At 46.7% G+C, this 71,702-nt stretch overlaps 4 protein-coding genes across 4 annotated transcripts; 2 read left to right on the top strand and 2 right to left on the bottom strand.

The window, feature by feature from the left end:
- The first annotated feature begins 88 nt into the window (after positions 1-88).
- On the top strand, positions 89-2,316 carry LOC118210070 (olfactory receptor 2AT4-like). The gene has a single exon (XM_035385918.1). The coding sequence runs from the start codon at positions 261-263 to the stop codon at positions 1,236-1,238; it is 978 nt and encodes a 325-aa protein (XP_035241809.1). The 5' UTR covers positions 89-260; the 3' UTR covers positions 1,239-2,316.
- Positions 2,317-7,301: 4,985 nt separating this feature from the next.
- On the top strand, positions 7,302-9,246 carry LOC118209802 (olfactory receptor 2AT4-like). The gene is made up of 2 exons (XM_035385473.1): positions 7,302-7,386; positions 7,723-9,246. Exon 2 carries the CDS (start codon positions 7,763-7,765, stop codon positions 8,723-8,725), a length of 963 nt encoding a protein of 320 aa, XP_035241364.1. The 5' UTR covers positions 7,302-7,386; positions 7,723-7,762; the 3' UTR covers positions 8,726-9,246.
- A 3,728-nt stretch (positions 9,247-12,974) lies between these two features.
- On the bottom strand, positions 12,975-39,619 carry LOC118209803 (ubiquitin-like protein 3). Its single transcript, XM_035385474.1, has 5 exons — positions 39,007-39,619; positions 19,505-19,613; positions 18,456-18,542; positions 15,773-15,850; positions 12,975-14,131 (listed from the first exon to the last, which is right to left on the bottom strand). The coding sequence occupies exons 1-5, from the start codon at positions 39,031-39,033 to the stop codon at positions 14,079-14,081; spliced, it is 354 nt and encodes a 117-aa protein (XP_035241365.1). The 5' UTR covers positions 39,034-39,619; the 3' UTR covers positions 12,975-14,078.
- Positions 39,620-48,701: 9,082 nt separating this feature from the next.
- On the bottom strand, positions 48,702-69,698 carry LOC118209153 (protocadherin Fat 4). Its single transcript, XM_035384313.1, has 16 exons — positions 69,479-69,698; positions 67,719-67,977; positions 66,021-66,365; positions 63,958-64,868; positions 62,643-62,817; positions 61,464-61,722; positions 60,780-61,030; positions 55,457-59,794; positions 55,160-55,261; positions 54,532-54,833; positions 54,313-54,398; positions 53,643-53,822; positions 52,430-52,557; positions 51,773-51,999; positions 50,021-50,285; positions 48,702-49,349 (listed from the first exon to the last, which is right to left on the bottom strand). The coding sequence occupies exons 1-16, from the start codon at positions 69,530-69,532 to the stop codon at positions 48,844-48,846; spliced, it is 8,388 nt and encodes a 2,795-aa protein (XP_035240204.1). The 5' UTR covers positions 69,533-69,698; the 3' UTR covers positions 48,702-48,843.
- Positions 69,699-71,702: the final 2,004 nt, after the last annotated feature.

Here is a 71,702-nt window from a genome sequence, read left to right as displayed (position 1 = left end):
TTTTATTATTTGAAAATGCACCATTGTATTAGCATGTTGAATAACATGGACGACCCACAATGAAAAGTAAAGGTCGTTCCTGTCAAATAGAAGAAAAAAGAGGATTCCTAAATGAAATTAGAATTGAAAGTCTGTTTGTTGTTATTGTTGTTGTTGTTTTTCTCTTTTTTACATTCTGCTGTAAATTAATTCTGCCACCTCTCTGCAGTAGCATTGTTCAGTTCTCCAGGTGGGGCCTTCTCAGAGGACTGCGGCTCACCATGTCAGAGGGAAACGGCAGCGCAGTGACTGAGTTCGACATCGTGGGCTTCCCTGGACTCCACCCCGAGTACTACGGCCTGGCGTCCGCAGTCATGTTCCTGGTGTACGTCTGCACTCTGCTGGGAAATGCGGTCTTTCTCCTGCTGTTCGCCAAGGACCGCAGTCTCCACAAACCCATGTACCTCATCATTCTGAACTTGGTCGTGTCGGACATTCTGTTCAGCACCACCACCCTGCCCAAGATCATCGCCAGGTACTGGTTTGGGGCGGGAACCATTTCATTCATGGCCTGCTTCGTCCAGATGTACCTTGTGCACTATTTCGGAAGCGTCAACTCCTTCGTGTTGTTCATAATGGCCCTGGATCGGTACGCGGCGATATGCCACCCTCTCAGGTACCCCATGATCATGACGAACTTCAACGTGAGCGTTCTCTGCGCCACCGCCTGGATCATCTCGAAGGCCGTCCCCCTGATGATGGTGATCAGGGCGTACCCACTGCCTTACTGCGCCTCGAACAAGATAGAGCAGTGCTACTGCGATCACATCGCAATCACAATGCTGGCGTGCACCGACAGGGCTCCATACGGCTTCCCGGCCTTCATTGGCGCCATGGTGGTGCTGCTCGTGCCGCTGGGGTTCATCGTCTTCTCCTACGGCTCCATCGTGGTGGCCGTGCTCCAGATCGCCGGCGCCGAGGGCCGCCTCAAAATGCTGTCCACCTGCAGCGCCCAGCTCATCATCATCGCCCTCTACTACCTGCCCCGGTGCTTCGTCTACCTGGCCAGCAACGTGGGCATCAGGTTCAGCAAGGACCTGCGCATCGTCATCATCATGCTGTACAGCCTGCTCCCGCCCATGATAAACCCGCTCATATACTGCTTGAGGACTACGGAGGTGAAGCAGGTCTTGCTGAAAAAATTCAGGGGACAGAGGGTGCACGTGCAGAGACCAAATATCTCTACTCTTTGCAACTAAATCAACGGAATTCGATTATTTTGATATTCACTGTGTCTTTTTTTCCCTCAGAAAAGGTCAATATATGCCATTTTGCAGGTTGGAGAAACTACTACTGCCAAATTGTGCAGTACTTTGAAGCGGGCACAACTGCAGCAGTTTCCACAAAGAGGGGACTTTTATTGTTAGTTCCCTAGCAACGTTTTACATCCCGTCACAAAAGGATGCATCACTTAAATATGAATAAAACTCATCAGAAGACATCTTCTCTGTGTACCCAATGTGAATTCTATTGAGAAAAGAAAATATTTTCATTCAATTCAGAGAACATGTAAATGTTTTAATGTGTGCATTTTGAACATTGGGTTAAAGGGTGTAGGCCTACTCATTACATCAAGACACAGTATGTGTCTTTGAAACCAAATGTAAGGAGTAAAAGAAAACACAAACATCGTAGTGCTGTCTTAAGTTATAAATTAATACAGAATTTAAAGTTGTCAATTCTTCATCGAGTAATGTGATGTCATCACAAATGGAACATGTAGTCCCCACTTTGCAAGATCCCATTTTGTTCGAACAGCTGCCAACATCATTTGACATTGCTGCTTTTTATGAAGCAAAAATGTCAAATGAAGAAGCCAAAGAAAAGTTATAAAAAACATTTAAAATATTTTAAATAACTCTGACCTATCATATATGTAATTCATCTGGTTGGTTTCACAAGTATCATATGATGCAAAAACATGAAAGGCTGTGATGTTTGTTAATCACCATCTGATGAAACATTTACCAAAAGAGGCCTTTACAAAAAAATAGGCTATTGATGGCTGTAGATTATGACATATACTTGGCTTAAAAATAGCGCTCTTTATTTTAATAAATAAGTACAGTAATTTTACAGCTACTATAAGCTAGATGGCACATTATTGAACTCAATAAGTCAAGAAATGGAACTTATTCCCTGGTGGAATAAGGAGCTAGCTACAATTCAATTGAGTGGACACCAGACTGTAGCATTCAGTCCGCTGGAGAAGCGGATTTGTCTCAGCTGCGCCGGCTGGTGGAGAGAGCACACGCACCTGGGCCGCGTTAGCTAATCGGCCCAGGTGCTTAAAGGTGTGGTCCTCTCCACAGTTCGGGGCTGAGACCGAGAGCACACACTGAGAGAGCGAGTCCGTTTCAGTTTTGTTTGGTTTTTTGTTTTAGTTTTGTTGGACAGAGCACTTTGAGACAGAGAAAGCAGACTGCCGCTGGAAAGCTGGAGGGAGCTGGTCAGGTGAAAATCTGGCCAGCGGCGAACCGAAAAGCTGTTGCTCGGTTTTGCTTTCTTTTGTTTTCTTTGATATTTTTATTTGGTTTAGTTTATTGTTTTGCCTGGAACCTGTGAGGGGGAAGGGTGAAGCCGTTCATTTATTTGTTTTTTTGTGTTGGTGTGGGGTCTCTCTCTCTCTCTCTCTCTCTCTCCATGCGGCAATCACCAATGGTTCGCGAAATTGCCACATCACTCCCCTGGGGTGTCACACACCAGCGTATGACACATACATTTTTCCTCTTGGCTATTTTTATACATGGGTCTGGCCCTTCATTTTGTGTCAGTATTATTACTGCAGATAATGTTTTGCAGTTGGCCTGTTTTTTAAGAATATACATTTGATAACCACATCTTGTGGGGGTTTTTTTTGGGGGGGGGCACTCATAGTTTTGGGGTCTTGAGCAGTGACCTTCCAGTTAAGCATCTGCCTGTTTCCTGTCAGTGAGACAACTTTTCCTCTTTGTCGGTGTAGTTTATTCGCTTTGGGCAAATGCAGTCTAAATTTTGCCACGCGAAATAATTTTGGCTTTTTGTGACCGTTGCACCTCATGAATTCAGTTCCCAACTTTCTGCTCTCTTTTGCCTCATGTTGCTTTGGAGACTCTCATGTTTCAAGTTCTATACCCAAGTATGATATTGTCAGACTTTTTACAGATGACTCAAACTGCCTTTTGCCATTCAGCTTCATACAAATACCCTGTGTAGGCTTAGCTGGCTTTCTATCTGATTTAGTCAGCAATTCTGCAGTTACAGCCTACTAATTGTAATAATGGTGTGTGCAGTTTTTTGATACATGTAAAATAGGCCTACATGCAAACTTACTAATCTGTATTATTTAACAATCTTCAAATAAAATATAATGCAAAAATGAACACAATGTATCTTTATTCACTTTTTGTGATAATGATGATAATTATGACTATTGTTTTTTTTTTTTTCTCTGCGAGGAGAAATATTAGTAGTCCATACAGTGGTATTACACATCAGCATGTCATAGCTCACTCTTAAACTGCTTGAATAATTTTAGAGTGAAAAACGAAAGTGTGCTTAATTTCTATATGCACAGCAGCCAATAAAATATCATTGACTCGAAAGAGAAATCCCCCTTCGCACTGTTCAGATGTTCACAAGCGTCTGACTTCAAAAAGAGTTAGGTGCTATGTTGACACAATCGTCATAAAATCAGGGCAGTTGTCTTGCGCTCAAGGTGAAAGAGATTTGGGGAATAGCTAATACTATACACATTATGTTAAAGAAGCAAAGGCAGTGTATATTTTTAAAAAAATACTTATTTTACAGCCACATGAGCCTGTGCTGAGTGTGTCATTACATTAGCCAACAACCTGTGTCTGTAATGTTCTAACTATAGAGAGGCCGTGTTTTTTTTTTTTTTTTTTTTTACTATGTACTACCGTTACGCTCATGGTCAGTGTCATCAGCCGTATCCAGCATTACAGCATTGATTCCCGCACCAGCAGCAGAAATGGTAAAGATCTGCTTTTCATATGTAATGTAACGATTCTTCATTCGAGTTAGAAAACCGTTGGTAAATGGTAAATGGTAAATGGACTGCATTTATATAGCGCTTTTTTACAAAGCGCTTTACAATTGATGCCTCTCATTCACCAGAGCAGTTAGGGGTTAGGTGTCTTGCTCAACGACACTTCGACACGCCCAGGACGGGGTTTGAACCGGCAACCCTCCGACTGCCAGACAATCGATCTTTCCTCCTGAGCTATGTCATTGGGGGAAGTTTTATTTTGCCTTCAAAGATCTGATATTCCCCATTCATTTTAATGGGAGTTCCAGTGTTTTGCCCTCAGCATGCGCAGTACAGCCTTACTTCTGGGACTTCACAAGCTTAGGTTCGCTGAAGGTTGTGCTTGTCTGTCTGGTTAAATATGCACGTCTATGGTTTATACACAGTAGAGGTCATTAATTCCTCACACGGCCCACACACCATTCAACATTCAGTGCCAGTGTGTGTGTGTGTGTGTGTGTGTGTGTGTTTGTGTAGCCTCACCCAGTGTGCAGACAGGCGTGGAGCAGGCCTGTTTCAGGGGGAGTAGTCTCCAGGGGAGTTCCTGCTGACATCAGCAGGGACGAGGTGGCCTGGAGCGCTGGGGACCAATGTGAGATCTTCTCCCGGGGCCCAAAAATCCCCAGTGGTGCCCCCCCCCTGTGAGCAGGGTTGCCTCTCTGCTTTGGATCATGTCCCTGAGGGCCTCCCTGGAGGCCCAGGTTAATCATCATTACACGGCAGGCTTGTTTCTGGGGATCTCGGGATGGCGTTCAGCTACGGCGTACATGTTTGTTGATTCTGATGCCGGACCGTCGTCTGCATCGCAGGTCAAACCCCAAGGGCACTTTGTAGGAGGCGTGAACAGGGATGGTGACTGTGTGCATTTTATTGTCGATGTTTGTTTATTCGTTCGAATGCACAGTGTTGTGCATGGATAAAAATGGACATCTGTCAATGCGAAGCACTGTTTAACTGGAGTGATTCATTTATTAAAATGCAAAACTACTAATTAAAATCAAAATAAAAAAATAAATAAACAGAAGGTGAAAAGTGTTTATTTATCTTAATGTCTGATAATGACATATTTAGTCATATGCCCGTTTGCCAGTGCCGATGTAAGACCAGTGAGACCTGGCTTCTGGCTGGTCACAGATCACAGTCGGTTAAAGATACAAAAACATTTGTTGAGAAACGAGGTCATTCAGGCAACATTTCCCAAGTGACACTGGGAAATCTTCTTGCCCAGTTTGTTACTTTTAGAACTGGACTGAAAAAAGATTTCAGTTAATAGGAGTACAAGAATGTCCAAATGTCATGAATTATTTTGAAGGAATTATGAATACGTCATTCATTTCTCCATTGGCCTTCAAATTTTTTTGATCTAAAAATTGTGCCAATCCAGAAGGGGACGACAACAGTACTTCTGAGGCCCATTGTGGTTTCTTTGAAATTTCCAGGGCTGGACCTGGACCTAGAATGTAGCTTTGGCCCCAAATTGCACCAACATTTTATTTATTTATTTATTCATTTTATTTTATTTTATTTTATTTTATTTTATTTTATTTTATTTTATTTTATTTTATTTTATTATTTTATTTTATTTTATTTTAAACTTCAGTTATGTGGCCCATATTCCATTGGTCGCCCTTCACTTTCCCATGAAAGTGAGAGTTTAGGTGCCTTTAATCTGCCTTACATCCCAGTTGCTACTGAAATGTGTACCGCTGGTTAGGCAGACAAACTGTGTACCTGTTCTGGTGCCTGGCCCCTACTCACAGGTATATGGCCACAGCTGTGAGACATCGTAATCATTGCAGCTGTGGCTCATTACCTAACTATTGGGCCTAATAAAAAGGCCTGGTTGTGAGGCCTACTGGAGGGCTCTTTGGAGCTCTCTGGTAGTCTCACCTGCAGACTGGTGCCAGCTGAATTTGAGTTCATTTTGTGGTTTTATTGCTTTTTGTTTGGCTGTTCTTTTTTGGCTTTTTTTGGCTGCGAGTTTTGCCACTTCCTTGTTTTGTAAGGATTTCCAGTTCTTTGCCAGAATAAAAAGACTTATGGCAAAGTCCTTTTTTTCTCCAATTGTATGTTCACCAGGAGATGTTGAGCGCACCCCCCCCCCCCCCCCCCATAATGTTCTTAATAATGGAAGATTGGCTTTTAATTTCAATTCACAGTATTTCATGTTTACTTTCCTGGTAGTAACAAAAGGTAACTATGGCAACAATTGTGGGGTCCAACAGATGATCAACACCAGGGATGGTGTGTGTGCAGATTTCATTTGTCACGGTTGCTGTGGTCAAATTGGCTAATTAGGTGAATGGTGGTTTAATGGTCTATAATTAGACCATAAGATGTCTCATGTCGGGACAGAGGAACAGACTTCAACTGTTCCTGCATGAACTTATCAGGAAATGTAATTAAAATATGAAGTGCTCAATAATTAAGAGCAGAAGTTTGAATGAAATCCAGAAACAGATTTGGCCCTCCTTGCCCACACCTGTGCACCATACAAATCTTTTTCTTTTTTTTTTTTTGGGTTCATGTGTCCTACAACTCAAAGTTTCCAAGCCAATAAACCAAGTATATAATTAATTACAGTAAAATACATAATTTGTGCATAAATACCACAATTTAACATTGTAGCCAAAATTACTATACTACCTTTGCATAACTATATATAATTTTTGAAGAGAACTGGATGAAGCTGAGCAAGCTTTGTGCAAATTGAACAATCACTCTAGGAGATGTGGTTTATGTGTTTTAAATGTATTCAAAATAGTGAAAATTAGTTGCAACAGTACAAAAGACAAATGCTTGTTGCTTGTGAGAAGTGAAATCTAATGGCATTGGTCTGTGTGTATGGCAATGTGGCCAAGTATGATGGGTGTTTAAATATTGAAAATTCTATTCGTTGCTATAGCACCAATCAGTCAGCTCCAAACTTTCAATCGGCACCGAACTTTCTCCCACAATCATCCACAGAACCCTCTACCATACCATATACCACATTTCTATATTTTTTATTCAATTGACACATTAAAGTTTAATTTTATTCAGATCGATGTGCCCTATAAATCAGTACAGATTTCAAGCCAATAAACCAAGTCTAGAATTAAAGTGACTGGTGTAACTTGTATAAGAACAATGATTTAATTTTACACTGCAGTTACAAAAACCCTTGGATCTTAATTATTCCTCTGGTGTGTCTGTGCTCAGTAGAGACTATCCGTGGTTACAAGTCTGTCTCTTTGGTCAGGGGAGCAAAAGGGACTATAAATATGCAGCGCATGTAAACACGTTGGATTGTACACTGGGTCTAGCTGTCCTCACAAGTAAGTACTAACTGAGGAAAAGGCATAGCATATTTATGAAATTCAATTATGGCTATGGATTATTAGCATTTGTAAAAAACAATAGTTCTTAAATGTGCGTATGTATGTTTGACTGGTTAGTTCATTCCCTGTCAATTGTGGTCAGCTGGGGCAAAATGTTGAATGGTAGGTATTGCAAATGCTATGGAGTCTCTTTGATTTATATGAAAATGTTTAATGTTTTACGTAAATAACACCGATTCCAATGGTTCCTTGATATTTAGGTTTAATTTTATGAATTTTTTTGAGTGTTTTAAAGTTAAGTCTTTTGACATTTTAGTATTGTCAAAAACACAGTTCTCCAGGTGGGGCATTTTCAGTGGACTTTGTGCTCACCATGTCAGAGGGAAACGGCAGCACAGTGACTGAGTTTGACATCGTGGGCTTCCCTGGACTCCACCCCGAGTACTACGGCCTGGCGTCCGCAGTCATGTTCCTGGTGTACGTCTGCACTCTGCTGGGAAATGCGGTCTTTCTCCTGCTGTTCGCCAAGGACCACAGTCTCCACAAACCCATGTACCTCATCATTCTGAACTTGGTCGTGCTGGACCTTCTGTTCAGCACCACCACTCTGCCCAAGATCATTGCCAGGTACTGGTTTCGGGCAGGAGCCATTTCATTCATGGCCTGCTTCGTCCAGATGTTCTTTGTGCACTATTTCGGAACTATAGTTTCCGTTATACTGTTGTTGATGGCTCTGGATCGGTACGTGGCGATATGCCACCCTCTCAGGTACCCCATGATCATGACGAACTTCAACCTGTGCGTTCTCTGCGCCACCGCCTGGACTATCTCAATGCCCGCTTGCCTGATGATGGTGATCAGGGCCTACCCATTGCCTTACTGCGCCTCGAACAAGATAGAGCAGTGCTACTGCGATCACATCGCAATCACAACGCTGGCGTGCACCGACAGGGCTCCATATGGCTTCCCGGCCTTCATCCTCGCCATGCTGGGGCTGCTGGGGCCCCTGGCCTTCATCGTGTTCTCCTACGGCTCCATCGTGGTGGCCGTGCTCCAGATCGCCAGCACCGAGGGCCGCCTCAAAATGCTGTCCACCTGCAGCGCCCAGCTCATCATCATCGCCCTCTACTACCTGCCCCGGTGCTTCGTCTACCTGGCCAGCAACGTGGGCATCAGGTTCAGCAAGGACCTGCGCATCGTCATCATCATGCTGTACAGCCTGCTCCCGCCCATGATAAACCCGCTCATATACTGCTTGAGGACTAATGAATTTAAAGTTAGCTTGGTAAAAATATTTAAGAGAGCTAATGTTGATGTTTTCAAAGGGGTGGCCTAGGGAACCAACACGACGGCAAGAACACACAAATTATTTTTCTTATTCTACACTGACAGTGCTGGTCTACCAGCCGTGCTTGTGCCTTAAAGTGTCCCTTGTGCAAGGAAATGTCTCACAATGATTAGAACTGACTTTGCTCTTGAAAACATACAACGTATTTAATCAGGGCTAGTGAATGCTCATTCTGGTGGCATAAGAAAGAAAGCATAACCGTTTGGAGGAAAAGTTTTAGAATACAGTTTGTTCACTGTCGTTTTAAAGCACGGTTGGTGTCCGCATCTGTAGCATTCGGTCCGGTGGAACGGATTTTTTTCTCGGTCGCGCCTGTTGGTGGAGAGAGCACACGCACCTGGGCCGCGTTAGCTAACGCAGCCCAGGTGCTTAAAGGTGTGTGTTCCTCTCCACAGTACGGGGCCTGAAACCGTGAGCATACACAGAGAGAGCGAGTCTGTTTGAGTTTCATCTCTCCCCCAGAGAAATACGAAGAAAGAGAATGGTCAGCTGAAAAGTTGGCCAGCTGAGATGAGCTTTCACTGGGTTTTACTTCCTTTTGCCTGTTATTTTAGTTTATTGTTTTAATTTATTGTTTTCACCCGAAACTTGTGAGAGAGAAGGGTGAATGTATTTGTTTATTTTATTTTGTGTTGGCGTGGGTTCTCTCTCTCTCATACATACACACGCACGCACACACAAAGTCTCTCTTTCAGACTCTCTCTCTCTCTCTCTCTCAGGGGTGTCACACCAGCGTGTGACAGAATCATTATGTGGGCAGAGCAAAATAAAAAAGGTTTAATCCACCATATTGTACATTAAATGCAAAGTGAAATAAAAAATAAAAAACACACTTGTTGCAGCTGTTTAATCTTAAAAAGAACAGTTACTCTTCACTATTCCCCATGGTGAGTGGGGAATTACAATTAACCTTAGTAGTAATTCCTTTCCTCTTGTGGCAAGTTCTGGAAGCACAGAAAGGCACAGGACCTGGAGTCATCCTCTGAGATCTGTGAAGTCATTCCACCATTTTATTTCACACCGCAGCCCACCAGCTGAGCTGCACATTCCACACAGCCGCTGGCAGGCTGACGGTGCCTTCTAGACTAGAGCAATGAGGTCATTGCCTGGCCAGAATTTTTTTGTTTTGGGGAGCATAAGCTCAAAATTTAAAATAAAATAAAAAAATATAATAAAAATCGCTGCAGCATAAAGGACACTTTGCTGCCTCAGGGCGGATGAGGGGGCATGCGCTTCGGCAGATGTTGGCTGTCCAGCTGTGCACATGCCAGGGTCACATTGTGCTGTTTGTAATAAGGCAAGAAAAGCCTTACTAACTGAATCCCTCCCTCCCTGGGTGACACTGGCCAGTGATGCATTCCACTGTGGGCCAGATGGCCAGGAAGTGGCTCTGGAATGTGTTCCACATTGCAAGAATCATAAGACTAATTTCTGCAAAATTCCTTTCAACTTCACGTTTGAATTTTGTCGTTAATGTGGTGCATTACTGACACAGCTCCTTTGTTTCCCCTGACTTGTGAAGTTGTTGAACAAAATTTTGATTTGTGTCGCTGCAAAATGAGACGTCAAAGGGAAGCAGTGTGTTTGAGGGAGAAATTTTAATTTGTGGTTTTTGTCCAGGCTGCTTCACAGTCAAGAAAATCCTGTTTAATTTGAAGCATATTGTAGTATTTCTCATATTGCTTTCACTTGCATATACAAGCATCCTGGGGTATGCGTGTATAAATATTGCTAATGGGATGCTATATAAAATGCATTAAATATGCAAATAATCTATAATTATAATCAATAATTTTTTGTGAATACATACAGAAGTTTTTCTACAAGTGATCCTTGAGACTTGCCTTACTACACGTAAGCAAGCAGTAAAAGTGCTGCGTTCATTGTACAGGCATTCAGCAGCCAGGGAATTGTAATACATATGTATGGCCACAAGATGGCGGCAAAATCTAATTTTTTACAAACTTATCTTTGTCTCCTCACTTGCATTGGTGTGAAATTGCATTTATTCAGTACTTTTTTATCAACTATTTTACTATGAAAACCGCATAGAGAAATATAACGCAAAGTTGCAAAGACAAAGCCAGTTAGGGAAAATGATAAATGAATATAAATATTATATAGTTGTGTAAACAAATAATAATAATAATATTGGGGTAAAAACAGGAGAATTTCTTTATTCTAATTTTATACAACTATCTTGAACACCCTTAATACAGACCTTAAAACAGTGTTTGTGCAGTTGGCTGGAAGGATGGTATTTTTATTGACTGGACACAACGTGTCTGAGCTGCTGTTGTAGTTCAGGACCTCTCACTGCAGCGTCAGTTTGCCGGTTGTGGCCACTCACTCACTCACGAACGGAAGCCACAGCGCTCTGTTCCAGAGTCCGGGGTTGGCAGCTGAAGCGTGACAGAAATAAGGGTCGTTCCTGTCAAACATGGCAGCAGTGTGGTGCAGTTAGGACAGGGGGGTTATGCAACCCTGGCCCTGCACAGCCACAGGCTCTGCTGGTATTCATTGTTACCCTGCACTTAACTGTAATCAGCTGCTCTAATTGATTTATTAACTCACGTCTCCTGGTTACTCAGGTCTGAACTGGCTGCCGATTTTAAGGTGAAAACAGAAGGCAGCAGAGTTTATGGCTCTCCGGGACCAAGCAGGCAGACTCCTGAGTTAGGTTGAATTGTAAGTGCGAGGTTGCGGGTTCAAATCCTGAGTGGGTAGGTCGTGAGCGAGGCGCAGGAATGCTCAGTTGTACAGAATTGCTTCAGGAAAAAATATTCAGATTTATGAATGAACGAAAGGCAATATTTACATCTTCACTGCAAGATACTCCAGCTCAGATCGCACAAATCCCAGCTGCCGTCTCGCAGCAGAAACATTTCACATTCAGAAACTGCAGACTGTTCTCTTCAAACTGAGAGAACGGCTTGCTGTACGTATGCCTCTCGAATTGAAAAAGAACACACGGAATATTCATGAACTGTGAGGACTCAGTGAAACACCAGAGCCACTGCAACAGGGGCGGGAACGGGCCGCAGGAGAGAGAACAAGGCGGAGAAATGAAGACAAGGAGAGGCGCGGGTGAAAAAAGCACTTTTTATTAAGAGCGGCCATGGCTTCTGCCCCCCCACCCCCCCACCAACTGTGCAATAACATGCATTTAAAGACTCCCAAGGCCTGGGGCAAGTACATGTTTGAAATACTGTTAACTCTTAAAGAGTTGGTACTGTATCATTTGAAAGAATTCCTGCATATCCCCAAATGAATGAATGAATAAACAAATGTTTCCATAAATGCAATAAATGCAGATTAATGCAATTTTGTCTTGAACATTGATGAAAATATTTCTTTGAAAACTCAATTTAATGGTGTGGAAAGGCTCAATAGATTGCAGCATAAAGGGATATTAAAGTATTCCTGATGGCTGGAAGCGGAGGAAAACTGAATCTATTGAATTACTGCAGATGATTTGGACACATTGCATATGGCACCCAAACTCACATGGCAAGCTACTGTGAACATGCATTTCCTGTTTTGTTCAAGGACATTTTATCATCATAACTTTGGAGGAAGAACAGTGTGGATTCTCTTCTAATTCAAAACAGAAATCTGACGCCAGTATCTTCAGAGACTCTTTTTGTACCCAGGTAATAAGGCTTCACTTCACTCAAATAGAGCACACAGAATCCCATAAAAACACCACAAACACAGGGATACACTTCAATATTATTTATTTACTTTAACAGATTTTTTTTTTTTTTGAAGAAAAAAAAAAGCAATGCTATATACAATCAGTTTGAAAACTGCTCTGAATCTTGATCAATATGAACAATATTCTTAAAGACCTAGAACTGCCTTATGCTGCATTTTTATTAAAGCAATAACCACATAATAAGTGATTGCATTAAATTACTGTATAAGCAGTTTAAAGATAGGGGAGATAAGGTCAGAGAGGGAAACATACTTATTACAGCAACTTGAGTTATCTGTTAGGGTGTGCCATTTCAGGTACAGGACGATGTCATCATGTTTCAACCGCTAATAAGCTATCTATTGTATAGAGACCAACCTACACTAAACACCAATATATTTCAGTAATATCTTCTGTCATGGATGTATGTACTACTGCATATAAGATTCATATTAAACATATATATTCTACACATGTGTCCATAGGTTGGAACACCATTCTCATCTGAAAAATATTTCATTAAAAAATGTACAGGTTAAGATGAAACAGCTCATGCTTCAATGTCGTGCAAATTGATTAAGCAAAGAAAATATTTCATTCTTTTTTTTTTTTTTTTAAGAAATGTGATTTTAATTTACCCTCAGACTTGGACTGCAGGCACTAAAATGAGCTATACTATGTTCAAAGGGAAAAGAAAATATAATATCCGTTTCTTTTTCTGAAGGTGTAATTACAACCACTCCGCACAGCTGGACACAACACTGGGTAATTAAGGGTCACATGACGCACAATGACTGTCAAAACACAGTCACAAACGCAATGGGATAAATGCCGTGAATATCAGCTTTGGGTTTGCGATGAAGTCTTGGCGATATAATAAAATCTAAGGCCAGGAAATGCACCCCTGCTATTACTGGGGAATGTGTCCATCATCTGCACTTCTGGACCGCACTGACAGAATTTCATTTTTTGAAGGGAAAATTTTTAAAAAGTAAACTCATCACTGATTGCATTCAGACTATAGGCACATTACTGATTAGTCTTACAATGCTAAACGTGAGTAATCATAAAAACGATGGATGATGTGTAGCTTGAGTGGTTACAAGATATGTTACAGCGTTACACGGTCTGCATTGTGTTGGTGAAAGGACAGGGGAAGAAGAACGCGGTAAAATGCGAAACATTTCTGTTTCATCCCCAACTAAACCCCACCTCATCCTCATACGCCATCTTGAACCTGCATGGAAGACCCAAACCCCTCCCAAACAAACTATAGGATTACTAAAATGACCAGGTATAAGCCTCTTCAATGGAGCTAGACAAACAGAAGCTTTCCTATTTGTGGAGATTTAAGAGCAACTGTCACATCATTACCCTGTGCAATAAGCAAAAATACTGCCCTTTTTGTGTGCAAACTGACTGCTCTACCAGGGTCGACGCAATTCCTAAATTCCAGGTTAAAAGGAAGGACGTCAGGTACTGAGGTTTGAAACACGTAAAAATATGATGATCCAGTTCCGAGCGACATTTTTTTCTTATAAACAAACTGCCTCTACTGGTCCTCAAAGCAAGGTTAAACGTCTGTTTCAGCAGCATGAAAGACAAAGACTATATTACACCACGGGTACAGGAAACGGGGCGCGTTCACAGGATCACACAGCAGTTGCTCTCTCCGGTCTTCTCACGATTCCTCTGACCTGCGGGGCAAAGAGAACGCAGGAGCAAAGGTCAGCTTACGACACCGCCTGCAGCAGCGCGCACACTCACCGCACATGCAGACGCACACATGCACACGTGCGCCACACACACAATGCACCCATTTGTACAGCGTGTGAAACCCAGACACACCCATGCACCCATGCACGTGCACGCTCCAACACATGCACACACAAGTACAATGCACCCATTTGCAGTGTGTGAAACCCAGACACGCACATGCACCCATGCACGCTCCAACACACATGCACACACAAATACAATGCACACACACCCACACCACTATACAGCTTCTTTATTTTCCACAAACGTCACAAAAAGTATGTATATGGACAGTAAACTAGTAAAGACGTTCGCGTACACAAAAACATTAGAGATTGAGCGTTTAAGTGCGTCGTCTCGACACTGAAGTTCAGGCTAACAGCCCAACACTCTGCTCTGATTCCTGTAATAAGGGCAGGCCCATATGAAACAGCCCAACACTCTGCTCTGATTCCTGTAATAAGCACAGGCCCATATGAAACAGCCCAACACTCTGCTCTGATTCCTGTAATAAGGGCAGGCCCGTATGACACAGCCCAACACTCTGCTCTGATTCCTGTAATAAGGGCAGGCCCATATGGAACAGCCCAACACTCTGCTCTGATTCCTGTAATAAGCACAGGCCCATATGAAACAGCCCAACACTCTGCTCTGATTCCTGTAATAAGGGCAGGCCCGTATGACACAGCCCAACACTCTGCTCTGATTCCTGTAATAAGCGCAGGCCCATATGGAACAGCCCAACACTCTGCTCTGATTCCTGTAATAAGGGCAGGCCCATATGGAACAGCCCAACACTCTGCTCTGATTCCTGTAATAAGCACAGGCCCATATGAAACAGCCCAACACTCTGCTCTGATTCCTGTAATAAGGGCAGGCCCATATGAAACAGCCCAACACTCTGCTCTGATTTCTGTAATAAGCACAGGCCCATATGGAACAGCCCAACACTCTGCTCTGATTCCTGTAATAAGGGCAGGCCCATATGGAACAGCCCAACACTCTGCTCTGATTCCTGTAATAAGGGCAGGCCCATATGGAACAGCCCAACACTCTGCTCTGATTCCTGTAATAAGGGCAGGCCCATATGAAACAGCCCAACACTCTGCTCTGATTCCTGTAATAAGCACAGGCCCATATGGAACAGCCCAACACTCTGCTCTGATTCCTGTAATAAGGGCAGGCCCATATGGAACAGCCCAACACTCTGCTCTGATTCCTGTAATAAGGGCAGGCCCGTATGAAACAGCCCAACACTCTGCTCTGATTCCTGTAATAAGGGCAGGCCCGTATGAAACAGCCCAACACTCTGCTCTGATTCCTGTAATAAGGGCAGGCCCGTATGAAACAGCCCAACACTCTGCTCTGATTCCTGTAATAAGCACAGGCCCGTATGAAACAGCCCAACACTCTGCTCTGATTCCTGTAATAAGCACAGGCCCGTATGAAACAGCCCAACACTCTGCTCTGATTCCTGTAATAAGGGCAGGCCCATATGGAACAGCCCAACACTCTGCTCTGATTCCTGTAATAAGGGCAGGCCCATATGAAACAGGACCAGATAATATGAACAGTGTTACCTTGGGAATTTGGCTCCGGCAACGTCTCTCTGGCAACTAAGTGCATCACTGTAGTCTTGCCAAGGGGAAGCTTCAAGGCTGGAAACAGGACACATGGACTTCTTTTACAAGGCAATAAACACCATAATAGGACCAAAGTGGAGACACTTCAAACCTCTCCTGCAAATAAGTGAGGGATAAGCTGTATATGTTTATATCCACCAATATTTCCACAGCATTATTGAGAATTGTTCATCAATTCAACTGCTCCAAAGAACCAGCTTAATGTCAGCCTACCAGCATCTCCACACTTTACTGAAAGAAAAACAATGATTTGGTAAAAAGTGGTGCAAAGTGTTTGAACAACTTCAGATTGTCCCTGTTAATCCGTGTGACTGCACTCCCAACTCAGATTTTATGTTTGCGTGTGGGGGGGGGGTGTTCCCTTAACACAGCCAGGCACCATAATCACCTGCAAAAAGCTGTCCAAAAACGCTGCCCCCAGCCCAGAGCAGCCCTGCATGGACTTACTACGCCACTTGGTAGCGCGCCATGCTACTGGATGTCCTTTGGAGAACATTCAGACTGAAGAGGCAGAGCAGATCTCTCTCTCTCTCTCTCCCTGCCTGGAGGAGCCTGTAGCCACAGCTAAGGGTCCCTGCTGCTCTGATTTATGACCAGCAGCGCAGGTTTTCAACGAGGCAGAGCCGTCCGCCGGCGTGTTGTTTTTCTGACCTTCGCCCCCATTTCAGAAAGCGCCATGCCACAACGGGGCTTGAAGGTGAGCACGATGCACACGCGCGAGCAGCACAGGCACCCCTGGATCTTCCTTATGACTTCAGCGCGTGTGAATAATTCCTCATTGTCACCTGCTCGATTAAGGTGTGAGATCGCTAATACGTGATTTAGAATGTTCTCAATTGAAACAGAACACTGACTTGAAAAAAACATTCCAAAAGGGGTTAATCAGAAACTCCCATTCTGAATTCTAATTCAGGAATCACAGCTCCAGAGCGAGGCCCCTAAGTGACAGATTCCACTGTGTTCCAGGGTGTCACACGACCGGGCACATGGGTAGCCTCCACCAATTAAAAACAAGCATGAACGTTTCCGTCGGTGCGTGCTTTATGAGGCCGGGGGGAACAGCTCCGGGTCTGCTGGAGAGAGGGCATGGAGCCGCTCTCCATTACCAGAAGAGCCGCTCACTGCGACTTTACCTCTTATTAAGCAACACAATTTCACTGTGTTTCCTGTTTGATTTGTCCTGCACATTAAATGACCCTTCTCTTCCCCTACACTTATCCGTGCTGTGGAATATCTGCTGAAAGAGCTGAGCCCATATTTATACAGGCGCTGAGAGAAGGGGTGCTGATCTACGATCAGCCTGCTGTGTAGCTCGTAATGGATGAGATTAGGAGGATGACAGATCAGCACTGCTACTCTGAGGTGCTTTATAATTGCGGTCTCTCTGTAAAGCACACTGGAGGTTGTGCTTGGAGTGGAAATGGTGCTGTTTTTGATTTCAGTCCAACGAGGGTCATTACATTACATTACACTACATTACAGGCATTTGGCAGACGCTCTTATCCAGAGCGACGTACAACAAAGTGTATAACCGTAACCAGGGACAAGTGTGTTGAAAGCCCTAGAGGGAAGTACAGTTCCAAGTGCAGGGAGCGACCGCGTAGTTTAACTTGGACCCTGTATGTTAATCTGATGAACACAAAAAGCAGCAGTCTATGCAAATAATACAGGCAATAATTAAACAAGTAAGCACCAGTGCAATAACTAAAATAAACTAAAATAAACAGCTTACCTAGCTACATACCTAAGCTTGCACAGTCAATTAGAGACTACAGGGGGGTAAGGAGGGGTGGGGAGAGGTGCAACCTGAAGAGGTGAGTCTTCAGTCGTCGCTTGAAGGTGATCAGGGTCTCAGCTGTTCTGACCTCCACGGGGAGGTCATTCCACCGTCGTGGAGCCAGAACAGACAGGAGACGTGACCGGGAAGCGCAAGTGCGAAGAGGGGGAGGTGCCAGGCGTCCTGACGTAGCAGACCGGGGGGGGTCTGGCTGGCATGAAGGGTTTGAAGATCTTATGGAGGTGTGCTGGGGCTGATCCCTTTGGCTTGAGCTGGGGCTTAGCCTGGTACGCTAGGACCAATGTTTTGAATTTGATGCGAGCCATAACAGGCAGCCAGTGGAGGGTAGTGAGCAGGGGGGTGACGTGGGAGTGTCTGGGGAGGTTGAAGACCAGACGAGCTGCAGCATACTGGATGAGTCGCAGGGGTCTGATGGCAGATGCCGGAAGGCCAGCCAGAAGAGTTGCAGCAGTCCAGGCGGGACAGTACCATTGCTTGGACCAGGATCATTGATCTGGGTGTGTTAGTGAAGCCCAACGCTTAAAACTGAACTACAGGCCCGACACAAATTAAAGTAAGTCAAAACTGCAAGAGCAGGCAAGAAACAAGTAACTTAAATAAATAAGAAATAAGTACAGACTGAGATGAAAACAACAGATAAAAATTAAATGTTTCCATAAAGTTGAGTGGATGTGTGCTGTTTAACTCAGAGTGCAGCAGCCTTCGGGTGACCTCTGAAAAACATGGCTGTTCACACAGAGCAAAACTTCATCCTAGAACCTTCTGGAACCGAGCCGTTAGCTGCCGGCCGGCCTGAAAGGAGGAGCCGGGAGAAGGACACACCTCCTAGCGTCACGTTGCCATGCAGAAACCGCCCTTGGTAGATGAGCCTCAGGATGCAGGGACTGCTGACCTGCTCCTCGTCCCAGTCTGGGGGGGAGAGATTAACACACACCGTCACACACACATGCACTGTCACACACACCATCACACACACAGACCGTCACACACAATCTGGGGGGAAGATTAACACACACCGTCACACACACCATCACACACACACGCACCGTCACACACACCATCACACACACAGACCGTCACACACAATCTGGGGGGAAGATTAACACACACCGTCACACACACCATCACACACACAGACTGTCACACACACCGTCACACACAGTCTGGGGGGAGATTAACACACACCGTCACACACACCATCACACACACACCGTCACACACACACCGTCACACACACCATCACACACACCGTCTCACACACACAGTCCAACACACACAGTCACACACACACACACACAGGCATCTTGACAGAAGGCAGGGACACTAATGTGATTCTACAGTACCCATGGTGATGCTCGTAAATGAGCATATTCACACAGTCATGAGAAGCGGGGGGGAAATCTGAGACACTGAACCCCAACCCAAGGCCGACTGGTGAACACATACAGGAGGACAGCTCGCACAGGAGCAAATCGGGGGAATTTTATTTGGCATTTGAACGTTAGTCCAGCTTTTTCACAGCTAAATCTGAGCACTGAGGAACCGGAGCTGACTACACTGTGATTCAGCACCATGAGCATCACCAGCCTCTGCACAGGTGGCCTTTTCCCCACCAGTACACACATAACTGTTAACAAATACACTATTTCTTTCATTTCATAATATTCATTTATTAATTTCATATTTTTAATTTACTTTTTCTCCAGTGAGCAGCTCACTTGCAGGCAACAGATAACCCAGCTGTATCACTTGTCCTTAAATAAAGAACGTAGCAACCATTTTTGTAGTTTTTATACCTTACATAATGTGTTGAGTTTGGCGCACATTACAAAGAGACGAGCGCGAAGCGGAAGATTCTCAGGCGGACTCACCCATTGGCCAGTTGTCGTAGACGTGCTTGGCGATATCGGCGGCGGAGTCGTTGGGAGAGAAGAGGAACTCTTTTGTCTTCCCGCTCACCAAGATGAGCCTCAGGTTTATCTGTAAGGCACAGAGCAGAGAGCGGGGCCAGGGTAAGAGCGACGTCCAGCGCCGGCCACCCGGGAGGACAGACAGCACGGCATCAATGCCCGTCATTCAGAAACCCGAGGCCAAAGGCATGAGACGGACCAATCACAAGCCCCCTTCCTGTCAATCGCACACCGCCTTTACCATCACTGCTGTCACCAGAGTCACCAGCCGAAATCTCACATTCAGCCACGTAGTTCAAATAAATGAGAATTCAAAAAAACCACTCTCTCAGACACGCACACACACACACAGGACAATCTCAACCAGTCTCCTTAATCAAGAGAAGAGAGAGCATTTTTGAATCCATTTTGGATATCCGTAAGGATCTACGTCAACTGCAGTAGGAGAAAGAGCAGGCCTCGGGGGGCTGATTTGAGAACATGATTACAGTGCACTTCAGACACGGAGAACAGACTTAAGTGCACCTGCCATAACCGGAAAGAGCTCTCATCGCCATCCACTCACTTATTTTTATCATCAATGTTTCAGTACATTCCGATTCACAAAAGTTCAAAGCCCAAGCGCTGACGTAAATTCAGAGGGGGTCCCACTGCTGACTCACGCAGGATGTCAGAGGGGTGTACGGTTTGGGACGAGGCAGGACCGGGTCACTGGTGTGAGCGCCCTGCAGCTACAGAGCTCAAAGCAGCACTGCAGTGCCAGAAAGCTGCAGCGCACCCGTTCAGCCGACTCATAAATACGTAGTCAAGGGCTTCATGCTGTTCGGCACAAATAAGAAGCACCGCAGTCTCAGAAACAGCTCTGGGACGAGCGAGCCCGCTCACTGTCCTTCCCTCTCTGAGCCGAATCCCTGTCCTTCCCTCTCTGAGCTGAATCCCTGTCCTTCCCTCTCTGAGCCGAATCCCTGTCCTTCCCTCTCTGAGCCAAATCCCTGTCCTTCCCCGCTTCTGGACGGAGTGTAGCACAGTGGGTAAGGAACTGGACTTGTAACCGAAAGGTCGCAGGTTCGATTCCCGGGTAGGACACTGCCGTTGTACCCTTGAGCAAGGTACTTAACCGAAAAAATTGCTTCAGTATATATCCAGCTGTATAAATGGATACAATGTAAAATGCTATGTAAAAAGTTGTGTAAGTCGCTCTGGATAAGAGCGTCTGCTAAATGCCTGTAATGTAATGTAATGTAATGCTTCTTCCCAGCCTGAAGCCTCGTCTGGGCCGTTCGGCAGAGAGCGTGCTGTAACGCTCCACCAGAGCCGTGCAGTCTGTGCTCTGAAGGCCCGCCTCCTTACAGCTGGTGCCTGCAGGTACCCAAATGACCACAGGGGGGAGCTGTTGCACAGGGACATGGGGGAACCCCAGTTTACTGAAACCCTCCCTCTCTGGGCGATGATATGGCCAGCCAGCACTGACACTCTGAGGATTCAATTCGGTACTCAGCACCCACGAAGCTGTCTGCAACATACACTCACAGACACACACAGATACACAGACGACACACAAGACACACACACACACACGCGCACACACACACACACAGGATTGTGTAATTACAATGACTCATTAAATAAACAGAAAAGCAAAGCAGAACTAGATGGTCTGCTTTACAGTCTGCCCAGCTGCCCATGCCATAAGGAGGCCAAAGAAGTCACAACAGGGACACGGAAGCTGGGCAAGACACCACCCTGACTCCAGAGAGACGGGGCATGTAGGGCAGCGTAGGCTGTTCCAGGGCCTCCCCGGTGCTGGAACTCCACCCTCTCACCTCTCACCTGTGACACCTCACCTCTCACCTGTGGCAGTCCTCTCTCTGTTCCTCACCATCTCCTCCATCACACATTGTTTCAATACCAACCATGGGAATTTCTTACATTTCACAACCTAAATAAACCAGGAGCCGCCATGGCAATGCAATAGGAGGTGTGTGTAGAGTGTGCGTGTGTGTGTATATGTATGCGGGAGGGTGTGTGTGCGTATGTGTGTGTGTAAGAGGAGGGTGTGAGTGGGGGAGTGGGACACCTTGCTTTTCTGAATGTAGCACTTGTGAGTGCAAACAGAATTAAAACTGAAATTTAGCATCTGGCTGGAACGTGTGTGTAATCACGCAGCTAGGGGCCATGGGAAAACTTGAAAGTGCATTTCGAATAGCACAGGAAGGAACATGAGCAGGAGAATGCTTTTGACTTCATAACGACGCCGCTGATGTTCAACAGCAGTACTTGAAGCACAAAGCACATTAATTATTATGCACGCTAAAGTACATTTGGCCCATCAAATTAGGCGCACACATAAAGCACTTTGCCGCTGATTTGATCTTTGTTTTCACACTCACTTGATTAAACAGAACATTAAAATTGCAATGAAATGCAGTGCTACTGAATTTTAATTGAAATGAAGTAAAACAGCTGCTTCCTGGGTCTTGGATTCCAAGTGCAGTTAACCCTTTAGTCACCCCCCCCCCACCCCCCCACCCTCTACGAAATGCGTACATATGTCGTAGCCCCAGGGTAATTAGTTAGACCAGAGGTGCCCTAACCTCTCCTTGGGTACCCCCAGCCAGATGCAAGTATTTCATGTGTTCCACCTGATACAACTTATCAAGCCTATAAGGTGTGCTAGAGGTGGAACACATGAAACACCTGGATGTGGCTGGGGAGGTAGGAGTGGAGAGGATTGGGGGCCACTGATTTAGTCTGTGGGTTTCCAGGCTTCAGCCGCCTTCAAGCACATCTTCCACGTGCACAAATGCACTGAAAAGGGCTACTGACCTCTAAAAGCTGCTGGAAGGAATCAGGGGGTCAGGAGCGCCTGTGGAAGTTCAAGAAACCTTTTTGAGCAGCTCGGAGCCAACAGGGTAACACGGTCGAGGCGGCCGGTAGCAGGTTTCGCGGCGCGCAGGACCGCGTAGCGCTAATACTGTGCGCAAAGCTAAGCGGCGTTCTGAACAGCGGTTCCCAACCGCTGGGCCGATACCCAGACGAGCCCCGAATCACACGCAAGTTCAGTCAGCAACACACTCAGAAAACAGAACTGTGCTGCAAGCGTATTGAGTTTTTAATCACAGACCAGTGCCCACATTTAAAACAGAAGCACCTCGATGTAGCCGCCCGTTATTCGTTAGCGTTAGCCTCACAGTACCGCACTTGACCACAGCTACAAGAAGCCGACCGGCTGTATAAAGACAAGAGCAGTTACCGTGGTAATCCAACAGCATCAATTTGCGGCGTTTCTCGCTAACAAGATAAGCCTGGAAAATGCAGAAATTACAGCCGGTAAGAATACACTTACGGTGGAGTAATTTCCAGTCAACGGTTATATTTACTCCACTATGTGATCTTTTGTTTGTTTTTTAACCTGAAATTTTTTTTCAGTCCATAAATCAAAAAGTGAAGTTTCCAGTACGACTTAATGAGACTTCATGGGTGGCCTGGCCTTTTTTTTAATGATATACAAAACGTGTAATTACATGAAAGGCCGCGTACTGTAGGCCCAACAGTGATCCTAGGGGGCGACATAGCTCAGGAGGTAAGAGCGGTTGTCTGGCAGTCGGAGGGTTGCCGGTTCGATCCCCACCCTGGGCGTGTTGAAGTGTCCCTGAGCAAGACACCTAACCCCTAACTGCTTTGGATAAAAGTGCTATATAAATGCATTTACCATTTTACCATCCTTCCCTGTGAGCACAGACGTCCCCCCAGCAGTCCTCTGTGTGAGATGTCTCAGCAGGAAAAGCACCTGACCAGCAGCCTGCAGTAACACTTCAGCACACGTGCAGCACGGCCCTCAGGACCACACTTTCAGATTAAACGAGTGACCCCCCCCCCCCCCTGCACTACGAAACTGCCCGGGGGGGAAAGCGGTTTAACTAGAAACCAGAACCAGGCACACGGCACTTCACTGGGGAGAACAAATGCCCATCTTGAGATTCCAGATCTTGGGAGTTTTGATTTTGTGTAGGCTACCGCGACACGTACACTTACAAACAGCAGCAGCTACCAGGAGAGGAAGGAGACTGAGAGACAGAAGTGAGAACAGGCCAAATAAAAATGAATCAACAGCGATCGACTCAAAAGGATTGTCGAGTAAGCTGCTTTTTACCTCTAAATGCTAAAAGTTTATCTGCTCACAGGAGAGGAGATTGCTGAAGGCGTGGGCTAGTTCACAGTATAAAACTGAGAAAGAATTAAGATCAAGGGTGTCCAGTCTTATCTGAAAAGGGCTGGTGTGGGTGCAGGTGTTTTTTTTTTATTTTTATCCCAGCACTACAAAACCTGATTCAACCACCTAATCCCAGTCGAAACACAGCTATTGCAGAGTGTTTTAAGTTGCTATTGCATATGGGACATTTAAGAATATATTTAAGCATAAGGACAACAAACTGCCAGAATATTCTATGGTAACTATGGTAACATTAACTGTTCCGGCGATATTCGAACATTCCTGCAGACTTGGATTCACTCCCTTGCAGATATACACTCTTGACATCCAAATGCTACTTGACAACTGCAAAAGCGAACCTCCTGCATCACCTCCTATAACCCATATGTGCATCACTTCCTACACGGCTATTCAATCTGTGCTCCTAGGTTAGGTTACAGGAATACACAAATACCAGTCAACATCCAAAGTATCCACTGTGCAAGAGTTTCCACAATGGCCACACACACACACACACACACACTCCAACACACACTCGCACACACACCCATCCTCCCTCATCTGTCTTTCCTCAGATGAGAAAGGACGGGTAATCACAGCGCTGTAACTCTTAATTTGAGTCAGAGACGCGCAGCTCAAGTTTAATCAGTCGACCGCACAGCCTCACATGACATTTCTGCATCCTCTCTCTCCCTCTCTCCCTCTCTCTCTCTCCCTCCCTCCTTCCCTCCCTCCCTCCCTCCCTCCCTCCCTCCCTCCCTCTCTTTCTCTCTCTCCCTCTCTCTACAGCCATCAGCACCGGCCACTTCATCCCCATTGTCTCCAGGTAACGAGAGCAGCCAGCACCAAGGGGCGAATCTCCAAACAAACAGCTGTTTATACGCACACACACACACACACACACACACACACACACACACACACAACACACACACAAACACACATTCAAACCGTCATCCTTCCACAGGCCCGCTGTCACCACACTGACAGAGTAATCAAGGCAACTTCACACAGGAGACGACGCACTCTGATCCACGAGAGCAACGACTCTGTCCTCGCTTCTTCTGCTGGGCCTTTGCTTTTATTTTCCCAAAATGGACCCACAGAGCTGAGCCCATCACCAGAAGATAAAAATCTAAAAACCCCCACGCGCTAGTAAGAAGAACAGAAATAAAAGGATGATCCGGTGGCTGACAGAACACACCTAGAGAAGTGGACTGAAGTGACAAGCTCCAAGTGCCATTAATGCACATTCACTTTATTTATCAACAGGCCTACTGTATTGGGCACACTAAGAAACCACTGCAAAATGCTGTTTTTCGTGCAGCAACACACCTCAGCCAAAATAGGAAAAGGTTAGCCCAAATATCAATAGTGCCACTCTCGCCAACGATTCTATAGCTGCGTAAAATTTCTAGGTTACCAATCATTTCAGTAAAATCAGATGATTACCGTTCACTGGGTTTTTTAAAAAAGTCACACTGTGTTGGCCATTACTGCCAATTTCACCCTTTCGCTCACACTTCAGAAATGAACAATTGATCATTCCTTCCAAAAGAAAAATAAAAGAATCAGCACTGGTATCAGTGAAGGAAGGCGATGGAGGGAGAAACACTGAGCAATATTTCTGAGCAGAAATTGAGAACGGGAAATGAAATCACTGGGCACAATAAAGCAAGCATTTTAATGTGATTTGGGACATAGTGGCAGAAACATTTATTAAATAACTGTGTAGGACGGGCTTGCAACACACCCCTGTGCACACCTCCGTCCCCAAGCCTAATACTTTTACCCAATCAGCAGGCAAGCTGTGAACCACTCCTCTTGAAACCAAGCTCAGAAGAAGAGGCACTGCCCAAAAAACAAGTCCACCCTTCATCAAATTTATTTGAACATTTAATAAATATAACACTGTTGACACTGCGGCAGTTCAGTTAAGGTCTCGGCTGATTGTCCTTCAGCAAAGACTAGGCTCCACGAGGCTGGCACTCGCTGTACAGAGAGCGCCACCTTCGCTAATCTCAAGCACCGCTTCACATCAGACTCATCAAGGGCAAGATCTCCAGCTTCAAAGCACAGGGCCCTGCTGCCCTACACGCCACAGGCTGTCACAGAGCGCGCCGCGAGTCACTGCGGACTCCAGATAAGAGCGCGCTCAGAGAGGACAGAGGTCAGAGGTCACCCTGCGGACTCCAGATAAGAGCGCGCTCAGAGAGGACGGCGGCTCTCCGCTGAGGTCAGAGGTCACCCTGCGGACTCGCTGAATCGCAGGCCGGGCGACCGGTCGGATTTGCTTCCTGGTCACGTCGCCGCTTTCGATGGACAATTAATTTTTTTTTTCTTCTCTCTCTTCTCCCCCTGACCCAACTCCTCAACTTGTTTGAGCCGGTGTTCCTCGCCTCTGGTTTCACACATACAGCACAGGGAGAGATCGGAAGGCAGCCTAAGCAGGGTTCACCCTCAGCACGAAAAAAGAAAAACGGTGAGATGAGACGCATTTTCACACCCCACACACATCCGTTTACGAGTCAACACAAGCAGGAAGTGGAACACGGCGATTGTACACTCCTCCGAGAGAAAAATCCAAGTTACTATGGAAATTGGGGCTGCATGACGACCGTTACCGCCGTGCTCAGAGCGACCCTTGCCGTTACCCCCCAAATACGGATGAGCCGCCTTGGATACGGTTTCCAAAAACTTGATTTCACGCAGTCAAAGACAGAAATGGCAAGGAATGCTTATGCTAGGGAATACCTTTTGACAGTACAAGAATGGTTAAAGATGACATTACTCACTTCTGAAATAGCTGAAGGATATTTGTTGACTGTCTGGGCGTGGTCTGAAACAGGCCCTAGCAGCATCATGCCTGGCTGTGGGAGGACATTCAACAGCGTGAACATGGCTACTTTCAGTCTATTTCTGGGGGATTTGTTATTCGCAATTCTCAAAGGAATAAAGGCTCGCTCCAGGTAGCGGACTGGCAATCAGGAGGAAAAACATACATAATGCATGAAATAAAGGATTCTGAGCGGAGCATTTGCACCTCGGGAATTTTAATTCCACGTGGAAAAAGCAAACGCTGATTTTAACCGGTCTAAAACCAAACAAAGTTTCGCACAGCTCATCGCACAGCTAATTGACGAAATCAAACAGCATCTGTGGAAGAAGAGCTAACAACTTCATTTCCCAGAACTGCTGTGGGCACCAGTTCTCCTCCAGGAGCAGTGAACAGCATTTAATCCGGGCTAATTACATATACATGGAAAATGACACACACCAAAAAACAGGCTAAGCACTTTCTTAATGTCTGTGCTCCCTACAGAACCCACAGAAAACTATTTTGTTTTGCTTTGTGTAAAGAGCCTGTCCTTAAATTACTGCAAAGCAACAACTCAGAAACTCCCATGAGATAGTTTATTAGATGTTGTTTAAAATCCAGAGAACATCTACTATTAGGCCTAACCTACGACCTGAAAATTGCAAAAACTTTCGGCACAGCCAACTTTCTCATAGAGAGCCATTTGAAGACAAAACACGGTGTGGGTGACAGCTCTTAACCTCCCCCCAAACATTAGCTATTCTTCGTTATTATTTGAACCCAAAGAACATTCATACTGTTCATCCAACAGAACCTACATGTGCAAAAAGCACCCAAAATAAAAAGACAATTTATTAAAAAAAGAACGACAGGAGAATGACAGACACAGTATTCAGAAAAGTAAGAAACTCTGCATCGTCACTCCAAGCTCATCTCCGTCTCAGTGAAAGCCCCACCGCCCCCGAGACGCAGTGCAGAAATGGGCCTCTGTCGGACCTGCCTGCAGAGAGAGGCGGTAACTGAAACACACGCGCTTACTGGAAATGCCTCCGCCAGCGTCGGGCCAGCCCACCTCCCCCCGATCCTCCAGCCTGTCCTCCCCGCACCGCGATACCCAGATGCAGCGGGACGCCACAGATCGATGGGTAACTGCGCGTCATCGCGTTCATTTAATAACATCGTGTCGTCGGGTTAGCCGAGGCTGCTGGTTCACTGCGCATGTCGCTCGCCCAAAGCAACCCAAGAACAGCGTTCCGGCGCGGAGCCCCGACAGAACCACGTGGATACGGGTCCCGGAAGAGTCGGCTTCTTTTTAAATGCGGCCCTGTAGAGAGTAAGGAGTCGTAGACACCACAATCAGTAGTGGTGCGTGTTCTTTGCCATGTCAATTTGAGATACAGGGGGAAAAAAAGTCTACTGCATCTGCAGAATTGCATTTTGTGTTTGTGAACCACAAGAGTGTCTTCATAAGCAGAGAGAGGCTATGCTCAGAGACTTCTGACTAGAAACGCCACCACCACCGACCCTTCATCCACGGGCCACAGGAATAGCCTACACTGAGCCTACCTGACTCCGTCTCGCACGCCGCTCGGTGAGGACACGGCGTCCCTCAAACCCCAAGTCGAGGGAAGCCAATTATTTCCGTGGAGCCGTGCCTAATAGAACAATACGAGCCTTGAAATCTGGGAATTGCGACGTGCGTCACACTCCCGCAATACTGGGTGCATCACGTTCCCAAGTTAATGAGTTTTTTGAGCCACGCGTGTACATCCCCTCCTAAGAGCCACTGTCCTCAATAAAGCGGCCCCGCGTACGGTTTCCACAAGGGCACGACTTCGTTTCAAGGCATTCACGGGATGAAAGGATGCTCGTTCTACACAGAGATTTTGGAGGGAAACAAAGATTTTTTTTAAGCAGAAAAGAGCAACAGGACATAGTTGCCTGGAAACAGTTGCTAGAACACGAATTGCTTCCTTTCAAACTTTGACAAGTGCCGGCTCTAACAGACTCAGACTGGCCTAAATGCATCGGCTAAATCTGGCCTGAGACCTTGCTGTATCTTTTTAGTGTGGGGGGGGGGGGGAGCCATTATAAATAACAGACTGTGCAAGTCATAAGGAGGAATCCTGCAAAACAGGTGGATGTCTGTGTTGAGGACCCTAACTCTCCCCCCCCCCAAAAAAACCTTAGCCTAAGCCCACCCCATCTACGGGCTTGATGTTACACACATTCTCGCATCTGAGTGAGCTCTAAAGCCATCTGGCCACAGATATTTGTGCTAAACTAAAACAGAAGATACTAACTAGTTGGTGCCCCAGAGCAAACATTCTCTAAACATCGTTTAAACCACAAAAGGTTTATCGTTTCACATACGCGAGCCGTTTTATGTTCATTTATATATATTTTTTTGCTCAATGTGAAAGCGAGCCTCTCATAATGCACAGCAACGTCCTGAGGCGGCGAAGCAAGAACGACATTCGATTCCCATAAAACACCCAGCAGATAACCGAGGGATAAGAAGTACAGACGGCGAAGGGCCGTCAGGGCGACTCTCCCCCCCCCCCCCGTCCCGTCCGAGTAAAACACCGCAGACCGGCCGCCTTCGCCGCTCGCTAATCTCCCCCCTGGACGTAACTGCGAGAGCAGGGACAGCCCGATTGATCTGGAGATTACAGGGGAGGCTGGGACGTAATGACCACGTAAACACGGTTCATCCCGGAGTCGTTCGGGCGCTCGCACACTCTTTATGTGGAGAGACAGAATAATTGCATAATTTCAGGGGGGCCTCCCTTTGATGAAGAAGAAGAAGAAGAAGAAGCGCCTTTCATGAGCCTTTGCACCCCCCCCGAGTGCCCGCGGCCCCTGATGAAAGGGCCGGGACAGGGGGGCCTGAGTCATGTGACAGGTTTTACGGGCAGTGGTGTACAGCCGTAGAGAGGGGCTGCACTGCAGGCCTGAAGGCTTCACTTTGCTTCCCTTCTACTTTTGCATGGTGCTTCTTTTTTTTACAATACTTATGTGACATAGGTATTTAAACATTTCCTCCTATTGATTTTTTAAAACTTATTACCACTTTAGAATCCTTCTTCATGTATCAAATAACACACCGTCCTGCGAATAATTCTGCGATTGGAAAATGTAGGCTACTGTTCCGTGCTTCGGCGGATAAATATTGACACTGATCAAGGGAAAGGGTTCACTGTGACAACACGCCGAAGGCCACTGTTCACATCTTATCTACAGTAGCGACCGCAGTGCTGGCTCAGAACATTCCTTCTCCCTGAAACGTTACCTTACGGCTGTAAAAGAAGCTTTACGAGCCCGCTGCATGGGGCTCAACTCCTCACGTAGACTCCTGTATTAATATTCCTGCCACTGGTGCCAGTTCAAACACCCTCCGTAAACAGGAGGACACCAATCAGACGAAACACTTTCACATATAAATTCTGTTAGAAGCAGCTGCTAGGAAACACAACTCCTGCATCGGACTGGTAAAGATGTTCTTTTCCAGAAAACCGTTTTTTTCATTTTTTTTCTATTTTTGTTTTGACAATATGAAAAGGGTCAAGCCATTTCAAGTCCCTGTGCTCAACTTTAAGTTTCTGGCTGGAGTTGAATTGCTGGACTTTTTGCGAGCTGCACTGCCTCCTGTTTTACATTTAAAATGGACAGCGGGACTGTCTGGGGTAAAATAAACATGGCCGCACATGTCTTGGGATCATTAAAGCACCAGCGTTTTAATAATTCAAACAGTTCTCCACATTATTTAGCCAGACCTCATTAAAAAGGGAAAATATATTTTCCTTTTCCAAATCAATTAATGCCTTTCCCTACAGTGACTGTACTGTACTTGGCACACAAAAAAATAATTACAGTTTAAAAAAAGGAGGAGGAACTATGTATAGCACAGTGTCTGACTAGAGCCTAACAGGCTATAAAGGGAGAGGGGATGGGGGTTCGTGGGGGGGAAGGAGGGGGGGGGGGGAGGCAGGGCCTTCACAAACGAGCAGAAGGGTCTGTCGCGGCGGGGCCTGCTGGGAGACGTCGCGCGCTCCTGATTAATAAGCCAACGCCGCGGTTTCCTCTGCCGCACACGTCGCCACGGGAACCACCGGAGCTCCAAAGGGCTTTAAAAAAAAGCTGGATCTCAGCGCCTTCACCTCCCCCGGGGCGGCCCCGACGGAGCGGTAAAGGAGGCCTGAGGGAGGCCGTAAGGGAGGCGCAGGGGGGAGGCGCAAGGGGAGCATAAAGGAGACGCAAGGGAGCCATAAGGGATTCCCCCCTCCCCCCCCCCCCCCCCCCCCAAAGGAGGCGGGGGAGCGTGAGGCAGAGGGTGGGAGAGGGGAGCAAGGTCCCACATCCACACACACACAGCCATGATGATCACATCAGTAGTTATCAGGGCTGGCTTCAACGTTCAGCAAATTGCAAAAACCAAAAAATACATAAATAAATACTCGTGTTGAGTATCAAATACAAATCAAACAAACGATTAGGCCTAAATTTAATTCGCTCTCTCACTTCACGCACTCGCTCGCTGACTCACTCTAAATGGCCAAGTGTCCTGGAACACTTGGCCATTGAGGGGGGGGGGGGGGGGGGGGAAGGGGAGCCCAGACAGCAACGGACATGTTCACAGACACTCCTTTAACCCACCATCCTCTGCATCGGCACTGTGAACATGCACTCCAACTCTGACCCCCAAGCTATAACAGCCTCCTCTTACAACAGTGCAACCTGCAGGACTTACTCACTCTGCAAGAACACCCTGGCCAACACTTTGAGCTCCTTTCTTACATGATCTATTTATTCTGGCTGATATTTATTTAATCATTCATCTAAGCACTAAAAAGCACTCAATTTAAATCAAGCTTTAAATTATACAATACGATATAAATGCCATCAGCACTGTATCGAGGTCAGAGAAGGCCTGACCTTCATGGACCTTGGTGCACCAGTCTCACGGCCTTTGAAAGGACAGGGTTATTATGGGGAAGCAGCCGCAGTCAACAGGAAATTACAAATTGCTTTCTGTTTATGAGGAACACAACTTCATAACTCACAAAAACCAATTCAGGGGCCATGCGAGTTGAACTCTGAGAAGTGTACAAGTTGAGCTGCTGACTGACCTGCTGAACATTAATCCAGCTCCAGGCGAGAAAATGCAGGCACAACAAACGTAGCGAACGAGGAAGGTGTTTGCCCAACATTAAATCAGTGCCAGTGGCGGGGATTTTTTTTATACACCGCCATTTAAAGCCGAGTTTAAAATGACAGCTCCCCTAAACGAAATAGCTTGATAAAGGGTTATGCAGAAGTGCCCTGCCTTGGATGCGTTTGTTACGGTGACAAGCTTACAAGCTTGGATGCCTACGCAACAGACTGCAGCCTGTGACACTGCACTACCCATTAAAACCAAGGGAAACCGTAGACGGCTTCTTATTACCCATGACAAAGAGCGTTATTTTTCACTGTCCGGGTGAGTTAGTTTTCCCCCACGAGACACGCTGTTCACCGTTTACAATCTTCAAACTCTCAGAACAGAAAAGGGGGATTTCGGCTCCTGCCTTTTCCCCAGTAAACACCAGGAGGTTATTTTGGGGGACAGGGGAAACAGACACAGAGATACTCCCCTGGCACACAGTCTAGCCGTTTTCTGCAGAACTAAAAACGGATCTCAAATCATTATGCCTCTGCAAAAGGGCAACGGAGCTACGCGAAGCAATGAACTGAATATAAAAGTTCACGTGGATAAATGTTATTGATTTCAATTACATAGCTACACCAGTAGAAATATGAAAAGAAATATGTAAATGAGAATTATTTCTAGCTGTACTGTTTTTTTTCTCCCCTTTCTCATTTTGAATCAAATGAACTCTGACCTTGTATTTAACAGGATACACTCACAAGCATTAAAAGAATAGAGCCCTCTGAACTCTCACACTCTAGTTGCAATATTTCAGCTGGGGGGGTGGGGGAGGGGGAGGGGGCGCGGAACTGTCATCTATTTTTACATACAGGCCACATCAAGTATAACAACTGTTTTAATTTACCTGCAGCGTGAGCCATGTTTTTCTGAGGCATTAGGCGACCTACGGCGACCTTCTGCACAAAGGAAAGACGGCGCCGGTGGTTACACACACCAGCCCGCCCTGGTGTTCAGTGCAGGCGTTCAGTGCAGCCTCTCCGGGGGTTTAACAGTGCTAGTTTTAGGTGGCGGTGGACATCATGCAGTGCATGACAAATGTGTGCATGACAGCGTGAACACAAAGAGCACTCTGCTCTCTCTCTCTCTCTCTCCCACAGCACCATTAGAAAGCACAGCCCTTTTTAGAGCGTTTATTAAGTCTGCCCCATCTGTTCGGTGCACGTCGCGCGTTGCGCTCCCTCCGACGGCCTCCGCAAGGAGGATTAAGGGCAGCTCCGCCGCGCAGCGAGCTCAGTCCCATTGCAAAACAAAGGAAATCTGCCAACAGTCTCTCATATACCCAAGGCCCCCCCCCCCACCACCACCACCAAACTTAAACACATGTTGGAGAAGATCCCTGGTGAATAGGCCGCCACCACCCCCCCCTTAAGTGTTAACAAGGATTTGGTGCGCTACAATTGAACAGATTTACAAAGCGATATTACAGGAAGCGCTGTGATCTAGAGGAGGGCATGCCTCCACAAAAGTGGATCAGATAACACTGCTCCTCTACACTATCTATGGTGTATCAATGGTGGCTTATCGTATTTAGAGAAGTCGCCATTTAGATGAGTAATGCTATTGGCCGGTCGCCTGTGAATGTCCCAGATGGTCAGGACATTCAGCCCGAACATTAATGCAATCAATTCTTTGAACTGAAGGTAAAATGCTTGACAGATGTTTCTACAGACACGTCTGATTTATGAAACGTCACAGTGGTTTATTCAAGAAGCAATCCCAAAGCCCAACGTTCTGGGATTCCTCCCGGTGTATGATGGTTTGTGTGTGGCAGTTGTCAATAAAAAAATAATGTTTTTAAATCATTAGCTTAAGGTTTACACTCACAGGGAGATTCAAACCGAAAACTAGTCTACCCCATTCAACAACTGGCTAAGGAAATACCTACAAACCTTAAACAATTAGATAACAGAACCACCCATACATATGCACACACGGACACACAGTAAAGCCCCAATTTTACAATATATATTGCATTACGTCACATACATAAAAGTGGTAATAATTAATACAACAATGACAGCAGGTCAAATGCATGTTTTTTTTTTTCCCATTAGGAGCCTTCACGAATCCTTTTCACCAGACGTAATACTGTCAGGCACTCCAAAGGATGAGGTCTTCCAGGGAGGATCCAGATCTTACTGATGATAAATGCTATCAAGCATCTCACAGAAGAGTCGTGTCACTCCTCTAAAACACACGACAGCATTGCACCAAGTCATCCTGTGCATTTTTTTTTTTGTCCTGCTGACAGACGGGTGCAGGGTTTATTGTCAAGGACTGGTGATATAGGATATAGGAGAGACATTAACCGAGGAAAAGAACAGTGTGACACACACATCTACACTTCACATTACCACTGAAAATGCAAGAACTTAAACAACATAAACATAAACAACTGATTGCACGAAACGCTAATGTAGGGAGCATGTTGCACACTAGGCAAAGGAATCGGGAGTGTGAGAGATTATGAAGGTTGCATAAGCACAAGCAAAACTGCAATACCAAAAATCTGCACAGTATCCACCTCCCAATTAAATGGGAGGTTATTAGGGGTACTTTAGGGAGTGTGCAATGCAGTACCTTCAAAACCCCTCGAAACACCCAGCCCCCCCCCCCCCCTTTGTCTCTTTCTTCATCTCTCTCTCAGTCTCTCTCTCTCTCCAAGTTGTTCTCTGGTCCTTCTCTTCCCCTCTGAAGGACTCCTTCACCATTTCAACCATTTTTTAAGGGCCTCATTTGGCACCGCACTCCAGTATGACAGATCAGAACCTACAGGGAAAGACGGGGGGGGGGGGGGGACTATTTCTTAAGCCAGAACTAGGTTTTTGGGCCACCTGTGAGGCGAATGGAACTAAATGAGGAAAAAAAGGCTAAATTGCTTTCTTGTGTAGTTTTTTTTTTCATGTCTGATTGAAAGGACTGAGGAGAAAAGCAAGTGATGTTCTTATGAGGAAAAACATGTTCAGGCTTTGTCGCGTTTGCTCTCTCAGCATTGGGATTTTAGACACAGACAAAGGAAGGGAGGTGTTATTATATATGACAGGAAATGGCCACCAACACTGAAATTACAATCATTTTCACTGCAATCGATGTATATTACACAATGAACAGAACATAACGTTCAATAAAATCATGCTTGAAAAGAAACTGGGCTACGAACCCATAGGGCTGCATGTCCCTCTGTGTGTTAACCAGTGAATACACTTCACAGTGAAGGTTATAGGCCTATCAAACTGGTGCCCGTCAAAGATACTAAGGTGAAACAAGAAATGCACTTACATACCCATACAGTGCACCCTTACACAATATCCACAGTAACCAAATGAGAGCGCTTGCAGCTAAGAAGCTTTTTCCATTGGAATACACACTTACTTGTTTAACTAGCGGGGAAAAGATCAAAGGGGTCACTCTTTGCATGGAACATAAAGATCTCCTTCATCTATATATCTGTGCCCTTTCCCACAGTCACTGCTTTGATAGTGATATAGAAGATGTTCTACAAACGTATGTATAAATCATCTTATTTTTACAATGAGGCGCTCTCGTTTTACAGCGTTCTTGTGTGTCGGGACAGGCGAGTCTCCCCCACCGCCCCACCTCATCATTCTCCAGCTGTTCTGGGACCACCCACTAGCGGGCTGAGCCCCAGATTCCTCTCTCTCTCCCTCACCTCTGTGCCGCTCTTCTGGGGACACACACACACACATGCTAAATGAAAAAAAGCAAGAGCTGGAACCTACTGTTTGTGAAATTCTTTTTTTTTTAATTTTTTTTTTTTAAAGGTGGTTATTACAATAAACGTGTTTACTGAAATAACTGAACTTCAAATGTATCCATCTGGCTGTAGTTTGTTGCTGTAAACCCCCTTGAGGATGGGTGGGTGGGTGCGGTGGGGTGGGGGGGGGGGGTGTTTGGAGGACTGGGAATTGAATTCTCATCTTCACCAAGTTCGATTTGAATTCTGCAAAACGCCCTGTGGTGCAAGTGCTCCTGCAGCTGCGGATATGTCAGCAATTTCATACTCCGTCCCCAGACACACTGTTTTCCACAGCACCCTGACACCATTTTCTAAACAACCTGTGTGCTCTCTACACAAACCCAACGTTGACAGATCACCACAGATAATGGCAGTACATGACGATTAATACTGGCCTTGCAGTATTCGCCACACTCTTGCCACACTTCAGCGTTTAAGCCTGATTAATCACACGCTTCGCGGTTCTGCAGATAAGGGCTCGAAAAGGCGATCGCATTTCGCACGCTCCGACTTCTGCAAAATCTGGGTACGCCAACGGCGCTCTGTAGCTGCAATCAATTATTATAGGATTCGGTTACTGCCGTCCAGCGCAATTACTACAGCGGTTATGGCTGACTTGCAAATCACAGGGCAGACAAAACCTCTTATGGGAAGTCTGCTCATCAAGGACAGGACATTTCAATCACGTATGCAAAGCAGGTCCTCTCCGGGTATTTAAAGCTCACAGGATGTAGCTAGCGGGCTGCAGTTTGCTCATTTATTTAATTCCGTCCTGCTTGAATCATTTCACCTCAGCCACTAAACATCAGCTTGGATGGACATTATTCGTGTGTTCTACCAATGAGGAGGGAAGAAACTGACTCCCACAGCTAGTAGTTAATGACTATTTATATTAGTTCAAGTGGCAGTTTGATTTACAGAGGGATAACGAACATAATACAGACAGCATAATATCGTAATACAGACATGCTATATGCTAGCCTATGTGGTGTGCATCATTAGGTCATAGCAAAAGGACGATTTTTACAAATGCAATTGTTTTATGCTGTTGCAATTTGTAACCTAAAGAGCAGAAACCAAAATGTCATGCATGTAAACACCCTCAGTATCAAACTTACAATGAAACCAAATTAAAAATGTTTGGTTAGCTGTGCAAGGGATGCTTTTTCTAAATAGCAGTATGCAAACAGAAAGAACTACCAAAACTTTTATGTTTTTTTTTTTTTTTTACAAAATCCTTTTTTTTTTTTTTTTTTTTTTTTTTTTTTTTTTTTTAAATGGCTTGATGAACAACCTACATTCCTGGCTGGTACTGGACAATGGGCATTATACTGATTCTTGAACAGAACCGCAGTTTGATTCTGAGCCAAACTACCCACACCCCCGTGGTAATTGTTGCAGTGTTGAAAAGGCATTGTCCAACAGGCAAAGTTGTTTGCCAAGCGAACAAGAAGGAAAATCTGTTTGCGTGGTTGATGGTGAGTCACTAAGCTCCATCATTCCTTGGAAACCTTAAGACAGGTGAAACACAAGGACATGTTTATGAAGGTGTCAAGTGTAGGCTGTGTGTAGGCTATGTGGTAGCTGAATTGCTCCCATACGTTTACACAGTAGCTTTTTAAATACATATTTAGATAATTTAGCACATTATTCAAATGGTTAGAATTCTATTTATTACTCTTATATACCAGATTTTACATTACATTTATTTGGCAGACGCTTTTATCCAAAGCGACACACAATAAGTGCATAACCGAAGGTCATTGGAACAACTACAAAAGACAGGTCCGATAAGGCACAATACTCATTATGTAACAGTTATTCATAGCCATGATGAACACATTCCAGTTCACACGGTAAGCATAGGCTAGGTCACAGTAATGTTAAGTCAAACTAAGAGGCATGACAACAAGCTACAACATCAAGATAACTATACAAGTGCCTTATTAGTGCTGGACGGACGTAGTCTACATGTAACATGAATGTGGTACAGTAGGTACATCTGTAACATGAAAGTGCCACAGGAACAAAGTGGAAGGATATAAGTGATAAGAGCGATCCTAGATTACCCCCACCCCAGGCATTTTACAGAAATGCAAAAGCAAAGTTGTAGTTTTGTCTCTCTTAAATTGAAAGAGCAGTATAGCAGTTAGGGAACTGGGCTTGTACATTCAATTCCCAGATGGCGTACTGCCATTGTACCCTTGAGCAAGGTAGTTAACCCCAAATGCTTCAGTAAATATCCAGCTGTATAACGGATCATTGTAAAATAATGTAAAGCAGTGTAAGTCAATCTGGATAAGTTTGTCTGCAAAATGGCTAAAATATAAAGTCGTAGAAAATGTTATAATTACACAATAAGGTCATAGTTACAAAATAACGCTTAAAATCTTGTCTAATGTAAAAAACAAACAAACAAACAAATGTAAGAAAAATACAAACCGGATCAGAAAACGTTTTATTAATAGCCTACATCCAGTATAACGCACCTATTGAAGAGGCATCGTTACATCGTAATGAACTAGAATTGATCATTCACAAGGATTAAAATCAATGAACAATCTGGAAAGCTTTCCAGTTCACTCTCAGCACAAACTTTGTGATTCATCACATAGGCTACTTGTTTGCTAATTAACAGTACAACTTTCCATTTAAATTTAGTATGGACTAAACAGCCACTGACTAAATGGCATCGCAATTACTTGGCAGTTGACACTTGTGAATATCGGCGTCAATACAGAGCACACCTCAAAATTGACTATGCACACAGATATGTAGGACCCAGTCCTAGGAGAACTATCTTAAGGTAGTCTATCATTCAGCTACTTGTAGCTCAAGCAGCAAGAGCAGGCTAGTTCATTTTCAACTACACGGGCACGACTGGTCAGATGGATGCTCTATCCGTTCTTCTCATCGATCCCCCACAGGAAGTCACCAAATACCTTTCTTGCATTTAATTAGCCACAATAAAGGCGACGTGGTTACAATTCCTGTGACTAAAAACGGCAAAACGTCATGCTTAATAGCACGCTGGGAAGTGTCAGAAACAAATTATGGTAAAAATGCAAGCAAATGGCAATGGGCAATTTATTAATTAATTAATTAAAACGATAGGAGATCTTGAATGGGGATACTATATTTGCGTAGTGTGGTCCACTTTGTTAAAATATTGCCCTTTGTTTTTCACTTGGTCAACATTAGCTGTCAGATTATATGTCCTAACAAGGAAAATTAAAGAGCATCGTCAACGCGCCGTTTCGATGCAATGCCAATGGATATAACTTAGCCGACGTTAGCTGCCTTCTGCAGTAGTTAGCGAGATCATAGACCAAATAAAACCTGACCGCAGTCTGAAACATCAGTGACATTGGTTGCAGAATAAGTCGCATCATTTATCCTAGATCGATAGTCATATTATCGAACATGTTCAATTTGTATTTAAACAAACGGCTGACTGCATTCTTACCATATCCGCTGGAATATTACTTGTCATGGTTGAATGTTATCCTTCGGTGCGTGACCTTCCAGGAGAAAATGTAAATCTTGTTTTCCGTCTTCTTAAACAGTTGTTCAGCTAACTGGCCATATAGACAGCCAGCTAACTAGCTAACGTTAGCTACAAATTCACTTCTTGACAATCGCCAGCAAACATCCGAAAAATGTCTGGTGGTCGTTGTTACTCCTTCTTCAACGTTTTCTTGCATTACACATCTGTTTTGCTTTTATTTAAAATAAAACGACGAAAACTGAATATTTCTTTAATCGGAAGGCCCCTCTCCAAAGGCAAAAAGAAAAATACTGTCTTTTTTAAAAAGACGGGTGCTTAGCTACGCCATAGAAAAACGAACAGAACATCCTGTAAACTTCCTTTAAAATCCTTACAGTTTCTTTGAAGGCGCACAACAAACACCCGTTTAACTCAGCTGCGTCGGTGGTTCCAGCACCTCTGTGGCCATACCATTGAAAACAGAATTTATTTTGTCATCCAGCCTATTTCATAAATGAGCTTCGCGTCTGCTCCGTCCTCCTGTCATCCTGTCTCGAACAAAAATGGCGTCGGCAAACTGGGAAAAAAATTCAAAGGGGAAACCTTAGGTCGAATTGGGGGGAAAAAACCTTTATGTCATTTGATATGTAAATCTGGTCGCCTTCGTAACAGTTGAAGGGGTGGAGGGTTGGGATTTACTTTTTATGGTCGAATGAATACTTTGTAGCGGTAACACTGATCAAATTACTTGAGGAAAATTCAAGGAGGTATACTGACACATATGGCCTTTATATTGTTATAGGAAAACATTTACATGTAAGTTTGCATATGGACGTTCGTGTATGGACACAATCATAAAAAGCTAGGGTAGGCCTAATATTCAACAGTGATAGTAACAATGGAGTAAATTTAGTTTTATGGGAAAATTAGCCAACAGGGTATTCACCCGGATCTAGGAGGTGAAACTGTGAACGCTTCTTTGAAACGAAATGCTTCTTTTATGGAATTGAAGGATAAATGCAGGCCTAAGATTAAGTAGGCCTATCTACTAAATATGTTTGGTCATGTGTTAAAGACTTTGCACAGGAACGTGTTAGTTGAGCAAAGAAATGTCTGTTGCATGTCTTAAAATCATTTTCGTAAGTGGCTTGCTATATCATGTCCGTGTTAATTGTATATATTGCATATAGCCTGTATTAAATCGCATGTATGAAATCATCTGTGACGCTCTCTTTGCATGCAAATGCACACAGCAATTTGTTCATGAAAGAAGTTCTTAAAACATTTTACTCAAGAGTATATCTGATTCATCGTAGACTCATATACTTGGACTTTATGCTGGATTTAAAATGAACACAGATAATTTAACTGCCTCCTTGTAAACAGTTCCCATATTTCCCAAGTTATGTTGCTGGCCTGTGTAATTAAGGGCTTACATGAGTTTTAGGCTTAACAAATTCTATTTCATGCAATGTAAAATAATGAATCCTGTGACTAACCGAAGGACAATAACAACTGACACACATGACAAGCCTTGTTATTGTGTATTTCATTCAAGCCCAATTACAACCTTAATTTGACATATCCCATCATAAAGAAAATATGGTTATGCTGTGAGATCTGACATTACACCTCAGAAATCATAAAACCAAGCTTTTTAATTGGTACTCTGTACTGAGCTAATTAATAACAGTCTCAATGTTAGCAATTATTCTGTGAATCGTTGATGCCTTTTTTTTTTCGGAGAGAAAGACAGTAGAGGTTTCAAATGTTTTGTGTGTATCTTTCCAATAAAGTAAGATGCTTGTAGATGCCGAGCATATTGTTTTCTTTTTTGTTTCTGCTTTGGAATGTGTATTCATTTTACTGTCAGCTTTGTTTGCCACCCACAGAAACAAATGGGTGTAATTGTGAAAGAGAAAAGAAGCCCTCCCTCCTTTTCTCAATGTCAATACAGAAGCAACAGAGCAGCTGGAAAAATGTTTTATTTCTGCTATCTGTGTTCAGTTGAACCACAGGATTTATTCAGTATAACTACACTGTGATTGTCCTTAAATTTGAGGAACAAATTTTCAGCTAGTGTTTTATCAATTTGTTCGCAACACACTTTGTTAATGTTAAACTACAGTCAGTAAGCTCATGACAGTTGGTAGTCAATGGGCGGGGGGGGGGGGGGGGGGGGGGGGGGGGGGGGGGGGGGGGTGGGGGTGGAAATCAAGACTTGCTCATTTCATCAAAAGCTGAGGACAATTGGCGAAGCACAAAGCAACATGAATGAATAGACACCCCAGTCCTTTGAGCCTGTTGGCTTTTTTCCATTTCACTGCAAAGGCATTTTGGTTCTCTTCCTATTCCTATATCGACCCATTGTGTGGTTCAGTTAAGAGCACCGACTTCAAATGCATGATGCCATTAGCAACGCAATGCAAGACATGATTTTTTTTGTGTGTAAGTATAAATATCTTCAAAAGTAAAATAAAATTTAGGAGGGAAGATGTTGTTGTGTGACCCCTTTGGAAAGTCTCCTTGAACTGTCCACCACACGGATGGGGAAACAGAAGCCATTTCAGAGTGTAGTTGCATCAAGAATTCACCAGCACCTGCCATTTTATTTTAGGCACACTCGACTTCATGTGGCGTCTTACCGATCTGCAAACATATAATTTTCTGTGTTGTGTGCATTAGCTTAGTCATTTTTGTCTAATCCCATAACCTTGTGTGTAATGTTTTTTTTTTGTTTGTTTGTTTTTTACTTTGTACACCACTGCCCTTTGTCCCCCAAACCATTTAACAACCCAACCATTGTGCCACAAGTGTGGAGCACTGTTTTCAAACCCTATGATGGAACTCCCAAGGGTTTCTGTTTAAGCTGGCAGTCATAGTAAGCTATTCCACGCTGCAACAATGATCAGTGTTTTTTTTTTTTTTTTTTTTTTAAATACTGAAGTTCAAGGTGAAGTTCTGCCGGCCTGTTCCGGAATGCAGAGCATTCCGCCTCTGTAGTCCCTGGGTCCCATATGCCGATCTTGAGAGGGGAGCAGACGCACTCACAGGAGGGGGGGGGGGGGGGGCGGGGGGGGTCTGATTCACAAACCCCGGTCGGTCCGGGAGACAAGGTCATAAAACTGGGCTCTCCCACGAGACCTGACCCATCTCAGGCTGTCTGCCCCGACTGAAGCCAGCCGGTACACATGGCGACCGTGACACACTTGCCAAGACTTTTTTTTCCTTGACGGCACCCCCCACCCCCCACCGCCACTAATTATGCCGGTCTGTGACAAGCGCGGCGCAAAGTCACTCCAGGCTCACGGTGAAATGTGGCAGTCAGAGCAGCAGCCCCCTCGTCCGCAGCTTTAGAGAGGAGATTATCCATCTGTGAGCGCGTGCACGACCGTCCCGAACACTTTAACTCCCCAGACGTGTTCGACTGACAGGGATGCTTTGACTATGCCTTTCCTAATGCACCTGCCTAATTATTTGCGTCAGATTCGTCCCCTCGACAAATTATAACAGAGGACAAGTTCTTTTTAAAGAGAGGCCACACGTGCAGACGGAGATGACAGTGTGTGTGTGTGTGTGTGTGTGTGTGTGATTCTGAGAACTTCAAGGACACGGTTTTGGCCTTCTTGGTGTCCCATGAGAGATCCAGAACGACGCTGAGAGATGAACTGTAAATAAATAGAAGACAAATTAAAAAAAAAAAAACATCACAAGGCTTGGCAATGCTTCTGTTTCTGTAGCCAGCCACCACTGTAGCCTAGTAACAAACATAGCCGCTGAACTCCGGCTATGCAGTTACAGCAACAGAAATTCAGTGGCAGAGGAACAAAGAGGTACTGTGTGCTGCTGGAAACGGGTGTGAGGGTCAAAGTGAAAGTGACGCCTCTTTCGTTCAGAAACAAAGCATCATGGGAATTCGTCTCAGGCTTATTTTAAGCTTAAGAGAACCGCAGTCAGACCTGGGGTGTTACTACTCCTGGTTTTTCAAAAGGGCCTGTCTAGGTAGGCTTTGAGTAGAGAAGCAAGAGAGCTTCTGCCAGACTGTTCTGTAGGAGAGGGCGTTCCTGTGAAAACATTCATAAAGGACACAAATGGCACCTCAGTCATTGATGGGAGCAAGACTAGCAGTTGGACATTACATTACATTACATTACATTACAGGCATTTGGCAGACGCTCTTATCCAGAGCGACGTACAACAAAGTGTATAACCATAACCAGGAACAAGTATGACGAAACCCCTAGAGAGAAGTACCGGTCCAAGTGCAGGGAACAACCGCATAGTTCAACTTGGACCCTGAAGGTTAAACTGATTAACACTAAACAACGAGAACGGCAACAACGCAGTCTATGGAAAAAATACAAGCAGTAGTTAAGACAGTTAATGCACCTAAGTCACCTACGAAACAGCTGCCTAGTTACAACCCTAAGCTTACAGTCATTTACAGGGGGGTAGGGAGGGATGGGGAGAGGTGCAGCCTGAAGAGGTGAGTCTTCAGTCGTCGTTTGAAATGGGTCAGTGTCTCAAAGTGTTTAAGCGGCAGGAGATACGGTATGACAGCAACATGCTGCAAAATGGCTGCCTAGCTAAACGCAGCGTCAGAAAAAGAAACGATGAATCAAACTCAAACAGAGCGAATGAGGAGTTCATCTTTAAAGAATCATGAACAAGGGGCACTTTCCATTGAAAAATGTCTAGAATCGCATTAACACACACAGAGAGGAATATTGACACTCCAGGATGGATCGTCCAGTCCAGCCTGGCTCGTGGCCCAGATCTTACACAGTAAGCCTGGGTTCATTTTGGCACCCTAATTATAGTTGGCATGCCCAACACCAGATGATTAGGATTTGTCCCTAGTTCCAAGGTTCAGACAGTGAGTTTGCATCGCTGTCTGATTCAATAAGGGCAAACATATATTCTTTTCATAATTAATTTGGAAAAATACATATACCACACATGAATATTACCCAGTAACAGCCTATGGCAATAAAGAAAATAACTGATTTATAACATTCCCTATATTTTTTTTCTGAGGTTATCATTTCTTTTGTGTTCCAGGTACATCACACGCAACATGTGTTTCATTGTGGAAGTATTTGTACCATATTAATGTAGAAGGAGTTTTGAAGTGGCTCAGTCTGTACATGCACTCACCACAAGCTAGGTGCCACAGCCACGGGCTGAGGCTGAAATAATATTAGAAAAAGGAATATTCAACTTTCTGTGCTTTTAAAAAAAATTATTATTCTGCTGTGGTTTCATTTTTATTTAACCAACAAATTTCAGTGAGATACAGGATCTCTTTTACAAGGGAGACCTGGAAAAAAGCTAGCTCAATAAATACAGGTAATTACACAATAGCAGACATGAGTCATGCACAATAAAGATAAAGAATACCAATGGTTAAAACAGTTACACGCTTCCAGCATTGCTACCGGTATTCCTTCAAATTTAGGAGTGTTGCCTGTGAGAGATTTGACACTCCTCCCACTGGTGCTAGCTCCCTCCTGTAGCACCCAGTGAAACCCAGTTGTATGTAAAATAGCCACCAGCTCACTGATGATTGGCTCAGATAAGCACACACGCCTCAGCTGTAGTGCTGTCTGTGTGGGTGTAGGTGGCACAGCACTCATTCGAGAGCCCTGATTGGTGATTTCAGAATGTGTGCTGAATAAAACAGTGGTAATGTTGTATAGATACACAGGGACTTAGCACTGGCATAGTTTTCATAGAGGACAAATGTAAGATTACATTGATTAAGTATAATTATTTTGTGAACAGTCTATTTTTCAAAGGTCAGTCCCTGGCTTTTTACTTCCCACAGGCAGAGGCTTAAATATTGTAGCCCTAATCTTAAAAACGATACTTTAAGTCCAAAAGATAATGAGGGGAGATGTTAATGCTAAACCCTTCAGTCACTCAGCAGAAATCTAATGAGAGTCCTCGGTGCCTCTCGGGATAATAGCATGAATATATTTACTTTAAGGAACAAGGAACCACGTGTTGCTTCAGACCTCCCTCCATCTCTCTCTCTCACACTTATTTTAGGATATGATTTCAACAGTGCACCTGTGTATCCCACTATCTAAGAAAAAAAGCCCACACCACACCCCAGATTGTAGGTATTTGCCAAAGTAGACCTCAAACATTAACTCACACTGTTTATATTGAGGACAAGTCTGATCCATTATGGATTGTTTCGAGTGCTAGTCTGACTTATGTATACAGACTGACATCAAGTGAGTGGAAGCTGTTCGAACAGGGCAGTGGTGTTCAGGTGCACTCCAGATGTGCCCCGTAAGTGACTCACACCTGGAGCATTCTTTGTTACAAACCAAATACCTTAGTCCCTGCTTCCCTGCCATTTAGGAGTGTATTTTCTCATGGCGACCGGGCTGATCAGCTCTAACCAGACCAAAGTGAGACTCGCACACTCGGTGTAGTGCTCCAAAAACAATAGAGCTTTTAATGCGGCACGGTGAACGTTTCGGCTAGCAAGCCTTCGTTAGAACTGGCTGTTCTGGGCTGGCGTGCGCAACCCTTTCTTCGGACATTACGACAGCTCACAGCTAGAGCTAAACACATAACAGCCCACCGAGGCGCACCTCATAGAACGGTCCGGAACGAACCTGCAAAGCTGTGAGGTAACGCTGCTGTGTCATCGAAAACATAAATCCCCCCCCCCCCCCTTCTCGTGCTTTTACCTGAGTCAGCCTTCAGCCTTCGAGCAGAAGCACTCGCCCTGAGAGGACAGCTGAGAGAGAGAGAGAGAGAGCGAGAGAGAGAGAGAGAGAGAGCGAGAGAGAATGCCCCCACGGTTTTTACCTGCGTCAGGCTTCCTGCCCACTGACAAGCCCTGAGAGAGGGAAGGAGAGAAAGAGAGAGAAAAATAGAGAGAATGGTAGAGAGAAAAGGCCCCCATGGTTTTTTTTTTATGTGAGTCAGGCTTCCTACCCACTGATGAGCCCTGAGAGAGGGAGGGAGAGAGGGAGAGAGAGAGAAAAATAAAGAGAATAGTAAAGAGAAAAGGCCCCCATACGTGAGTCAGGCCTCTCACCTACTGACCAGCTCAGCGAGAGAATGGGGGAGAGAGAAAGAGAGCGAGAGGAGAGGGAGAGGGAAGGCTAGAGAGAAAGAAAATGCCCTGTAGGTGGTTTTTTATCTGAGTCAGGTTCCTCACCCACTAACTAGCCATGCGAGATAGGTATAGACTGATAGGTAGAGAGAGAGATAAACACTGAGAGAAAGACAAAGAGAGAAAAAGTGAGAGAGAGAGAGAGAGAGATAAACACTGAGAGAGAGAGAGAGAGAGAAGGCCCCCAAGGTTTTTATCTGAGTCAGCCCCTGAATCCACTGACTCATCCTGAGAGCAGAGGCAGAGAGATGGGGGCCCTCTTACCAGGGTCCCGGTTACTCAGGCGCTCTGTCATCACACCCAGTGGACTGGGGGAGTACCGTCTCATTCTCACAGGCCGATAGCGGCTGTAGCGGCCTCTGGTCTCATCCCCACAGGCCGATGGCGGCTGTAGCGGTCTCTGGTCTCATTCTCACAGGCCGATGGCGGCTGTAGCGGCCTCTGGTCTCATTCTCAAAGGCCGATAGCGGTTGGAGAGACTGTAGCGGCCTCTGGTCTCTTCCCCACAGGGCGATGGCGGCTGGAGCGGCCTCTGACATGACGCGCGTACCCGGCCGCTGCTGCTGCCACTCACAAAACACTCATTAGGCCAGCGGGGCCTCATCTCCCGCTCATCGCTCCAGAGCCCGCGGTTACATCCTCCGTTATCCGCCAAGTCCGCGCGCGGAAAAAGGGAAAAAAAAGACCTGACGCCGGTTGTTAGGGGGGGGGGCAGCCGCGGAGATATTGGGCCACACGGCCGCGAACAAGCGACTCTCTCTGCCACTCGCAGAAAAGCGCTGCGAATGAAAAAGAAAAGAAAAAAAAAAAACGAAAGGCAGCAGGACGGGAAAGGAGGAGGCACGTCAGGACACCGTTTATCTGCGCTCTGATTGCTGCGATTCTGCCTGGCGGTAATGAAATCTCAGGACTGCGCCGTCTTTACGAACGGAGACATTAAACTCCCAGGGGTGGCAGCAGACGAGGCAATGGGGTAGGAATTCTGCCTCGTATAGTATATTGCATCCAGTACATTATTCCAGTATATAAAAATTTCAATCCATTTATTTTATAACGACATAAAGAGTGTATGAGTATTCTACTCATTTTCTCTCCATCCACTTTTTAAGACAAAAGATCATCTTTAGTAAATGATAGGAACTATTGCATCATATTATCAATTTCCAGCATGTAAGATTTGGCATATAGCATTTAAGCATTTTCTAAGGAGAATAATGAATTGAATCATAATAATCAAGAAGACTGTGAAGTATAAAATAAATAAACGTTATCGTAACAAGCTGTTACACATAGCTCTATATAACATTTCCATTGGTCGTGATTATCTACTACCAAATCTATAGGACCACAGAAAGCACCCTCAGCCACAATTTTTTTCTTCCCAAATGTACTTATTTGCCTGTTTGCACACAGAGCGCTACTGTATAACAGTGACACCAGCTGGGGGGACAAAAAAACTGAACCTCCATTTAGAGGAACGTTATGGGGTAGAGTTTAAGTTCAAGCCCCACCCTCTCTTACAAAGAGAACATTTCCTCATCACCTTTCCGATCCGGTCCTGAGGCTAACCTATATTCCATAAATATGAATGGAATAGTTTTATGGATTTATTTAGGAAGACATTTATGGAATATTCAACAAGGGCTATGGATTTATGGATTTATTTAGGAACAGATTTATGGAATATGCAACAAGCGCTATGGATTTATGGATTTATTTAAGAACAGATTTATGGAATAATAAAGGGCGTTCATATGATTTCCTCCGCCTCGCTCTGCCAGTCAGAATCGTGCTGAAGTTCGATTGGCAGCTTCGCAATGTCCTCAAACACGTGGGCGTAGGTCTGAAAGTGCAGGCCCAGGTTCAGCAGCCTCTCCCAGCGTTGGGGTCCCCCAGGGGAGGCCCTGTCCGCACCCCTTTGAACGTCAGCGATTGGGATGTCCTCTCGGAGGGGAGAGGGGGCGTGGGCCGTCAGCGAGGCCCATTCGCGGAGGTAGCCCCACTCGCTGCCGAAAGACGGCCCCCTCTCGAACCCGTACTCGGAGCAGGTGAACGAGCTGTGCGACTCGCTGTCGGAGCTGTCCGTCATCTCGGCGGCGTGGGCGTGTCCCCGCCCAGGGGCCGGGCGGACGCCCTGCTGCTGGTCCAGGGGTTCGTTTAGTCTCCTCACCTCCTCTGCGGATAGACCCTGGGGGGGCACCGCCAGGCCTGAAGCCTGCACCCTCCTGGTGAAAGGGCGGGGCCCTACAGGAGGCCCCTCCTCCATTCCGGGGTCACTCCTGAAAGTGGGGCAGGGTTCCACCCCTCTGCTACACACTGCTGCTTTCTGCTGGTCCGGTGGTTCATTCTCAGGCACCAGAGGCTGAGGCTTTGCTGAAACCTCCAGGATTAGGCTTTTCTGCCGGTCCCCTCTGGCCTGGTCCTGCTGTCCCCCTCCCTGTGCCCTCGTCTCTGTGGGGGCGCGGGGGCCCTCGTTGAGCGGTCCCCCGAGCGTGGAGCAGGAGACCCCGCAGGCGCTGTCTATCTCGTAGTACTCCAGCTCGTCCGTCTGCAGGCTGGGCGGGTCAGTTTCAGTGCAGGCCTGCGGGTGGCGCTCCGCCGGGCCTGGTCTCTGTTTCTCAGCCACGATGACGTCGGGCTGGCAGGCCCGTGGGGGAGTGTCCTCGCAGAACGCCCCATTATCCGCCCCCCACTTCGCCCGTGCCCGCGCTGGCGACCCACGACGCCCCCCCCCTCCGTTTCTCCCGCGGGGACACCGCCCTGCGCCTGAGGAGGAAGACCAGCAGAGCCAGGCAGGCCATGACGAAGGTGGCGGGGAGGACGGCGCCCGCGATCCAGACGGGAGCGCCGGCGGCCTGCGGGGCGGGGCAGACCCCGCGGCCCCCCGCCCCCCCGGGGGGGCACAGCTTGCACAGGCCGTCCGTGACGTTGCGCAGGCAGGCGCAGGTGCCGTTCGCCCGGGGGGGGGGCACGAGGCACACGCCCCCGTTTGGGCACAGCCGCGAGAGGCAGGACAGGAAGGCCACGTCCTCCTCTGAGCACAGATGGCCCACACATGCGCCCGCCGAACCGCACCCGCCCTGTGCCAGCGTGGGACTGGGGCGCACCTCCACCACCTCACTGAACCCGCTGAAGGGCAGGACCCGGCCGCCAAATCTGAGGGATCGCACGCATCCAGAGAAACCTGGCAAGGGAAAGACATTAACGCTCAGCGACTACCAAGTTCAGATGTAATTATTTCCACAGCAGATGTCTCTTCTGTAGCACGGTTACACTGCGTCCACATGAAAAGCTTAGATTTTTATGGAAAAAAATACTAAAATGGCATCTTATACTGCTACAACTGCAATGAAGGGTGCACACTCTACACGAGACAAAATATAAAAGAGCTAAATATTATGATTGGTTGTAATTGAATCTGAAGTGTTGTGATAAATTGTTACCGTGTATTTTCATTAATGTAGTGAGATCTGTCAAACCTTTCATTTTCTGTCTTCCAAGAGCATATATAATGAGCTGTCATAGGATATGACGCTAGTTTTGTCACTGATTATTCACTGTTCTGTTTCACACAACCCTCTGCAACAAACAGTTATTTTCTAATGAAGCTTCTGTCAGATGGTACATCTCGATGTCTGTTTGAGTAACTGCATTTCATAGTTTCATCGCTCAGCTCCGGTTCTTGAGAGCAAATTTTTTGTTACAAGAACAGCTGCTGTAATACGCTTTATGAGCACTTAACTGCATCGATCGGACTATTTAATTGGATGAATTTATCATGCACAGGTGCAGCCACTGAGGTTTGAATGGAAAGATTTTTTTAAATATATGCTCTAAAGACAGAGCTGTATTGACCTGGCTGTTGTAGTGTTGTAGTCTCTCCTGGATGATCTCCACCCAGGACAATCCTGTGCACATTGGCGATGGTGAGATCGAGGGTGGATTCAGTAGTGTTCAAGACGGAGAGTCCATCCAGGGAGATAACGGTGGCTGGTCCCTCTCCGAACAGGCGAAGCGTATGCCAGCGCCCGTCCAACAGCGGGACGTCCGTGGCGACCTCTGTCACCTGTCGGTCCGACGTGCTGTGGTTAGAGGTGAACAGGAGTCTTCCGTCCGTCACCTGCAGGTGGTTATTTAAAAGAAAATTTAATCAGAGATGGACCTGCAGTAGCACAATTCTTACAGAATTCTGAATTTATGCAGTAGTCCCGTGGCAAACATCGGGGATATGTCCCTGAATTGGCCCACAGCTGCTGAATTCATGCAATCTATGCATGCAGAGGGCTAGAACGTATGATGAATCGGGTGTTAGGAGAGCCCTGTATCCATGTAAATGAATGTTAAAAGTAACAGAACTGAACCCCCCCCACCCCCACAAAAAAAAAATGTTTAAATGTTTTCTGTAATACAGGAGTATGGAGACAATACCATACAAGAATAAAATAATCTGAATATATGCATGTACTGTACATACAAACCAACAGAATACAGGTCCATTGTCTGGCAAAGATCAGGGGACTCAGCCCAGGAGTTAGCAAAGCACGCTAACAATAACAGATTCTAGTGATGCAACAAATGCTTCCATCTGATGCAATGCATACTTATCATGCAGGGAGGAGCGGAAGCCAGTCACAACACCTGAACTTTGCAGGTGCAGGCAGAGTCTCCAATTAACGGCGAAGCTTTCCGCAGGTAATTCCCAAACGGCATGCAGAGTTATAGGAGCAAGATCGCATCTCTCTCATCAGAATGAATCACAAGTTAAAAGAGATTTTTTTTTCTTTCCTTATTTCAATTTTAAGGGCTACCTCCATTTTCTCAATGCCAGCTGCTCTGCCAATCTTTCTCTCTCTCTCTCTCTAGCTCAGTCGTCAGTATACTCACTATAACTTCCTCTTGCTCAGTCCGCATGCATTTTTCACACTGTTTTTTTCCACACACACCAACGCAAGGAGGCGTGACAGGCAAATCACCACACAGATCTGAACCAATAAAACGCCCAACGATTCGTGGATAATCGAGGCGGATGACTGCGGCAGGAGAAACTGCGTTCGGTTAATGTTCCAAAATTAAACCTGCGGTCGAGGGGGCGGGGGGGGGGGGGACTTTATTTTTTTTGCTCCACAAAATGACCATTAAATGTCTCTGATTGCCCATTAGCTGGGGTGCATGGTACACAGCAGCAGTGGTGCACGGGCAGCAAATACATATTACTGGCAATTTGTTATCTTCTGGAATGCTCCTGTTCTTATTTGGTTAAAGTTAAAGACAGTTAAAGTGTGCACAGTAGTGGAGACGCAGGCACAGGCATGGACACAGGCACGGGCACAGGCAGTGGCACGGGCAAAGGCACAGGATCAAGCATGACCATGAGCAGACACAGGCATTGGTACGGGCAGTTATGGACACGGGCACAGGCATTGACACAGGCACAGTTATGGGCACAGGCATTGACACAGGCACAGGCGTGGGCACAGTTATGGGCACAGGAACAGGCACAGGGTACATCCCGACAGGCTCTTGCTGTGGGCTGAAGGAGCTGCTGCTCTCAGCCTCGAGTGTGTGTGACAGTAAGCAGCTGCTGCAGTTAAACCCTTCAGCGCTCACCCTGAGAGTCACACGGCCCTTTCTCCCCGAAATGAAGAGCAGAGCTCCGTCTCTCTCGGCAGTCCTCAGTTTCACCTCCACCCCAGACCCGCCGACGGTCCCTTCCGCCTTCCCGCCATCTCCGGAAACCCAGTCCTTCAGCCGCTGGTCCCTGCGGTAGCTCTCCTTCACAACGTACTCGATGTAGGCCTGGCCGTTGAGCCGCAAGGCGTGGTCCTCAGCCACCTCTGTTCAACAAAAAAAAAAACAGTCAACACTCTGAATTACCTGACAGATGGACGCAGAGACAAACGGACAGACGAGTGGGCAGACAGACATAGAGACAAATGGACAGGCAGACGGACAGACGAACAGACAGAAAGACAGGCGAGTCATCGTGTCAGCCGGAACAGATTATCTAAACATTTAAACATTGCAAACATTGCCAAATGCCTTTGATTTAAAATAAGACCAGGTCAAAACCTAGTATATGGCTGGACCGACCGACCAATGGCGTGACGTCATAACTCGGCCGACCAATGGTGTAACTTCATCACTCAGTCACATCAGTCGGTCACAGACATTTGCGTTTGTAGGTCTGGCCCCGCTGTTGCGGTCCAGCCAAAAATGGGTTTGTTTCCTTTTGAGCGAACAGGTAAAAAAAGAAAAGAAAAGTACCTGTCTGGCAGCTGGTTCCAGTGAAGAGGTCCCCACACTCGCAGGTGTGGTGGGACCAGTGATCACGACACACCCCCCCGTTCCGACACGCGCCGCTGTCGCACAGTGACGACGCCCGACGCGGACACCTGGAAACACAGGTCAAAGGGCACGCAGACAGCAGTCAGGTGTCTGAGACGGAATAAAGTTCACCTCTTTCGCCTGGACAGGAAATTCCCTCAATGTTCCCACATCCTCTTTCTGATTAATGATTAATCCAGCCGCAAGAGAGTCTGAAACACTTCCCAGCCGAACAGAGCATGATATAGCGTTTTTTTTTCTTTATATCTCGCTCTCTCTCTTTCAGGACGCTTCGATCCAAGACAGATTACATCTAATCTATTTTGCCATTTAATCTTTTATGCTATTTCGAGCCATGCGGTTAGATTTTATAAATGCCTTCCAGGAAAAAAAAAAAAAAATGAAAGCAGCATCCCATCAATGATTTTATTTAAAGGAGAGCAGACAGACTGCCCTAATTCAGTATTTTAGCACATTCTTCATACAGGACAGGGGAGAAAGCAGAGAGGGTTACAGAGAGAGAGGGGACACCGGAATACACAAAGTACCGTGGGGGGAAAACCAAAATCCCTGGTCACACGGGAGCTTCTTATGTGGGCGTAGAGCTACAGCTCTAAGGAGCACCAAGGAACCAGTACAGCATGATTTCAGCCTGCTATATGTCAACAGCGCGATACATGTAATATCACCACTCTGCGGACCATTTCTATCACTTAAATTCCCCTCTTTCATGCTACACATGTACCTCCTGTGCCACTCATGTTACATGTACCTCCATTCCAGCACTTATTGTGCCTTGTATCACTGTCTAGATGTCGTAGCTTGCGATTCCTCCTAGCTTGACTTAGGATAGCATAGGTTAGGTCATAGTAATGCTCACTGTGTGAACTGGACTTAATGTGTTCATGGCTATGAATAACTGTACAGAATTGAGTATTGTACCTTATCGGACCTGTGTTTTTTAGTTGTTTCAGTGACCTTTGATATGCACTTATTGTACATCGCTTTGAATAAAAGCGTCCGGCAAATAAATGTAATGTAACGTAATACAATATAATAGCAACACAATATCCTCTGCTCCCCACTGTTGCTAATATAATACATGCCACGCGATAGGTAAAGTCGATTTAAGCGTGTAGCTTTCCCCATTTACCTGTCCACCACATTGTAGGACGCCAGGGCTCGGGAGGGGTCTAAGGGGATGTTGTTCACCTTGGCGTTCCTCACACATCCGACGAAGTCGTGAGTGCGCACCCGCGCGGGCCTCAGCAAGATGGCGTCCAGGGACCTGGTCCCGCCGAACGTCATGTTGGAGGAGCCCACATCGAGGGTCCTGGGGACGCAGCAGACACAGGGAGGGTGTGTGAGAGAGCGGAGACACAGGTCAGACTCGCATCGGTTTATAAAGGTCAAGCAGCGATCCGATTCAGTCAAAGGGGCCTTAATTAATAGGGACCAGCACAAGGAAAGTAACAGGCTGACAGCATGTTGGGTTCACCAGCATTTTGAACTCAGCTAGTGACAAAAACACATAAACTAGGTTCATCAAACAAAACATAATAGGACTTCGAAACAATACAAGAAGCACAGTGCCTTAAGTAGAGAATGACACTGGCTCAGGTGTTCACTTGGAAACAGTGTCTATCAGTTGAGCAGAGTTCACCTGCTTCTCTAGAGCAAGGATAAAGCCTGACCGGCCTTTTATTCCCTTTGGCTCTTCTGACAAAATTCTGTCAGCATTGCCTTGACATGGTCACAGCGATGCTTATTGAAAAAAACTTTTAAAACAGAAGAAATGTCTCATTAGAGGCGCAGAGGAGTACCGTTCGCTGCCAGGTCCTTCGCCTCGAGAGGAGCAGAACCCGCCCGGCTCGTCAGCGGAGCAGCTGTCCACTCGCAGAGAGGCCGCCTGCCAGACACACAAAAACGGGCGGGGTTCAGTGCAGGGGGCAGGGGGCAGGGAGAGCGTGACGCCGAACAGCCACTCGGCTCGCCTCGGCGTGGGCCCAAACCTGCGAGATGGGACGCTCCCCGTGACTCACCTTCCCCGTCCTGCGGGCGGTGATGCTGTGAAAGGACCCATCTGCCACCGGCTTGGTCGTGACCACCACCGCCACCCCGCTCCCAAGGTCGAACGACAGCCGCGCCCTCCCCCCCACGACCTCCAGGGCCAGGAACTCGGTGCCGTGGGGGTGCCCACGGTTGTACAGGAGCAGGGAGTCCTGCTTGACGGTGGCCAGCTCCAGGGAGATTATGTTATTCCTGGGGTCCAGGGGAGGGAACTCCATGAAGGACAGCTCCTGGAATCCGTAGCTTTCCTCCTCGCAGTGGGCACCGCCGACACCTGGAAAGGACACGTGACCCCCGCTGTTAGTCGCGGACGGACGGACGGATTCCGCTCCGTTCGTTTCAGAAAGGTCATTTAGCAGAGTGGGCTGCCGTCGTCAATGAGCCGTTCACTTAGCGATGCTCCAGAGAAGAGCCACTGTCGTGCATAGGGTTTTTAAAAAATAATTTCGGTAACCATAGTTTCCTCACAACATTTTTCTCGAGGAAAGTAACAGGGGGAAAAAAAAAAGATCATGCAAGGGACTAATTAAAAACGCTAACTGTCCACCCACACAAAAGCTAATAAATTAAAAAAACAAAAAACAAAGGGCATTGCCTTACCAAATGGACAATCACAAACATATCCAGTCAGGTGATTTTTGCAGCTACCCTGAACACACGGGGAGGATGTGCAGGGGTCAACAAACTCGTCGCAGAATTCACCTGTAGCAATAACAACAGGATTAAAGAGTCAATCTGAACGTTCCCAGCAAACAGCTTACGGAGCACTTTCCACCCGCGGGGATGAATCTCTCATATTATTTCAGTCAATACATTGAGTTCAGGCTAATTAGTTCAAGCAATACATGGCGTGGCTGGTGTGCAATGACAGGGTGTGAGAGCAGAGCTTATAATCACCTTCATATCCAAGGCTGCAGCTGCAGTGAAAAGTGCCTTGCGTGTTGAGACAGGTCCCTCCGTTGTGGCATTGTATGTTCCTGCATTCGTCCACGTCAGAGTGGCAGTACTGCCCCGTGAAGCCCCGCCCGCAGTGACAGCGGAACCCGCCGGGGTGATTGACGCAGGTCCCCCCGTTTCGACAGGGGTCCCCCCCGTCGCATTCGTCCACGTCGGAGTCGCACGTCGGTCCCCAGAACCCGGGCGGGCACGAGCAGTTGAATATCTCCACTCTTTTCGGCGAGACGAACATCAGCGCCGGGCTCTCCAGCACGGCGATGTCCTGGCCGATGTGGATGTTTTTGGTGCAGGTGGCCCCGTTGTGGCACGGGTTCACCGAGCAGGGGTCGCCCGTGATGTGGGAGATCTCCACGCCGCTCTGAGCCTCCAGCGATCTCTCCTGCGCGGCCGAGATGCCGCTAGCCACCTCCCCACTCAGGAACTGCCCGTTGTAAGTTTTAACAGCCGCCAGGAGCAGGATCTTATCCCCTAAGTTCTTCACTCCGAACACGTGGGTTTTGGAGGCCTGCAGGTTGAAGAGGCTGTCAAGGGCTTTCACAAACCTCAAATAACTGAACGACAAGAACTCCTCGAAAGCAGGCGAGGTCAGGTAGAAGAGGACGCAGTTGTCCATGGAGGCGTTGGTGAAGCCTTTGTAGCTCACGTAGACGCTGTTGTTGACAGAGGGGTGGAGTAGGTCGTTGGCCTCGACGGTGATGTTATACGTGGTTTCTCCTTGGTACGGGGCCGACCACAGGTCGCAGCCACCGAACGGGAAGCTGAACATGTTCCCCGGCCCGCTTCTGACGCTGCAGTCGAAAAGGTCCGACTGGTCCGGGTCCTCAGGCTGGACGTTCCCGATGAGGCCTCCCCGGAAGGCGCTGCCGTAGTACTTCACCTCGACGTAGACCTGCCTCGCGGCCGAGGGGTTGTCGTTCTCGTCCAGCACCTCCACGCGAACGGTCGCCGTGGAGGACAGGGGCGGAGTCCCCGCGTCCCGCACCACCACCAGCACGGAGTGCGCGGGGTTTCGCTCGCGATCCACCGGCCCGGCGGTGGACAGGACCCCGTCGGGCGACAGCGAGAAGGCGCCGCCGAAAGCGGGCCTCGCCATCCAGTACGCGAACGGGCCTCCGTTCGCCGGGAGGTCCGCGTCCGAGGCGTTCAGAACGCAGACCACCGTGCCGCGGGGCTGGTTCTCCCGCACGTAGCCCGTCGCGGAAATCAAACGGGGCGGGTTGTCGTTGACGTCGCTCACGGTTACGACCACGCTCGCGCTGCCTGCGGCTGGAGGGAAAGCTCCATCGATGGCGACGACGGTCAGGTTGTAGACGGACCGCTGCTCCCGGTCCAGGGGGGCGCTAACCGAGACGATCCCGGTTACAGGGTCCAGAGCGAAAGAGCCGTTCTCATTCCCGCTGGTTATGTTGTAAACAAAACGGCTCCACTCGGGGACCAAATCCTCGTCTTTGGCGGTCACCCTGGTGACGAATGTCCCCACCGCCACATCTTCGCTGACCTCCGCAGCGTAGAGCGCAGCAGAGAACTCTGGGGGATCGTTGGCATCCGTCACGTTAACCAGGACAGTGGTTTCGTCGATGTCAGAGCCATTAATGCTGCCCCAGTTCTTTGCTAGGATTCTTAAAACTGTCTGACTGTGGCCATGTTGCCTCAAATCACCGGTGGTGAGTATCTCACCGCTGCGTTCACCAATGACAAAGCCTGCCCTTTTGCTTTGCCCTACAAGCAGGTAGAAGACGTCTCCATCCGGACCCAGATCGTAGTCTGCAGCCGAGACCTTGCCGACCCGGGTTCGATTAGGCGATCTCTCCGACACCGAGAAGTCGTACTGCTTTTTCTGGAACGTGGGCTTGAACTCGTTGACCCCTTTGATTTGGATGCGAACTTTCACCACGCTGAAAAGCTGACGGCTTCCCGAGTCGGACGCCTTGATTGTCACTTCGAAGTTTTGCTGCAGTTCATAATCAAAAATCTCCAGAGTGGTGAGAGTACCATCCCTGGAATCGATGGAAAACACATCAATATGTCCTGCTACCAGAGAGTAGCTTATCTGGGCATTTACTCCAGAATCTTTATCTGTGGCTTTAACCTGAAGGACCGTTGTTCCGATAGGTGAGTTTTCTTGCACTGACGCGACGTACTCCGCAGCAGAAAACACGGGAGGGTTGTCATTCACGTCAGTGACATTTACCGTGACGTTCATTTTGGCAGCTCTTGGAATCCAGCCTCCGTCCCTGGCGCTGACCCGAAGAAAATGAACCCCGTGCTCTTCCGAGTCGAGCCCCCCGATTAGGGTGACCAATCCCGTGCTCTGCCCAATGGAAAACGGCGAGTCCTCGTTCCCGCCGTCAAAAGAATAATGGAGGAGTCCGTTCGCTCCGTCGTCCTCGTCTTCAGCCTGGACCTTCCCCACCACGGACCCCGGGGGTAAGTCCTCGGGGACCGAGAATGCGACCCACGGCTCAGGGAAACGGGGAGCGAAGCGGTTCTCCCCTGTAACTAGGAAACTAATTGCGGCCCGAGATGAAAGGGGCGGGACGCCTTTGTCTTTCGCCGCGACCGAGAGCGTTAGAAACGCGTTTAGGCTCTGCCTCAAGGACCCCGTTAACACGACCCATCCGCTGCTGGCCTCCACTTCAAAGAACGACGAGCCGTTTCCTCCACCGGCGGCGTATTCCACGCTGCCGTTGACGGAGCGAGACTCCTGGTCCACAGCCGATAACCGGATCACTCGGGTTCCCACGTCCAAATTAAAGGGGATTGACAGCAGAGACCTGAAGGGCAGAAAATCAGGCGGGTAGTAGTTGTAGCGCACGAAGGTCACGGTGACGGTGGCGTTGCTATAATAGGGTACAGGGCCGCAGTCGGAGGCCAGCACCGTGAAGCTGAGGCTGCGCGCGTCAGAATCACGGAGAGAAATTGGCTGTTTGGTTAAAATGTCGCCCGTGGACACGTTCACTCCAAAAAACTCGCTGGGGGGTTCGATGAAGTACAGAATCTGCCCGTTTGACCCAAGGTCGGCGTCGGTGGCGTGGACCTGCGTGACAAACACCTCCTGAGTTTTAGTCTCTGTGACCGTGGCGTGGTACGAGGACCGGGAGAATGCCGGCTTGTTGTCGTTGACGTCCGTGATCTCGATGATGACGTCCGTGCTGACGCTCCACGCCGAATCGTTAGCGTTGACCCTGACGACGTAGCGGTCCCGCGTCTCTCTGTCCAGCGGCCGCACCACGACGACATTCCCGCTGGCTCCGTCGATAGCGAACGGAAGGCTGCCGCTCGGGTCGATTATGGTGTAGACGATGAGAGCGTTGGCGCCGGCGTCCCCGTCCGTGGCGGTGATCCGAATGGCGGTGAACCCCACGGCTGTGTCTTCGGGGATCTCCGTGAAGAAGATCTGTGAAAACCGAGGGGCGTTATCGTTCGCGTCCAGAACGACCACGAGCACCGCCGCGGTGCCTGTGTTGAGGTCGTTCTCTGTGTCTGTGGCTCGAATCGTTAAATTGTAATCCGATATTTTTTCTCGGTCTAAAATTTTTACCGTTCGCAAAACGCCAGTGTCTGAATCGACGCTGAAGGCGTTATCCACATTTCCGCTCAGGATGCTGTACCGCACTTCTCCGTAGATCCCAGAATCCGCATCAGCGGCTGACACTTCGCACAGGGGGCCTGCGTGTGAATTCTCCAGGGTTTCGCACCTGTACACGCTCTGGGTGAACACCGGGGAGTTGTCGTTCACGTCGCTGACGTTTATGCGAATCGCGGCGTAGGAGGAAAATGGCGGCAGTCCCGCATCTCTGGCTTCGACCCAGATCAGCAGCTCGCTGCTCGCCTCGTAATCCAGCGGGCTGCTCAGGGTCAGCTCCCCCGTCTCCGGGTGCAGTTGAAACGCCTTCGCAAAGCGTCCGGAAGCCAGGTAGTACGAGACCACCTCTGTTCGGTTGCTCTCTCCGGTCACCACGGCGACCAGAGTGTGAAGCGGCTCGTTTTCCGAGAGCAGGGGCCCGCGGGCGTCCACGGTCACGACGGGGAATTCCGAGGCGTTCTGGAACCGCACGGTCACGGTCGTGGTGTCGTCCTTCGGGTCGTCTCCGCCGTCTTCCACGCGGACACCGACCGTGATGTCGTCCGGTCCGCCGAGAACGTCCAAAGTGAAGATTTCACCCCCGGAGGGGCTGATAGAGAGCTGACTGGTGTTGTGGCCGAACAGGGAGAAGGTCAGCTCCGCGTTTCTCCCTGTGTCAGCGTCCACTGCTCGCACAACACACACAACTGAACCTGAAAAAAGCAAAGTGAAGAAACAAGCAAAAACACCATCAGAAACCGGTACGATTCCTGTACAACAGATACACAAGCACACTCACACACACACACATACACACACACACACAGACATACACGCACTCATATGCACACACACACACACTCACGCATACACACACACATATACACACTCACATACACACACACATGCACACACATACACACACACACACACACAAACACAGACATACACGCACTCGCATACACACACACGCACTCATATATAAACACACACACACACACACACACTCACGCATACACACACATATACACACTCACATACACACACACACATGCGCACACTCACGTACACACACACACACACATACACATGCACACACTCATATATAAACACACACACTCACGTATACACACACACAAACACACGCATACACACACAAACACACACACACACACACACATATATAAACAGTTTGACATTTTTGAAGTAGAAAACCATGATAAATTACTAAATGTTATTACTAAAATTACTAAAACTATTTTTCCTGCACCATTGTTATGCTACATTATCAAACAACAAAATTCCATTATCATATTCTCATAATGTTTGATTAAATAATGAGACAAAAATGGCCTCACATTAGAGATCATAATTGAATTGTGTTTTGTTCTCAGCTGGCTTATTAGCTGTTTTTCAAGCAGACACAATTTATCAAATGCAAAATCAGGCTAAACATTAGAGAATTATTCAGAGATAAACAGGAGCCTGTTTATCTTTGTTTATCTGTTAATGTGGGTAGGTATTAGATGATAACTCTGCTTATTTCAATGATTCGAAATACAGACTGTGAACATATGTTTTAACTTTATTTACTTGAAAATGTTTAATAAATGAAAAATGTATCTGCCCCATTTGAAGAAAACGAAGGAGCAAGTACCACATGTCTACGTACCTACGAAGGCCGCGTAGATCGCCTACCTGCAGCCACCGTGTCTGGGACATTGGCGACGTAGGGGCTGTTGAGAAACCGTGGCCGGTGGTCGTTGACGTCCAGCACGAGCACCGTCACCGTGGCCGAGCTGGCGAGGGGGTGCGTGGGGTGCAGGTCGCTGCCCGTCACCGTCAGAACGTAAACGCCAACGGCCTCCCGGTCCAAGGCCCCGGTGGTGACCACGGCTCCTGACGTCTCGTCAATGGAAAACGGCGCGTTCCCCTCCTCCAGAGCATACCTCAGACACAGTTAAAGCATTTGGCATAACTGGAAGAAGGCAAAGGCTAAGGCTTCACAAAAAAGGCCAACTGTCTGTATAATACAGTGTGTTACTGAATATTATTTACTGTCTATATAAAGTACAGTGCATTAATGTGTATATATACTGTCTATATAATATACACACTATATTACTGTGCATTGTATGCTGTTTATATATTATATAGTGTAATACTGTATTTTTAATACACAAATACAGCAAATGAAACAAATCAAGAGTCATGGTTTTTAGGCAGCCTAGATCTCAACGAATGAGTGATGAATGTTTTTCAAATGATGCCATTTGGGGGAAAGATAGTTGAAAGTTGTACAGAAGTGAGTCTCGTCTGTTGTCAGACTGAGCGCTGCGTATTTCGTTTTGTTAAAATCGGCGAAGGGCCGCGCGGTGGTACCTCACTTGGCCGTTGACTCCATCGTCGGGGTCGAGGGCGGTTACGGTCGCGATCACGGTTCCTACGGGGACGTCCTCGTAGACGGCAGCAGAGAGCGCGTCCCGGGCGAACGCCGGACGGTTGTCGTTGAGGTCGTCCACGAGAATCAGCACGGTGGCGGTCCCCGTCAGGGGGGGCACGCCTGAGGGAGAGACACACCCACGAGGCAGAGCGAGTCTGGTAAACAAGCCTCCCAACGTGACTTTGCATTTCATTTCTTCTTTTTTGTTTTAAATAACGGAGCTCTCAGTGCCCCAGGTGTAACAGCGAACTCTATCTGACACGGACGGGGAACAGAACCATCGCCGACTGGTTTGGGGAATTCCTACATGTGTACAAACACGGCAACTGTTTGTGAATATATTTGCATATATTGGTTCGGTAGCAAACAAAAGGGACAAAACTGATCTCATTATTTATGATCCTAATGGAGCTTTTCTCTCTGCCTGGGGAAATGTTCCATGAAATAAACCTGAAAAAAATAAACCTAATTTATACAGCATCAGTCACATAATGTGATCCACAACATCTAATCATTCGCTTCCCCTCGATTATCAAAAGCATGTTAATTTCTTTTGTACACATTAAAAAAGTTAAAACTGTTACTAGGCCTTTCAACAAGCCCTTACTCAATTAAATCTAAATATCCTGATTCTCCATCACAGAGAGGAAAGAGGCTTCAAGTGAAATAAACCTCACCTAAATGTTTTATTCATGCCAGAGACAAAGCAGTTAACATTACAAGTAGCTTGGTGCCTTAAAAAATGCTCAGTTCAGAGCCTCAAGGTGAAACTATGTGCCCTTGCTCTGGACGCTTGCTGGTTCAATCCTGGGCAATTATGCCAAAGATTTATACCGAAGACTTTTTTTTCTTTTTTCTTTTTTTTTACAAAATGGTGCTTACTGTCTCTGTGCTTGTGCATTAAAAGAGATAGATCACAGCAATGACCCTGCGCAAGACCGCACTCCCGTTCAGCCTGCGCGATTCCTCACAAGGCCGTTTCATAAAACATTTGGGCCGAGCCAGACTCCCCCCCCCCCCCCCCCCCGAGTCAGCTCTGCTCACGGGCTCGGCTCCTGCTCCCCCCGTTAAACCGGTAAAACTCTGGGCGGGGGGGACACGGACGTGGGGACGGGTACCCGAGTCGACGGCCGCCACGCGCAGCGTGTGCCGTGGCCTCCATTCCCGGTCCAGGGCGCGGAGGAGGCGCAGCGTGCCGTCGGGAGAGAGGGAGAAGAGGCCCTCTTCGTTTCCCCCGGCGATGGAGAACGTCAGCTGGCTGTTCACGCCGAGGTCTTCATCCACAGCCAGGACCTGGACGATGACGCACAGCAACATTACACTCTCAAAACAGATGAGCTAAAAAACAAACGTCACTTTTTAACACACCTTCATGTCTAGTTATGGACAACACATTTTGTGTTACTTTCAACAGTCTGTGTTTAAAGGTTTGTACCTTTGTAACACATAAATTGCATATTTGTAACGCAGAAGTAGTAACGCAAAAACTGTGTTGTGGATATGAACACATAATTTTTGAGTGTATAGTTTAACTTTCAATAAGCTCACTGTACATTTTAATAAGCTTGCTGCTACACACAAATGGCTATTAAAACTGAAACCACTTTCTAGTCCACAGAAGCATTGCATGGAATCAGCAAAATAATATTCACCCAATCGTGGGTTCAGTTTCGGACTTTGATTTTTGCAGGGAGCTGAATACAATCAGATGTTGATGAGCCAGCCATCCCAGGCCTAAATCAATAAGCCCATATGTTCCTAAGTGTAAGTGTACGTGCTAGGTGCTAGGTTCAGTGTACTTGAAGGCATTTTCAGTCATTTTCAGGAATCTAGAACAGAATTCTGCCATTGCCAATTCATTTTAAATCTGCAGCGGAACAATAATTCCTTGAGACAGTGAACCACCTGTCCTCTCTCCACGGACTGGGGGGCACATCTGCACTACAAGCATCAGATGCTGATGCACATAACTGAATGAAACAAAATGACAAGATGGCAGCAGCAGCACACCGGATGCTGGAATTTTGAAAGGAGCCCAAATTCAGCACCCCGCACCCCCCCCCCCCTTTTTTTCAAATCAGGTTCCCAACTCAACAGCATCTCATTAAATGCAGCTGAGTCACAGTGAAACTTCCTCAGAAAACAAACAAACAGACATTACATTGCATTACAGGCATTTAGCAGATGCTCTTATCTGAGAAAGAACATCGTAATGTTTTACAGCAGCATTCAGCACACACTGCAATTCAAGGCAAAATTACGATCTGTTTGCCCAAGTGTGCACCACCAAGACTCTCGGTTGCCAGAGAGGAAAGCTTGGGCTGTTCTGATTTTCTGTACCCTTGATTTAAAAAAATAAAAAAAAACACAACTGCTGTAAAATGTCAGAAAAATGAGCGGTTTTTAAATGTGAGGGGTGGGCCCTGCTGTTACCTGGTGAATGACCTGAGGGAGATCCGGCGTGTTCTCTGGCACGCTCAGTGTTATCGACTCCGGAGTTAGGAGAGGAGCGCAGTCGTTGACGTCGGTTACTGTCACGTTGACGACGACCGCGGCAGACCTGGGGGGGTCTCCCTGATCCGCCGCCACGACGGAGAAGACGTACGAGGGGCTCTTCTCGCGATCCAGTCCGCCCGTCACCGTGACGACGCCCCGCACCGGGTCCACCGAGAAGTGGCTGTGGGAGAGCCGGTACCGCACGCGCCCGTTGGGGCCCGCGTCGGGGTCGCGAGCGTGCACCTGCAGCACGCTCGTCCCCCTGGAGACGTCCTCGCTCACCGCCGCGCCGTAGCCGCCCCGGGGGAAGGCCGGGTCGTTGTCGTTGACGTCCTCCACCAGCACCGTCAGGTTCATGGAGGCGGACCGTCGTGGCGAGCCCCTGTCCCGCGCCGTCAGGAGGACGACGAGCGTTTCGGCGGCCTCCCTGTCCAGCGGCTCCTCCAGGAACAGCCGGCCGCGCGCGCCGTCGACCCGGAAGGTTCCGCCGGACGGGCCCTCCAGGCCGTACTCCACCTCGCCGCTGCGGCCCGAGTCGGCGTCGGCGGCGTGTATCACCATGACGACGGCGTGGAGCGGGGTGTCCTCCGGGAGGCGGAGGACGCCCGGCGAGGTGAAGGAGGGGGCGTTGTCGTTCACGTCCTGCACGCGGACGGCGACCGTCGCCGTGCTGGTGAGGCGGGAACTGACGGGAAGGGCGAGGTCGCTGACCCAGATGGTGAGATTGTACGTGGAGACTTTCTCTCTGTCTAGCGCCCCCTGCAGGCAGACGACACCGTCGATGTTCACAGAAAACTTTGCCTCTTCGTCTCCTGCAATCACTGCCCAGCTTAGCTCTGCATTCACACCTGTTCAACAGAGTGAGTTAAAAAAACACCCAGGATGTAAAAAAAAAACATGTATTTATTCAGTATGTCTACTTACAAAAAAATAAAGTGTGAGCATTTAAAGGCATAAAACTGAATAATAATACAGAATACATTGTGAAGAATAAACAGACAAAATGTAATGAGGACAACATTTTAATATCACTCTTTCCGTTTCTCCACTTCTCTTGTGTAACTTTATTGCACAAGGGTGGTCTTCAAGAAAGCTATTCTTAGGTGTTCCACTCACCACAGCCCAGGCTGCAGGCAAGCAGCTTTTGGAATGCGTGATGTAAGACCCACTTGAGCCTGCTTCAAGCTGGCCTGCCTGCCCCCAAACCCTTTGTTGCGCGGGCTAAGTGGTTTATGTACCTGTCACGGTTTTAACGCTGATTGACCTGCAGAGGTTTGCTGCTTTCACAAGCATTTCCTTCCCCTGGCCGGCTTTGGCCAGGCAGTCAGTCGGTTGCACAGGGCTTGTTCGGTTTCGCACACGAGCCGGGGAAAATGGCAGCTGCGTAAGCAGGAAGACGCTCGGCGCTTGGCAACAGCGCAAGAGCAAAGGCAGGGATGAAGCGCTGTCAATCACCGAGGGTTAGCCCTCCACTGAACTGTGCAAACCGCTGTACAGCGCGAGTGCCCAGCTCAGGCTCTCCAGCAGCTCAGCCGGCTTTCTGTTGCTTTTTTTATTTATTTTTTTATCCTTTGGCACCACAAAGAGAGGGAATTAGGAGGAGAGACCAACACACAGACATTATTAAGGGAAGGCTTGTCTCACATAGCCAGACCTGTCTCCACACTTTGTTTCAGCGCTGCGCCAGCGCTGGAGAAAGGTCTGGCTCAACCCATTATTATCATTCCGGTATAGGGGGGAAAAAAAACTCTCTGGCTTGTTTGTATTTCTTTAAACCGATCACAATCGTCTTGGGCGGCGCTAAGCCCGGGATGCAGCGACAGTGCCCTTGCAAAAACGGTAACGCGCAGATAGCGGAAAGGGCAGGAGAATTCTGACTGAAATAGTCAGCCAATGGCAGGGCTTATACCCCACAGTCTATATCCTGTGAGTCAGACTAAGGGAAGGCAAGCCACAAACACTAAGCCCGTTTTTTGCAGAGCACGTGCGTTCGGACGTACCGTCGTCGGCGTCGGAGGCGTTAAGCGCGAGGAGGCAGGTCCCGACGGGGCTGTTCTCCAGCACAGACGTGGCATAGGCGTCGGGACGGAGGACGGGGGCGTTGTCGTTCACGTCCGCCACGCTGAAGTACACCCTGGCCCCGGCGAGCTGGCCGGGCCCGCGCCGCGCCCCCACCGAGAGCGCGTAGTACCGCTCCCTCTCGTAGTCCAGGCCGCGGGAGAGGAAGAACTCTCCGGAGCGGGGGCTGAGGAGGAAGAGCCCGTCTCCGTCGTCCTCCAGCACGGAGAAAACCACGGGCCCGGTTCCGTCGGCGTGCGCCGCCGACACACGCCCCACCGTGGTTCCTGAGGAGAGAGGGCGAACGGGACACTTTCAGTGAGGCCTTAATTTTTTTTTTTTTTTTTTTTTTTTGGGGGGGGGGGGCGGGGGGCGGTTGCCAATAATTACTTCATTATTCATTTTTCCTTCGCATCAAGCAAAACCGAGCCAGTCTCCGTAACTATGAAACTGGGAAACAATGCCTGGTATGCTTGAAAGGAGCTTTCAACAAAAAACAAAAAAAAAGCCTGTTGACTAAACACATAATTAAGTCTCGTGTGAATCTGAGTCTTCAGTTAGGACGGCAGGATGCACGAATCACGAACCAATCAGAAAAGAGACACAACTAGGGGGGGGAGACTAATCTCCAAAAGCTCAAAGGGAGAGTGGGAGTGTGTGGAATGTTAAATCACAACACACGAGCACCTAAGTTAGAAGTGAAAAAGAAAAATTCCTCGTCCCATGCCTCTTAATAAGCACCACAGGCTGCCTGGACAGCAGGGGTTCTTCAGAGCTGCATAAGAAAAAGATTTGTGTCAAGACCCTGGAGTAAAACCTTTCAACCACCCAAAGAATTCGAAAGCAACACGCACTAGGTGAATTCAAACATGAGGAAGATCGAGCCAACCAAATCATAACTTATTTTACGAGCTGAAGCACAAGGAGAGAAGGTGTAACATGAATTTTGGAATTATTTAAATTTCAGATAGAAATTTTGTAAATATTCTTTGATTTCTCTAAAACCTGGAATAAAATTAATTGCATTTAACTTTCAGCTATGTTTATGAAGAGAATTTATTTTACATAAAAATGAAGACACATGCACACACGCATACACAAACACTTGCGTGCATGCGCGTGCACACACACACACACACACAGTTCTATTCTACAGATTAACTAACTAATACTCCATGCCATGGAAGTTAAAAAATGTATATATCCTTGAGTTGATATAGTTCTGATTAAATACTTTAACTTACATTAAAAGTGTTGTCCAATCTTCATTTTAAAGACAATCACTGCATACAAGATTGGCATCTCACAAATCCAGAATAATATGCACTAGATCAGGGCTGTCCAACCATGTTCCTGGAGACCTACTGTCCTGTATATTTTCATTTCAACCCTAATTAGGCACACCTGATTCTACTAATTACCAGCTCAATGAGATCTCTATCTGTTGATTAAGGTGTGCTTTCTTAGGGTTGCAATGGAAAATCTACAGGACAGTAGATCTAAGAGAACAGGGACAGGGTTGGGCAGCGCTGACCTAGATGACGTCACAAAAGGGGAATCAGGACTCACAAAGAAAAAAAAAGAACAGAGACAGAAGGGCAGGGAAGATGCACAACATCAATCACTCTATCGGGGCCCACCTGGAGGTGTGTCTTCAGTCACCTGGAAGGAGTACACAGACCTGGAGAAGGCCAGCCGTTTGAGCTGTCTGTTTCGGGGGTGAATGCTGGCTCTGCCCAGCCTCTGCGTGTCCCCAGGGGTCTTTAAGGGCAGAGGGGGTGTACGTGGCTCGCTCGACTCCACAGTAGAGCCTGGCCGGTCCCCAGGATAACCGTCAGATCTCCCAGCAGCTGGCATACGCGTATAGGGTGTGCTATAAATCACAACACTGTTGAAATCCTATTGAGGCGAAACAAAAATGAGACAATATAATTACCCATGTGTGCTGATTTTCGTCTGTATAACAATTACCCAACAAAATGAATGTTAATTCAACCATTTAGGGTTTATAAGAGTCCAGAAGGGACTATATGTACTATATTAGAGTTTTAAGTGTTCTACCAGTGTTGCTAATCTTCTTCTTCTTCAACTTATTATTATTATTATTATTATTATTATTGTTGCTGTTGTTGTAGTTATTGTATAATGAAATACACTGTTGTGGGTTGCATCGCTTAAGAGCGGCTGTTAAATGTCTAAATTGTACTTGTAAATTATCATATCCTGAGGCCCATTCAGAAGTGTTATTTAAAACCAGGCGTCTGTGGGAAGTGAAGAAGGTGACCCGAGCTTCGCATTGTGCGCACCGAGGGACTTCAGATCGCTCTCCTCCCGAAACTCACCATAAGTCACTCTACCTGAACAGTGGATAGCGCCATACCGTCATATTATAAACGTTCACGAAATGGAAAAGTCAAGTTAGTATGTTTTCACGACAGGAATACACACCGTGTTTAAGTCTGGAACCAGTGGTTAAGTCAACCGAAGTTTTACGTACAGTAGCCTATACCTACATCCGATACAAAGAATAATAAGGGCTGTTGTAGCAGACCTTTAAAAAGAAGTAACTCTATACTTTTCTAATTGAAAGGTCTAGTCTTTTGGCCCGGCTGGTTTACTCTTTCTCCTCTTATCCCCGATAAATGACACCGATGTGTCGTTATTCTGGTCCCTAGACACTTTTCATTGTTCAGTACTATAATGACAACTTGTCCCAGCCAGTGGTAAACTGCGCCATGGAAGAAACTGCTCTGCTACAAGAAAATATTCTTCAGGACTCATAACAAATCTTTCAGCTTCAAGGGTTCTTCAAATAAATTAATTTTGGTGCTATTTTGGGCTGTAACATAATAATGTCATAACTTGTCACTCTTTCCTTGGTAATTAACATTAGGCCATTCAGTATGGAATAATAATAATAATAATAATAATAATAATAATAATAATAAATCCATCATTGCTTCTAAGCATGAAAACTGCATAGTTAACATTCATAAAACGCAAAATCCCGTTGGTAACTATGCCAAAACGTTTACCTGATAGCTGTGTGGTCTGATGAGATGTACATAAGACATTCTTTCTCTCTCTCTAGATTCTACCCCCAATTTACTTTCTTAATGTTCATGAATTGCGTTGATCCTTTTTTTTTTGTCCGCCCTGATGCAAACGCGGTGGCATCATAGTACCCTAATATGATGTCCTGTCATGTCAAAGCTACCACACCACCAACGTTATCGGCGATAGTTTGATAAACTGCACTCTAAAGTTGGTCCAAACACACGCTAGCCAAATGGATGCTTCGATAGAAAACCACACGTACATCGTAATGAACGCTAAACCTACTTACTGTCTTTTGCTTCCCAGACATCTCAATGTAGTTAAGCACACAGACGGTACTTACCATCCAATAAAACATGAGTGTGATGTACCGTATCCTAAAGTAACAGGTGTCCATTTTCGGGAACCTCCGAAATGGAAATACGAATTAGCTAGCTTTTGTCATTCAACACCAAAATATCAAACTCAGGGGAAAAAATTATTAAAATGTTTCATTACTTGTAACTTCCATATTTTACGACTGTGTCCCGGAGTCTACTTTTAGTTCAACAGCCTCTCGCTGAGGGCTCCATTGACTCGGGGGTAATGCGGGGGGCGGTCAATCCTGAATGCTGTATCCATAGGGATTCGGTTACTGAATGCACACCCATTGAATACAGGCAACAAATCGTTTGAACCGTCCTGCACTCATACAAAATACATTTACAAAAGTAAAACTGGGAAGAAGAAAAAACACCAGCACTATTACCAGACACATGCATCCCGGTTTGCTACAAAATTCAGTGTTTAGTTTATGACTACATCAATGAAGAATAAATCGAATACACAAGAGTAAACCTGTGCTGGAACAGGAGGCAGCCTATATCACGCAACCTTTTAACTATGGAGCGGAGTAGCTCAGAAATGGCTTTGTCAAATGGATTTGTGTCTCAATCTTACACAGGGCGAAACACGCATCAAATCACGGGTTGTCAAATAAGCTATTACCATTACAATGCAAAGGGTCAAAGGCACGCGGTTTCACAATAACAAGTGGGAATTGCTTGTGCTCCCTCGTCCACAGGGTCACTGGAACACATAAGGCACATTGCTCAGTGTCCTATAGAGATGTAGGCTAATAAGAGAACTAACTGCTTAATTTCCCATCAGTCAGTCAGAGGCAGGCTTGCTGGTTGCGGCACCTTTCCAGAGGATGGCAATGACGTCACCACATTTCTTCAGGCAACACAGAACCTGGATCCCTTTCCCTTAGTTTTGGCACGCAGCATGTGTATTTCAAGCGTCGCTAAATTTACCCTTATTTATAAAAACATGTAGAATACACATTTAAGTTCTCTTTTATTACAACACAAAAGAGCTCGTCCTTCATTTGTGTGCGCTAGATCCGGGCTGTCTGCCTAGTCACGGAGACTCATTAGCCACTACCTCGTGCATGCCTCGCTAAAAACACCGCAGGTTCGAGCTGCAGTTTTGTGCAAGCACTTGTTGTTTTGTTTAGGGGGTCGAAGAAGATTCTACGCCTTCGCGGTCAGCTGGGCGCTCATTTGTACGCTTCGCTCAGAGATGCTGGGGAGAGTGTCGGGGAACAAAGGGCCCGCCGAATAGCCTTTGAAGTGCAGTTTTCTAAGGAGGGCATTGAAACGCAGGCATAATGGCACAGAATATTAATCTGCCCTGAATCAACATTAAGAGACAGAAAGCGCCCCCCCCCCCCCCCCCAACCTAGTCGGACGGTGCCTGGGAATTTCCCTTGTCAACAGCAAAAGAAAACGTTACTTTTTTAAGCCAGAAATTGTCACGTTGTTTAAAGAAACGGAGGTCATGGGTGCATGGCAGCAAAGTAACGTCCCAAAATGAAAATAATTAACAGCATGTGGCTTTAAAAAAACGGATGGAGGGCCTGAATATTGATTCTGCACTGCCTCCAGAAATACCACCATCACTGGAATACTAAATTTCACATTTGCTTGTGGATAATATGAACAGTCATAAGTACTGAAATCACCAATTGAGATTTAAAGTGTAGTTGGCTTGGCTGTACGGCTAGAGGGAAAGGAACATAAACGTGACCTGTGAGTCAAGTAATTCAGTGTTTGTGTATCCTCATCCAGAGCATCACCGGATGATGAAGGAGAAATCCATACCAATCCAATGCTTTAAGGAGAAAGTATAACTGGCTTTATTGTGTTTTCCTCTCTTTATTATTTTACATTTTTTTAAGGTCATGCTTAAAATAAGCTAAGGCCCGGGAACTATAGTGCATTCTTAAATCAAGTAACCTACTCTCTCCAGCTCATGATATTTACAGCACAGGAATACCGCCTTTGTCCCTGTTAGCAGTTACATTACATTACATTACATTACATTTATTCGGCAGACGCTTTTATCCAAAGCGACGTACAACAAGTGCATTTCATGGTCACAGACAACTGCTAGACACAGGTTCAGTAAGGTACAATACTTATTTTGTACAGCTATCTCTAGCCAAGAACACAGTTCACACAGTGAACACTATTCTGACCTAACCTCTGCAGAGCCAACTAGGCAGAAGAATAAGCTACAGTATT

Source organism: Anguilla anguilla, chromosome 12 (genome assembly GCF_013347855.1).
Source record: "Anguilla anguilla isolate fAngAng1 chromosome 12, fAngAng1.pri, whole genome shotgun sequence".
NCBI lineage: Eukaryota > Metazoa > Chordata > Actinopteri > Anguilliformes > Anguillidae > Anguilla > Anguilla anguilla.
This window is presented reverse-complemented; position numbering and strand designations above follow the sequence as displayed.

What these genes read in the sequence shown, in the direction of transcription:
- LOC118210070 (XM_035385918.1), top strand. Translation starts at nt 261, where the DNA reads ATGTCAGAGGGAAACGGCAGCGCAGTGACTGAGTTCGACATCGTGGGC.
- LOC118209802 (XM_035385473.1), top strand. Translation starts at nt 7,763, where the DNA reads ATGTCAGAGGGAAACGGCAGCACAGTGACTGAGTTTGACATCGTGGGC.
- LOC118209803 (XM_035385474.1), bottom strand. Translation starts at nt 39,033, where the DNA reads ATGACAAGTAATATTCCAGCGGATATG. An exon ending in TGGCAACGTGACGCTAGGAG is followed by an intron (nt 15,851 to 18,455) that starts GTGTGTCCTTCT and finishes TCCTGTTTCCAG; the next exon opens with CCTTGAAGCTTCCCCTTGGC. An exon ending in GCCGGAGCCAAATTCCCAAG is followed by an intron (nt 14,132 to 15,772) that starts GTAACACTGTTC and finishes TTTGCCCCGCAG; the next exon opens with GTCAGAGGAATCGTGAGAAG.
- LOC118209153 (XM_035384313.1), bottom strand. Translation starts at nt 69,532, where the DNA reads ATGGACACCTGTTACTTTAGGATACGGTACATCACACTCATGTTTTAT. An exon ending in CTGCAGCCTTGGATATGAAG is followed by an intron (nt 55,262 to 55,456) that starts GTGATTATAAGC and finishes TTATTGCTACAG; the next exon opens with GTGAATTCTGCGACGAGTTT. An exon ending in TGTTTGTGATTGTCCATTTG is followed by an intron (nt 54,834 to 55,159) that starts GTAAGGCAATGC and finishes TGTCCTTTCCAG; the next exon opens with GTGTCGGCGGTGCCCACTGC.